Source organism: Sarcophilus harrisii, chromosome 2 (assembly GCF_902635505.1).
Source record: "Sarcophilus harrisii chromosome 2, mSarHar1.11, whole genome shotgun sequence".
NCBI classification, from domain to species: Eukaryota; Metazoa; Chordata; class Mammalia; order Dasyuromorphia; family Dasyuridae; genus Sarcophilus; species Sarcophilus harrisii.
In genome coordinates this window covers 329142768-329207496 of record NC_045427.1, presented here as the reverse complement: position 1 = coordinate 329207496, position 64729 = coordinate 329142768, and the positions used below count along the sequence as shown (strand labels likewise).

Here is a 64729-nt window from a genome sequence, read left to right as displayed (position 1 = left end):
TTCTCAGTGTCAGCCTCCATTTCCTTAATAGATTTTGCCACTGAAGAAGTCAGTTTTTCTAGCAAAGCTGACTTCTCATCCAACAATAAACTAACATTTTTGCCACCTAAAACTCTTCGAGTTCATGAATTCTTTCACAAAGAACTTGCGTCGACCAAAAAGAGATTCCCACAACTCTATGACTGCCACTAGAACCCCATCAGGCTCACAAGGGCTAATTCTAAATTTTCACTGTGAGCATTTACTACTTTGCAAAGAGACTTGATCAAAATCAGGCCTTGATTTATTGTTTTGTTGATTAACTAGACTTAAGAAAGTGAAAGAGAAAATATTAATAATGCAAATTAAACTTAAAAATATATTAGATGAACATTTTGGGGGAGATTTAGCCACACATTTACCAGCATTCTACTCAAGTATTGCTTAGTTAAGCTTCCATCTAAGTGATGGTGTTTAGAGTGATCTAGATTCCTGGTGGTCTAGAGGTTAGTGGCTATAAAAGAGTTATTAAGAATCCCCATTAAGCTATACCCAGCGAAAGAACTCTGGGAGATGACTAAGAACCATTACATAGAATTCCTAATCCCTATATTTTTGTCCACCTGCATTTTTGATTTCCTTCAAAGGCTAATTATACACTACTTCAGAGTCTGATTCTTTTTGTAAAGCAAAATAACTGTTTGGACATGTATACTTATTCTGTATTTAATTTATACTTTAACATATTTAAAATGTATTGGTCAACCTGACATCTGGGGGAGGGGGTGGGGGAAAGGAGGGGAAAAATTGGAACAAAAGACTTGGCATTTGTTAATGCTATAAAATTATCCATGCATATAACTTCTAAATAAAAAGCTATAATAATTAAAAAAAAAAAAAAAAAAAAAGAATCCCCATTAAATTGGCCGCAGGTTTTAGGAGTGAAAGAATTCACTCATTCCCGAATATTAGTTGTAAAATGAAAGTTTATTGTTAGATAGAAATCAGTTTAACCAGAGACTGACTTCTATAGTGGCAGATCTATGGAAAATGGAGTTTTGCACTGAGAATGCAGTTCTCAGTGGACAGAAAGTCCTGGCAGCTGAGTGAGCTACTGAGGTCCATCCTCAAAGACTTTAGTTGCTGGAAGTTTATTATATTGGGTTTCTCAGTGGGGGGTTGGGAAGCCGGAGCAGATCAGAACTAGTGGGGGATGGGCGGCCCAAGCAAGTCAGAATGGGGGCTGAGACAGCCTAGATCTCTTTTTGACCAGGATTTGTAATTGAATCAAAGACTCTGGCATCCTGGAAAGACAATTTGTCTGGGGAAGCATATGCCTCAGCCAGGAGGGGCTGGGAATCTGAAAGGAATCACACATCAATAGGAAATACAGTTTCTTAAAGGGACCTCAACCTGCTTCATAAGCAGCTACGTAGCACAATAGATAGAACACTGGACCTCAAGTCAGTGAGACCTAAGTAAATGCTTGTTCCCTCCCCTTCCCCATCATGTCTGATGAGGCAGATTTTAAAAGGGCCCCTAATTTCTTGCCCTCATATAGTCAAAAAAAAAAAAAAAAAAACTCTGGAATATTTCCTCCTATCCCATTTAGAGAACCAATACTACAATGAAACTAGAGGTTTAGAACCCCAGTAATGCACTAGTAAAGATCACTCTCTCCTAAGTAGCTCTTAGAACTGTCTCAATTGATCAAAACATTTATTAAGCCTGTATTGTATACAGACACTGTCCTAAATGCAGAGGATAGGAAAGCAGGCAAAAGATAGCTCCTGCCCTCAAGGTACTCACAGTCTCATAGAAAAGATCACATGCAAATATATACAAACAATTTATATACCAGACAAATAGGAAAAAATTGAATGAAAGCACTAGAATAAGAAAGAGCAAGAGAAAGGCTTCCTCTAAAAAATTAGTTTTAGTTGAGGCTTAAAGGAAGTCATGGAAATCATTAGACAGACAAAAGGGAGAGCATTCCAGGTACCAGGAAAGCCAGAGAAAATGCTTGGAGCCAAGAAATGGAGGGTTGGCAGGTCTTGTTCATGGAAAAACAAGGAGGCTACCATTTGACTGAAGAGTACATGGTGAAAAGTAAGATATGAAAAGACTGGAAAGATGGGATGGGGATAGGATATGAAGAGCTTTGAATGCTCAAAAGAGCATTTTGTATTTAATCCTGGAGTCTATAGGGAGCTACAGAGGTTTATTGAGAAGGGAAGTGACATAATCAGACCTCTATTTTAGGAAAATCACTTTGATGGCTGAATGGGGGGAGAAAGAAAGAAAGAAAGAAAGAAAGAAAGAAAGAAAGAAAGAAAGAAAGAAAAAAAAAGGAAGGAAGGAAAGAAGAAAGGAAGAAAGGAAGAAAGGAAGAAAGAAAGGAAGGAAGAAAGGAAGGAAGGAAGGAAGGAAGGAAGGAAGGAAGGAAGGAAGGAAGGAAGGAAGGAAGGAAGGAAGAGTGCCATCCACATCCAGAGAGAGCCATGGAGAATGAATGTGGATCAAAGCATAGTATTTTCACGTCTTTTGGGTGATGTTTGTTTGCTTTATTTTTCTCTTTTGATCTGATTTTTCTTGTGCAACATGACAAATATGGAAATATGTTTAGAAGAATTGCACAGTTTTAACTTATAGTGGATTGCTTGCAGTCTAGGGGAGGGGAGAGGGAGAAAAATTTGAAACATAAGGTTTATAAAGATAAATGTTGCAAACTATTTTTGCATGTGTTTGGAAAAATTAAAAAAAAAAAACTAATATATATATATTTTTTAATGGACAGGTAGAGGCAGCTAGGTGGTGCAGTGGATAGCCCTGAATTCAGGAGGACCTGAGTTCAAATCTAGCCACAGAGTGGAAATTCTCTACACTTTTGTGATCTCAACCACCCTAATATTTACTCAACCCAGTTTTATCCTTTCTCCTAGTTTTAGGATTTTTGTTGTTCACTAAGAAAGAGCTTTCTGTGGATTTCTTCAACAAAGAGATCTAACTCAGTTTCAATTGATGGACAGAAGCTGCTACACCCAAAGAAAGAACACTGGAAAATGAATGTACTGCTTGCATTTTTGTTTTTCTTCCCAGGTTATTTTTACCTTCTGAATCCAATTCTCCCTGTGCAACAAGAAAACTGTTCGGTTCTGCACACATATATTGTACCTAGGATATACTGTGACATATTTAACATGTATAGGACTGCTTGCCATCTGGCAAGCCCCCCATCTGGGGGAGGGAGTGGAGGGAGGGAGGGAGGGAAAAATCGGAACAGAAGTGAGTGCAAGGGATAATATTGTAAAAAATTACCCTGGCATGGGTTCTGTCAATAAAAAGTTATAATTATGAAAAAAAAGAAAGAAAGAAAGAGCTTTCTTAACAGCAAAACTCCCAATTAGGAATTTGGCAGAGATGGATTAACAAAATCTTGATTATATGGAATAAATCTTGGCCTGGGGCTGGGAGCTGTCTGAGGTACTCAATAGAGGTCCATCAGACAGAGATCTCCAATTAAATAAAATCACTTATCTAGGAGTTTGAACCTTTGAGGTTTGTGGCAATTCAATGGAGGGTCATTGATCAAAATCTACAATTGAATGAAGCCACTTAACTGGGAGTTTGCCAGCTTTTCCCAGTGTCTGGAAGCTCCCTGAAGAGGGTGCAGTTTCCAGGCCCCCTAAAAGATCTCAGTTTATGTCAGCTTATTATATGCTGAAAGCATAGTTCTGGGGTACACAAGAACCCATAGACATTGACCAATATTTTTACCAACTTTCTACAGATTTTTAGTTAGAAGGCAGTGAAGAGAGGACCCAGAAACTCTGAAAATCCTTGAAGGAGAAAATCTCCTTCAACTCTGCCTCAGTCAGGGACTCTGCCCCGAGGGATAACCAGTTTCACCCTTGTTATTTGGGTGGGGCTGGCTCAGTCCTGAAATTCATTGAATTCAATTCAGATTCTAGCTCAATCTGAAACCCAGGGAGGAGCCAACCTGTGACTTCATCCATGGGCCCCCTTCAGCTAAATCTCATATTATAAAAAGAGCCAGACTAAAACCCTCTCTTTGCAGAGGTTCCAAGCATGGAGCTTGGCATGTCAAGGGCCGCTGTGCACTGGAATACTCTTTCCATTGCCATTCTCTCTTTACCCTCACCTATTTCCCTAACCAAACTTAATGCCTCTCTGTCTGGATTTCTAACCTTACTTCCAATCTCTATAATAAACCTCTTTTATCAACCTAGGTTTTGGGGTCTATAAATTCCTTTACAGAGGACCTCGGTGCCATCAGAAGGGGGTTCCCCAAAACTCCCTACCCTTGTGCCAAATTCCAAGGAGTTGCAGGGGAGCCAAACCTCTCCATTTAGTTCCCTGAAACCCGAACCTGCCACTAGACCTTATCATTTAACTCTGACCACCAGAAACCCTAATTTCATTTTGGTTCCCTAAATCTAAACTTCATCAGCAGGATGAATATAATGCAATTTTGCAGAGGGCAGAGGGGGAAGGAAAAGATTTACTATCAAAGAACAGAGAGCAGAAAGGGCTCTTCATCAAATAAAATAAGAAAATCATCAGTAAATAGGGGATTTAACTAACTACAACTATTTACCCTAGAGGTATAAGTAGTGACAAAAAATGTTCATTGGAAGTAAATAGGATTAATAAAACTGAGTCAGAAATTTTTCTGTCACTGACCTAAGGCATAATTTTAGACTTGAGCTAAAGTTGCAAGCTGTAGATAATGCTTGCTATCTCAAGCAAATAGAAGCAGTACTAAAATTCTGTTATGATTGTTATGGGAGAAATATCTCTTCTCTGAGTTCATGTGGTAGGTATCAATTGCTGAAACATTTACCACAATGCAGAACTTATAAAAGTAAAAATCCAGGCTTTATTATTATGCTGAAGCATAGATTTTTAGACCTCAGAGAAAACAATAAACCTGAATAATCATTAGGATTCTAATAAGACTTTTTTATAGACTCAAAATGACAGAGAAATAATTCACTTCCATATTGCAATCGTGTATATTCCTCTTAGGCTGTAATATACACCTGTTCTCCTAGCAAATGCTTTCACATTAAAAGACAAAGAGCTATAGGAACTTCAATGCAATTATAGTCAAGGAACACTGCACTAAAAGGTAGAATTTGTATTTTACTTGAAATATAAAAGAACTGTAGCATGGTATTAATGAAGTGAAGTCTAGTTTTGGGGCTCCCAGTATAGGAACCAAAAATATGATGAGGTTTAGCTTTTGGGATTCCCTTTCATAGGGAACCAAATGATAAGGTCTAGATTTAGGGAACCAAAATGAGATTAGGGTTTCTGGTGGTCAGGGAGTTAAATGATAAGGTCTAGTGGCAGGTTCGGGGTTCAGGGAACCAAATGGAGGGGTTTGGCCCCCCAAACCCCTTTGGGATTTGGCACAAAGGTAGAGAGTTTTGGGCAAACCCCTTTGGCGGCACAGAGATTCTCTGTAAAAGAATTTACAGACCTGAAAATCTAGATTGATAAAAGAGGTTTATTATAGGGATTGGGAAGTAAGGTTAGAAATCCTGACAGAGAGGTATAATGTCTCATTAGGGAAATAGGGGAGAGTAAAGAATATTATTCCAGTGGGCAGAGGCCTCCTTTGCATAGCAAGGCAGATCCTACCATTGCATAGCATGGCATACCTGGCATGTTTAGAACCTCTGCAAAGAGAAGATTTAAGATTGGCTCTTTTATAATGGGAGCTTTGACTACAAGCTGAAGGGGGCTAGTGGGTTTCAGTTTGAGCTGGAATTTGAATAGAATTGAATGAGTCTCTTTAATTCAATAGAGTTGGAATTCTTTTGGCTTAGGACTGGACCAACCTCACCTAGATAATAGAATGAAACTGTTTGTCTTGTTTAGCCTCTGGAGGGGTCCTGCACTGAAGCAGAGTTGAAGGAGATTTTCTCCTTCAAGGATTTTTAGTGTTTCAGGGCCCCTTCATTATGAACAAAAATGTGGAGGCAGGAAATTTCAGTGTATTACTCAGGGCTAAATATATTCATTTAGCAATCAGATCTGGAGAAGCAGAGAGTGTAGGAAAGGAATATGAAATAAAACTGAAGAGGTAGATCAAGACCAATCTGTGGAAAGTCTTGGATGACAAGTAAAGGAGTTTAGGCTGCTTTCTATAGGAAATAGTCATAGAAAATTCATAAACAAGAAAATGAAATGATGAAAACAGTGCTTAAGAAAGTAATATCATGGTAGAGGATAAAAATGGGGCAATGTCTGATACACTCCTCTTTCCATCTGCTGCTCTGACTGGTTTCAACTCTATGAACCAAATGTCTCTTCCAAGATAAGTTCATTATTTCTAAATTCATCATCATTCTGCTAACTCAAGCCTTGATTGACACTACTTCCCTCAGCCTCCTCTCCCCTCTGACTAGAAGGTTGGAGGGTTGAATACCAAACACCTCCTAGTGTTTTCCTTTATAAAGATCAATCACTGAACTCCACTTTGCATCTGCTATTCTTCCTGGTTTCAACTCTGTGGAACAAGATATCCTTGATTCTCCCTTCTCCACTCCATTTTCTTCTTTTTGTGAGTTGTGTTTCCTTTTAGATTGTAATCTCCTTTTGGACAAGGACTGTCTTTCTTTTTATTAATTGTATTTCCAGCATTTAGCACATTGCCTGGCAGAGAAGCACTTAATAAATGTTTATTGGGTTGGATTGAATAATCATCAATCTACAAACATTTAAAAAATACTATGTTTCAGCAGCTGTACTAAGCACTGAGGATACAAAGCATAAAATAAAATCAAAAAACAAGGAAGAAGCTTACCTTCTAATGGGGGAAATGACATAAATCAGAACAGTATCAATACTTGAATTTGGATGTTTAGGGCAAGGCATTTAAGCATGAAAGAAGTCAGTGATCCAAAGTTGCCAAAACTAGGAATAAGAGTGTTCCAGGCATGAAGGATGGCTAGGACAGAGATACAGAGTCAAAAAATATACCATCATGTGTGAATAACAGTCAAATAGACTGGTATGGCTGATCTGTAGGGTATCTTGAGATGAGAAGATCAGGGGTGGAGAAAGATAACAGAAAGAGACCAGTTTGAAAAGAAATTTAAATTCCAAATAAATCCTAAGGTGAAAGACATGGTTAGATATGCAATTTAGGGAAGAAAAAAACCTTTTAGTAACAGTGTGCAAGAAGGATATCAGTGGAGAGAGGCTTGAGGCACAGAGTCTAGCCTAGTGAACTTCAGGTGAGAAATGAAGAGGGTATGAGCTTGGAGAGGTGAATAAAGTGAGGAGGTGAGGGTGATACTATATTTGAAAACCTTGGTAACTGAAAGGATGGTGGCATTCTTATTAATTAAAGGAAAATGCAAAAGAGGGAGTGGTTTTGGGAGAAAGAATTATTTCTGTTTTTGACATGTTGAGTTTGACGTGCTTACAAGATATTCAGTTTGAAGTCTTCATTAGGATTGAACCTGATGGTATATGTCTTTAATCTAGTGGATCACTTGATCTCAGGAGTTCTGAGCTGCAGTGACCTAAAAAATAGATTGGATATCCACACTATTTGCATTAATATATTAATTGAGAGTTAGGACCAGGCTGTTTAAAAAGGGAAGAATCAGTCTAGGTCATAAATGAAGTAGGTCATATGATGTTCCTGAACCTATCAGTTGTGGGAGTGGGCTGTGAGAGGTCACTACACTTTCATCCTGGGTGAGAAGGAAGGAAAGAAAGTAAGGAGGGAGGAAAGAAAGAAAGTAGCGAGGGAGGAAAGAAAAGAGGAAAGTAGGAAAAAAGAAGAGGGGAAAAAAGAAAGAAGAAACAAAGAAGGAAGGAAAGTAAAAGAGGGAGGGTGAGAGGAAAGGAAGGGAGTGAGGGAAGAAAGAAAAATCTCTAGTAGGTAGCTTATGGTTTGGGACTACAGCTCAACAGTAGGACTAGAGCTGGACATATAGATATGGGAGTTATTTGTATAGAGATCATAATTGAACCAATGGGGGCTGATGAGATAGATCATCAAGTGAAAAAGGACTAGGATAGAGCTTTGGTAGGAAATCCACAGATAAAGAATCAGCAAAGGAAACAGAAGACCTCTGTCTATAAATAGGAGGAAAATCTAAAAGATGTGAAAATCTAAAGAAGACAGAGTATCAAGAAAAAGAAAGTAGTCAACCCTGTCAAAAGTTGTAAAGAAACCAAGAAGGATGAGGATTGAGAAGAGCATTTGATTTAGCAATTAAGTTAAGTAATTAACTGATAACTCTGGGGAAAGCATCTTCAGTTGAATAATGAGCTCAGAAGTTAGATTGAAAAGGATTTAAAAGAACAAAAGTAAAGGCATGACTTGTAGATGTCTTTTTCAGAATTGATCTGAGAAAGGGACAAGAGAATAATAGATGGTGGAATTATCAGGATCTAATGCATTTTTTCAGAGTGAGGGAGATTAGGGTGTAGGAGACTGGGGTGGGGATGTACACATCAGGGAAGAAACTAGTAGGTGGGGAGAAACTGAATATTAGAAAGAAAGTGAGAATAACAGATTATCTTTTTATAAGTTTATTTTTTTATTCTGAACTTAAACATCAGAAAAAGGAGAATTCCATATTTTTTATGTATAAGAATATTCTTTTTTTAAAATTATAACTTTTTATTGACAGAATATATGTATGGGTAATTTTTTTTACAATATTATCCCTTGCAGTCACTTCTGTTCCGATTTTTCCCTTCCCTTCCTCCACCCCCTCCCCTAATAGGGCAGGCAATCTTATCCATGTTAAATATGTTATAGTATATCCTAGATACAATATGTGTGCAGAACCGTACAGTTCTCTTGTTGCACAAGAAAAATTGAATTCAGAAGGTAAAATAACCTGGGAAGAAAAACAAAAATGCAAGTAGTCCACATTCATTTCCCAGTGTTCCTTCTCTGGGTGTAGCTGATTCTATCCATCATTGATCAATTGGAACTGAATTAGATCTTCTCTTTGTTGAACATATCCACTTCCATCAGAATACATCCACATATAGTATTTTTGTTGGTGTATAATGATCTCTTGGTTCTGCTCATTTCACTCATCATTAGTTCATGTAAATCTTTCCAAGCCTCTCTGTATTCATTCTGCTGGTCATTTCTTACAGAACAATAATATTCCATAATATTCATATACCACAATTTACCCAACCATTCTCCAATTGATGGGCATCCATTCATTTTCCAGTTTCTAGCCACTACAAAAAGGGCTGCCACAAATATTTTGGCACATACAGGTCCCTTTCCCTTCTTCAGAATTTCTTTGGGATATAAGCCCAGTAACAGCACTGCTAGATCAAAAGTTTGATAACTTTTTGGCCATAATTTCAGATTGCTCTCCAGAATGGTTGGATTCATTCACAAATCCACCAACAATGCATCAGTGTCCCAGTTTTCCCGCATCCCTTCCAACATTCATCATTATTTTTTCCTGTCATCTTAGCCAATCTGACAGGTATGTAGTGGTATCTCAGAACTGTCTTAATTTGCATTTCTCTGATCAATAGTGATTTGGAGCACCCTCTCATATGAGTAGAGATAGTTTCAATTTCTTCATTTGAAAATCTCTCAAGTCTGAGAGATAAACTATCCTATGTTCCTCTAATTTATTTATAAGCTCATTCTTTATGCCTAAATCATGGACCCATTTTGATCTTATATTGGTGTACAGTGTTAAGTGTGGGTCAATGCCTAGTTTCTGCCATACTAATTTCCAGTTTTCCCAGCAGTTTTTGTCAAATAGTGAATTCCTTTCCCAAAAGGTGGGATCTTTGCGTTTGTCAAACACTAGATTGCTATAGTTATTGACTATTTTGTCATGTGAACCTAAGAACCTGACCTATTCCACTGATCAATTAGTCTATTTCTTAGCCAATACCAAATGGTTTTATGACCACTGCTTTATAATATAGTTTTAGATAAGGTACAACTAGGCTGCCTTCATTTGATTTTTTTTTTTCATTAGTTTCCTTGAAATTCTTGACCTTTTGTTCTTCCAATGAATTTTGTTGTTATTTTTTCTAGGTCATTAAAATAGTTTCTTGGGCGTCTGATTGGTATAGCATTAAATAAATAGATTAGTTTAGGGAATATTGTCATCTTTATTATATTCACTTGGCCTATCCAAGAGCACTTAATATTTTTCCAATTATTTAAATCTGACTTTATTTGTGTGGAAAGTGTTTTGTAATTTTGCTCATATAATTCCTGACTTTCCTTTGGTAGATAGATTCCCAAATATTTTATGCTATTGACGGTTATTTTGAATGGAATTTCTCTTTGTATCTCTTGCTGTTGAATTTTGTTGGTGATGTATAAAAATGCTGAGGATTTATGGGGATTTATTTTGTATCCTGCAACTTTGCTAAACTTGTGGATTATTTCTAATAGCTTTTTAGTAGAATCTCTGGGGTTCTCTAAGTATACCATCATATCATCTGCAAGGAGTGATAATTTGGTTTCCTCATTACCTACTCTAATTCCTTTAATCTCTTTCTCAACTCTTATTGCCAAGGCTAGTGTGAGAATTCCATATTCATAGCAGAACAGAGAGTATTGTATATGAAACTATAAACATAAATCTCATACTACTTGCTTCAAAAAAGTCTATAATAATTTTATATGCTATTTTCAAAGTTACCCTGTTTTTCTATATTCTTACAGAATTTCCTTTTGTTTCTTTCTGTACATTAAAAAATATACCATGGGGCAGCTAGGTGGTGCAGTGGATAGAGACCAGCCCTGAAATCAGGAGGACCTGAATTCAAATCTGATCTCAGACAATTAATACTTCCTAGCTGTGTGACCCTGGGCAAATCCTATTTAACCCTATTTGCCTCAGCCAAACACACACATACACACACACAAATGCCTTCCCCCTTTTTTTTGTGGCTTCCTCCCTTACCCCAGTTTAAAACTGAGGAGAAAAAAATGGTAATAAGACTCTAAATATTTAACATGTATTGGTCAACCTGCCATCTGGTGGAAGGGATAGGGGAAAGGAGGGGAAAAGTTGGAACAAAAGGTTTTGCAATTGTCAACGCTGAAAAATTACCCATGCATATATCTTGTAAATAAAAAGCTATAATAAAAAAAAAAAAGAAAAAAAAAAGGTAATAAGTAACCATAGGCAAACAAAACCAAATCTTCACAACAGTCATGTCCAAAACTTTTTTTTGTACTTTGAGTCAATTCTGTTGTGAGATGGGTAACATCTTCTATTATATGTCCTTTGGAAACATGTTTCGTCACTGAATTGATTAGAGCTCAGTCTTTCAAACTTGTTTGTCTTCACAAAATGTTGTTATTGTATAAATTATCCTTCTGGGTTCTAAGCACTTCACTCTGCATCAGTTCTTACAAGTCTTCCCAGCTTTTTCTAAAACTGTCTAGTTTTTTTTTTTAAGTGTCTGGCATATAGTATTCAAGCAATAAACATTTATTAAGCATCTATTATATGTCATGTACAATGTTAAAAGTTGGAGATACACAGAAACATAAAAGACAGTGCCTGCTCACAGTTTATTGAGGGAGACAGTATGTAAACAATTATTTAAAAATAAACTTATACATAGGATAAATTGGAAATAATCAACAGAGGGAAAGTAGTGTTGAAGTTCAGAAAGGAGAACTCAAAAGGTAGGGTCGCAGACCAGTGTTATGAGGTATTTCAAAAGAATTTTCAGCCTTGAGCCCATCTCCAAGTTAAGGGGCAAAGTTTATTGTAATTGTAATGCCAGTTGAAGTGGGCTAAGTTCCAAAAGGATTTAGCAAAGAACAAGGATAAAGAAGATAAATATATAGGACAAAGTTAGAGAGGCCAGAGTTTCATGTTACTCATTTGCTAATTTTATGTCTTACAAGTAAGTTTGAGGGGTGGTCTGTTCACTATTGTCTCAGGAACTTGGTTATCACTGACCAACAAATTATCTTTCTAGCAGACTATCTTAAGACCAGAAGATTTTAGAATCATCAACAGATTGTTAGAGAAATAGCACTCTAAAGTTTTAGGGGACCTTAGGATTACTGCTATATTCCCTTAGAAGTTGTATCCCCTTCAGTAGGATATTAAAAGTAAGATATTAGCTGGGATTTGAAGGGGAAACAATTAAAATTGTTTTTAAATTGTTTAAAAATTGTCCCTCCTGACATTGTGTTTGTCAGTAAAAGAATACAAAGTGTAACTTCAAAACACAAAATTAAATAGTCCTTCTGATGATTCAAACCAATTCCAATGATCTTGTATTAATGAGAGAGCCATCTACATCCATAAAGAGGACTGTGGGACCTGGTTGTGGATCACAACATAAGAGTTTTACTTCTTTTGTTATTATTTGTTTGAATTTTATTTTCTTTCTAATTTTTTTTCCTTTTTGATCTGATTTTTATTGTGCAGCAAGATAATTGTATAACATATAAGGGAGGAGGTGGGAGAAGGGGGGGAAATTGGAACACAAACTTTTGCAATATTTGTCAATATTGAAAAATTATCTGTGTACATGTTTTGAAAATAAAAAGCTTCAATAAAAAACAATTAAAAAAAGATTAAATAATCTTTTATTTAATTAAATAAAAAAATCCTTTTGTGCGATGGGTGCTATACCCTCTTACTCAATTTGACAATTCAGAGGCATCTTCATATACAAACAGGAAGCATTTATTCAGTCCTTGCAAGGAGAGGCCCAAACACACCAGATGAGTAGCCACAGAGCCTTTCAGCTCCAATCTCCCCACATTGTGTCTGGCCTAGGAAGCCAGAAATAGTGAATTTGGTTAAATAGTAAAAGACTTGGGCTCATTGGATAGACTGGAAAGGAAATAACCATTGACCAATGGTCAGTAATGCTGTCTACTTCTTGTGGGTCAAGTAACTTCCTGAATCTTAGACCTAGGGTCTGACCTTTTCTGTCCTACAGCCCTCTGAGAATAGGGATCACCTGATCTGCTGAAATTTAGGCCTAAGGTCTAATCCATTCCATCTCATAGACTTTTTGAGAAATCTTCATCTAGGGGCAGCTAGATGGTGCAGTGGATAGAGAGTCCTGACCCTGAAGTTAGGAGGACCTGAGTTAAAATATGACCTCAGATACTTAACATTTCCTAGCTTGTGACCCTGGGCAAGTCAATTCCTCAGCAAAAAAGTCAAACAAACAAACAATGGTCCTATTCAGCCTAAACGCAGAAGCCCCTCACCCCCCACCCCATTCCTTCTCTCACTTTGTTTGGGAGAATCCAGGTTTATAATCTAATCAAAGTCTAATCCAGAAACAAAAAGAATACAAGTCAATAATAATAAACTCTTAATTTGTTTCCCTAGAGAACTGATATACAAGCAGATATAACTCAAAGCCATCATCACCTTTAAAAGTAGGACTTAATGCTAATTAAGAGGTGGTGGGAAAAACAGGCAGAGATAACACCTGCAATTTTTTAGCTATGTCTCTATTTGTTATTATAAAGTCTCAAGTCACAATTAAAGTATAGTTTAAGACTATATTCCCTTGAGAGTACCTTTATTCTGTTAATTCCACACAGAGTATTATTGTTTTATAAGAAATAAGCAGCTACTTGGTCTATATGCTAAAGAGATCATAGACAGGGGAAAAGGACCCACTTGTGCAAAAAATGTTTTAAGTAGCCCTTTTTTGTAGTGGCAAGGAACTGGAAACTGAGTGGATGCCCATCAGTTGGAGAATGGCTGAATAAATTATGGTGTATGAATGTTATGGAATATTATTGTTCTATAAGAAACAATTGGCAGGATTATTTCAGAAAGGCCTAGAAGTGAAGTAGTAGAACCAAGAGAAAATTGTACAGAGCAACAATAAGACTGTGTGATGATCAATTCTGATGGACATAGTTCATTTCAACAATTCAGGCCAATTCCAATAGACTTGTGATAGAGACATCTGCAACTGGAGAGAGAATTGTGGGAACTGAGTGTGGATCACAACATAGTATTTTCTCCTTTTTTTATTGTTTGCTGCTTTTGTTTTCTTTCTCATTTTTCCCTTTTTGAGCTGATTTTTCTTGTTCATCATGATAACTGGAATTACACATAGAAGAATTACACAAGTTTAACATATATATGAATACTTGCTATCTAGGGAAGAGGGTGGGGGGAAGGAAGGAAGAAAAATTTAGAATACAAAGTTTTGCAAGGGTGAATGTTGAAAACTATATTTGCATATATTTTGAAAATAAAAGGCTATTTTTTTAAAATGACAACAACAACAACAAAAAGATGAGCAGGTTGATTTCAGAAAAGCCTGAAAAAACTTACATGGAGTGATGCTAAGTGAAGTGAGCAGAACTAAGAGAACACTGTTCATAGTACTAACACTATGTGATGATCAGCTGTGATGGACTTGGCTCTTTTCAATCTCAAGAACAAGGTAATTCCAGTAGACTTGTGATGGAAAGTGCCATCCGGAGAGAGAACAATGGAAATTGAATGTGGATCAAAGCAGAGTATTTTACCCATTCTTTTTGGTTGTTGTTTGTTTGCTTGCTTTTTCTTTCCTTTCTTTTTTTCTTTTGATGTGATTTTTCTTGTGCAGTATGATGAATATGAAAATATGTTTAGAAGAATTGCATGTGTTTGATTTATATTGGATTGTTTGCTGTCTTGGGGAGCATGAGGGCAGAGGGAGAGGGAGAAAAATTTGGAACACAGGATTTTGCAAAGGTGAATGTTGAAAACTATCTTTGCATGTATTTGGAAAAATAACACTTAAAAATAAAACAAATTTTAAAAAAAAGCATGTGTGTGCTATTAGGGTGATCATGATGGTAAGATGTGTGAAGACTAGAAAAATAGGAAGAAGCTTGATTATAAAGACTGTGGATGCCAAACAGAGGATTTTGTGTTAGATGATAGGGGCTCACTGGAGTTTACTAGAGGTTAAGCACTACTCAGTAAAATCAATCTACCAGCTGAGTTGGATGAGATTAGAGTGGGGAGACAATTGAAACAGGGAGAAACAACCAAAAGGCTATTACAATAGACTGAGAGTGAGGTATAATAAGGGCTTTATATGATAAAGGTAGTAGTGTATTAGAGAGATGGGAATGTATTTGAAAGATCTTACAAAGGTAGAAAAAAATCTACCTCAGAAAAAATCTAGAGGCCTTGGCAACAGATTCAATATGAGGAGTGAGAGAATAAGAAGTTGAGTATAACACCAAATTGTAAGCCTGGATGACTGGAGATATGGTGGTACTCTTGGCAGTAATAAGGAGTAGTAATAATAACTACATAATAGATGCTTATTAAATATGAACAATTGACTAACTATACTTTTCATCATTTTCATACCATTCATATATTGTAATTCCATTATTTTCCAATTGATGGGCACCCCTTTTCTAAGGCTTTTTTTTTGCCAGCATAAAAAAGGACTGCTAGAAGGCTCAGTGTTTTTTTGTTTTTCTTTAGGTCACCTAGCAATTAAGTATCTGAGGCTGGATTTGATCTCAGGCTTTTCCAACTCTAGGCACAGTGCTCTATCCACTTTATTACATAGCTGCTCTAAACAAATTTGTAGGGTAATTGGATAGGCTAGTGTTCACATTGGGGATAAAGAACCCTCCTATCCAGAAACCATGGCCCTGTCTTTTCTCAATTTAATTTTCTAGGAGAATATGGGGTTCAGCTACCATACTTCCCAAGAACAAAATCATTAGAGAAAGAAACAGGGCTAGCCATAAGCCTATGCTTATCAATTCTTTTTTTTTTTTTTTTTTTGCTGAGGCAATTGGGGTTAAGTGACTTGCTCAGAGTCACACAGCCAGTCATCAATTCTTAAAACTAGTACCAGTGTTATTTCTTGAAAATGAAGAAGACCCTGGAGTCAGAAGAACCTGAGTTCAAATCTGGCCTCAAACACTTAATACTTCCTAGCTGTGTGATCCTGGCAAGTCACTTAACCCCAACTGTCTTGCAAAAAAAAAGAAAAGAAAAGAAAAAGCAGAAAGGATTTTCAGGTTCAGGCAGGATAGAACATAGTTGCTCTGAAATTCTGGCAGACCCCTGAAGAAGCAGAAGAATGAACAAACCATAGCCTTTGCACCCGGTGGGGCCCCAAGAATCACTGACTATATTTTGGAAATGAGGTAAAATTTGATATTTCTTATTGATAGATTTTAGAAATAGAGAAATGGAGAAATGAAGGTATTGAACATGAATTGGATCACCCTTTGGTGCTCTTTTCCTGTGATATAATTAGTGAAGGCAGGGAAAGAGAAAGGCCAAACTATCTGGAGTTTATAGGAGATATTGAAAAGTAGGAAATTAGGTAGATGAGAAGAGAGAGAAATGGTACAATATGGCTTTGTGTACTCTCACCACAGAGCAGATGCCAAAGGAATCTGTAATTGCATCATTCTATTTACCCAAAGCTGTATTTTGTACTAAAGTTCTAGGAAGCACCATAGAGAACTGAGGGGAAAGAAGGTATGAAAGAGGACTATTAGCCACATCCTTATCATACACAGTCCCAGAGGAAACTGCAAGAAGATGGAGGCTAAGACTTGGGGCTTCAGAGCCAGCAATGCTTCTTCCCCCTTCAACTTCACTCTACCATTGAATTTTGGCAAGCGACCCACTGACCTGGCTCTCAGTATTTTCTTAGTAATCATGCTCTTCCTTATCATGATCTCCTTGGGGTGCACTTTGGAGTTCAGCAAGATGAAGGCTCACTTCTGGAAACCTAAGGGGATTGCCATTGCCTTGGTCTCTCAGTATGGGGTGATGCCACTCACAGCCTTCGCTCTGGGCAAGATCTTCCAGCTGAACAATATTGAGGCCCTAGCCATCTTGATATGTGGCTGCTCCCCAGGTGGGACCCTATCCAATATGTTCAGTTTGGCATTAAAAGGAGACATGAACCTCAGGTAAGTTAGAGGTAGGAGAGAATAAGAGCAGAACAGCCTGGTATTGAAAGGACTCCCAGAAATGACATCACAATTTAGTGAAAACAACAACAAAATTAAAGCTGGATTAAAGTATTTTGTGGAAATCGGGGGAGGTTCATCTGGTCAAGGTGTTTCATTGGATTGGGAAGGGTATCAGTTGCTCAGTATCAACTGCTAATCTTAAATAGGATTTAAGGGATATTCCTTGGCTTAAACACTAAGATGATGGGGAAAGGGTGAGTTTGGGAATACCCCTCTCTGACATCTGAATTAACCCTAGTTCTAAGACTTTTTTGGGAAGGTACAGATTTGGCTCACAGTAAGCTTGGGAAATTCATGACTAGAGTTCTCTGTACTCAATCCAGAGATTTGAGACATAGTCTGGTTCTAGCTTCCTTTTGACCCCATAAATTTCAAACCAGTTCAGGGAGATCATGGAAAATTCTTTTTAGTAGAATCCAAATCCAATTCGTGTTGAGTTGAATACTCAACTCTTTTCCACATACTCCGCCTGCCAACACACACATACACACAAGCTTGCAGAGCAATTAAGTCACTGGAGGTCTGTTTGAATTAACCTGTCCAAGAATTAGAATGCTGCAAGAATAACTATAAATACAGAGAAATTCAGCAGCAGAGCACTATTAAAATTCTTCAATTTTTCCTATAAGACTAGTGATTCCTAGTAGTTTAGTCTTGCTGTTGAGTTTCATTACTGAGGATATTCAGGGTTAAGTAATAAACAATCTTAAAGGCAAGTAATGCTTCTTACTTTATTTATATCCCTCACAGTTCCTAGCACAGTGCTCAATACTTTTTGGGTTCTTGGTTTTTTGGTCATATCAACACCAGATCATCTCCACTAGACTCAGCTCTTTCCTGTTTTCCTCCAATTAAAAATTACATTACATTGCATTACATTACCTACATCAATAGCCCATTCTGTTCCTGATCAATCTTGTCATCTATCTAACCCTAATTTTCTCTTGTTTGAAGAAACATTATTCAATGGTAGGCTTGGTAGTGAAATTCAGTTGGGAAGGTATACAAGCTACTCATCTCCTTCTCCTTTGTCCCAGAAAGGTTTTTTGTTGTTGTTGTTGTTGTTTTTTTTTTTTTTTTTGCTGGACTCCTTTTATATATGAGGAAACTGAGGCAAACAGGGTGAAGAACTTACCCAGGGTCACCCAGCTAGCTTGTCAGTATCTGAGGCTGGATTTGAATTCAGTTCTTCCTAACTGTAGGGCCAGCATTCTGTCCACTGCCACCCTGGATCTGGGGCTAGAAGATTTTAAAATGTGGCCTAAATATCTAATTCTTCTTCTTCTTTTTTTGAAGCCACTATTCAATTGAGAATATTTGTATATATATTAGAAACTGTTATTACCGCAGGACTAAGAGATTGTAAAATAAAGTATTTTTAAGTGGAAGAACTAGAAGAGATCATCCTATGTCCAACCCTAGTGATCTTTTTTGACCTGAGGCAACTTCTTTAACCTTCCTGGGCCTCAGATTCCTCATCTGTAATATAGAGAATTAGGTTAGTTAGTTTCTAAGTTTTCTTCCTGCCTCTATTTTCCTGGTTTTCAGGAAGTGGAAATTAAGGCCCAAAGGAGAGCAAATGCCCAGGATCACATAGTAAAACTAAAACCAAGCCAAAACTGGAACTCAAGTCTCCAGAATTCTTTTTTCCATGGCTGTGGTAAATGTCACACAGTGTGCATCCAGAATTAGACATAAACACACAAGAAAGAAAGGGAAGCAAATTTCCAAAGTAAACATGAACCTTTAATTCAAGGACACCAACAAACAAACATGCATTATTTTTTGTAAAGCTCAATAGTCCAAAAGTCTCAGGCTATCAATTCAGAATTTAACAAATCTACAAATAAATCTCTACCTCTATAATACGCCAGCCACTAGAGTCTTTAGACTTCACTTGTCATAGTGAGCAGCGTAACAAAGAGTGAAGCATAACAGAAAATCCAAATCAGAGATTTCATGGGATTGAAGCACTGAAAGTCATTTTGACTAACCTGACAGAAGGAGAAATCCTCTTCATTGGGGCTCCGACAGTTGATCATCCAGCTTCTTATAGAGCCCTTCTACTATTCATTCTCTCTGTTAATTATTATTAGAAAAATTTTTATATTGAACCCAAATTTGTCATCTTTTGCTTTCCATTCATTGGTACTAACCTAGCCTTTTGGAGCCATACTTTTTCTACTGGATGACAATCTTTCATTTAAACATACATTAATCTCTAATTCAATATGAGTACTTTAAGTACTTTCAACTTTTGCTCGTATATTATTTCCACAACACCTTAATACACTCATCTTAATAATAACATTTGTAGTTTACAAAGTATTTTACACTTTATTTAATCCTCACAACAAATCTATAAGGAAAATACTGCCATTCCTACTTTTTAGATGAAAAAATAGAGTCAGAAATGTTAAATGACTTGCTTATCACACTGCCAGTTGAGTGCCAGAAGCAGGATCTGAATCCAGATAGATCTCTTCTGACTTGGAATGTATGACATGGTATCTCATTTTGCTATACTACCAGTCATTAAGTTGGGGCAGAGCTCCCTATGAGATCCTATGACTTTATAATTTGAAGTCTTTACTGAGTATATATTCTGAATGAGCCCAACTTTATATTTGGTATGTGATGTATTTGGGAATAAGATAAAGACAATATATGACCTATGCTTTCAAGGAACATATAGGTGATGATCTATTTGGGGAGAATCCAAAAATAAAGGAAACAGCATAATTAAGTTCTAACTCCTGGGGTTACTTATAATAATACATATATAATAGAAATTCTTTTCCTCATTTGTATAGCTATTGAAAAAATATTAATTTGTTTTCTGTGTTTTGGGCACATATTTGTTAGAAATAATTTAATGTAAGCATTCATAGCCTAGAAAGAAGAATCTCCAAAATGATATGATCCCTCTATGTCCTTTGACATAATTCTACCACTAAATAATGAGGTTACTTTTATAGAAATCTAGAGGAAGAAAAAAAATCATAGTATATAAAAAATACAGTTTGGGGTTATTGTTGCTATTATTCATGTCCGATTCTGACAACATTTAGAATTTTTTGGCAAAGATACTGGAGTGGTTGCCATACTCTTGTAAAGATTTCCCAAATTAATTGTTTTCCTTTTTAATTCTTAGTGTATTGATTTTCTTTGTCCAAAATCTTTTCAATTTTATTTAAGCAAAATTGTCCTTTTTGTCCTCTTATTTAGTCAAAATGCATAGTTGTAATGGATATAAATTTTTTATGCTCCTCTAGTTTTTCTTATGATATACCCTTTTATATTTAGGTCCACTTTTTGAAGCTTTTTGTGGCATATAACATGAGTGATTTGTTTTTACTTGATTTCTGCCTGTTTACAATCCAAGTTTTCCCAACAGTTTTTATTGAATAGTGAATGAGTCTTTGGGTTTATCAAAGACCATGTTTTGCATTGTTCCTCGTAGTGTTGCATTGTTCCATTGATGAACTTTTCTATTTCTTGACCAGCGCCAGTTAGTTTTTATGATCACTACTTTGCAGTATAATTTGAGATCTAGTCTCAAGCCCTCTTTTCTACTATCCCACCCCTCTATTATTTCCTTTGAGATTCTTAATCTTGAGGGTAGAGTTCTCAATGTATGTAAGTCATTCCAAGCTTTTCTGAAACCAGCCTGCTCATGATAATAATATTATACTATAATATTTCTTTACATTCATATACTACAACTTATTATCTGAAAATTGTTCATATCCTTTGACCATTTATTACTTGGGGAATGACTTGTATTCTTATAAATTTGACTCAGTTCTCTATATATTTTAGAAAAAAGGTCTTTGTCAGAAATACTGGCTGTGACAATTGTTTCTCAACCTTCTGCTTCTAATTTACATTGGTTTTGTTTGTGTAAAACCTTTTAAATTTAATATAATCAAAATTATCCATTTTACATTTCATAAAGTTCTCTGGTTCTTTGGCCATAAATTCTTCCCTTCTCCACAGATCTGAGAGGTAGACTATCCCTTGCTTTTCTAATTTTTCTCATTTGCTTATAGTATCACCTTTTACATCTAAATCCTGAATTCATTTTGATCTTATCTTGGTATAAGTTATGTTGTTCTATGCTCAGTTCTGCCATACTGTTTTCCAGTTTTCTCAACAATTTTTGTCAAATAGTGAATTCTTATCCCAGAAGTTAGACTCTTTGAGTTTATCAAACAGTAGATTTCTATGGTCATTGATTATTGTTTCTCGTGTACATAAATTATTCCACTGATCCTCTGCTCTCTTAGCCAGTACCAAATGGTTTTGATGACTGCTGCTTTATAATATAGTTTGAAGTCTGGTATAGTATGGACTCTTGGTACAAAAAAAAAATCAAGGTCCTGGAAGACAGGAAGAAACAGAAGACTATGTGATAGCAGTTGTGGGTAAATTGGTTCTATAAGAGTTTGCTCCAAGATGCCTATTAAGGTATTTTTTGGTCCATCATTTCTCCCTTCTCTTCTATAATACATCCTATCGTCTTTTACTCCTATTGTTGGTTGTTTAAAGTTTCTTAATTTAGACTGGAATGATGCCACTCTTATGTTTTTTGAGGTTCAAAACTTCAGAATGAATGTTTAATATATTTCTATGTCTTAATATTTTAACATAAAGAGGCATTGTGTTTTATCAAAAGCATTTTTGCAGGTATTTTTTATTGTTTTGTTATTAGAATAGTTAATCATGGTTATAGTTTTCCAATATTTCATAATATTCCCTGCATTCCTGGTATGAATACAGCTTGATCACAATGTATAACCTTTTTTAATATGTTGTTTTATTTTCTTTGTTAATATTTTCACATGGATAATTATCACAGGCATTGGTCTTTATATTTCTTTCTCTGCATTAATTCTCTCTGATTTATGTGTTTGGATCATATTTTTCTTGGAAATGGAGTTTGGTAAGATCTCTTCTTTCCCATTTTCTAAACAGTGGAATATTCCATAAAATGGAATATTGGAACTAGTTTTTCTCTGAGTATTTGTTGAACTCACTTGGAAATTTATTTAGTCCTTTTTTGTGGAAGGGATAGTTCTTATATACCTTGTTCAGTTTCTTTTTCTGAAATTGGGTTAATTGAATTCTCTTTTTCTTGTTCTGTGACTTTAGGTATTTTACATTTGTGTATATATTCATCCATTTTATTCAAATTATCAATATTATTGGATCTAATTGAGAAAAATGGTTTCCCTTATGTCCTCTTTATTTGTTGTGATTTTCCTTTTTAAGTTTTGATATTGAAAATTCGGTTTTCCTCACTTATTTTTTCCCCAAGTTTAAATTTATTTATATATTTTAGTATCCATTGCATTATGAATCATGTTGGAAGAAAAAATCAGAACAAAAAGGAAAAATCCTAGGAGGAAAATAAAAACAGAAAAGAGAAGTGAACATAGCATGTATTGATTTACATTCAATCTCCATAGTTCTTTTTCTGGATGCAGATGGCATTTTCTGTCCAAAGTCTATTGAGACTGCTTTGAATCACTGAACCACTGAAAAGAATCAAGTCTTTCATAGTTGATCATCACATATTCTTGCTGTCATTGTGCATAATGTAGTGTTGGTTCTGCTAGTTTCTATCAGCATTAGTTCATATAAATCTTTACAAGTCTTTCTAAAATCAGTTTGTTCATCATTTTTTATAGAACAATAATATTCCATTACCTTCATATACCACAGCTTATCCAGCCATTCCCCAATTGATGGGCATCTACTCACTTTTCAATACTTTGTTACCACAAAAAGTGCTGCTACAAACATTTTAGCACATTTGAATCCTTTTCCTTCTTTTATGATTTTCTGGGGATATAGAGGCACTCCTAGGTCGAGGAATATACACCGTTTTATGTCCTTTGGGCATAATTCCAGATTGTTTTCCAGAATGATTGGATCATTTCACTACTGCATCAACAATGTATTACTGTTCCAGTTTTTCCACATCCTCTCCAACATTTATCATTATCTTTTCCTGTCATTTCAGCCAATCTGAGAGGTGTGAGGTGGCATCTCAGAGTTGTTTTAATTTGCATTTCTCTAATCAATAGTGATTTAGAGCATTTTTTCATATGCCTATAAATGGCTTTAATTTCATCACCTGAAAATGTTTATTCATAATCCCTTGACCATTTATTAGTTGGGGAATGACTTGTATTCTTTTAAATTTTACACAGTTCTTTATATATTTTAGAAATGATACCTTTTTCAGAAACACTGGCTGTAAAGATTTTTTCCCAGCTTTGTATTTCTTCTTTAATCTTGTTTCTGTAGGTTTTGTTTCTGTTCCTCATTTATTTTAATCAGATTAACAAACACTTCATTCATTTCCATTTTTTTTTTTCAAATCTGTCTAGCTGTACTCAGATATTTAAAATATGTATTTTTGTGTTTGGTTCAGGTATTTTTTTTTAGTCATTGCTTTCCCAATACATTGCACTGTTCTCTTTTGGATGAAAGTGTTTGGAGACAGTGAGAAGATGGTGATGTGCTACGATTTAAAGTATTCAAGATTTCCACAAACACTCCTATCAAACTTTAAAATGTACCAGGTTTACAGAGATACTAGTAAAATAATCTTTAGATGCCTTCACTCATCCCAGAAGTGTGTAAAGAAGAAAAGTACAAGTTTGCAAATACTAAGACAAGTCAGGATAGGTGGGAAATCACAGCACATAGCAACCCAAGGAAACAGGAGAGGTCCAACAAGACATGAATCCCAGCAACGTTCAATATAGGAGGGAAAATCTTTGAGTTTAAAGGCAGGAGCTTAGCTCAGAGCAACTACAAAGTCTCATGATAGGACTCCAGAACCTGGAATGGGGGAAGAACCTCAGTCAGCTATAACATTGGGTGAATGAACTTGTGTAAACAGAATTTAATGCCACAGCAACTCCAGTGGGAAACTTAACACAGAAATGGTCACCTTAAGAGCTCTGTATCTTAGACCCCCAATCGAGAGTAACTCCTGAAACTGGCAGATGCCACTATGAAGAAGAGGAGAATTTAGAATATAATATTCCAAAAGGGAAAAGATATATGCTTAAAACCAAAAATAGCCTACCTGGAAAAATTAAGTTTAATAGTACAAGGTGAAAATGGATCTTTAATGAAATAGAAGATATTTAAATAATTCTTGATGAAAAGGCCAGAATTTAGTAGACATTCTGAAATAGAAACACAGGAACTAAAAGAAAGAAAAAAGGATCTCATTTGTTTAATTGGGAGAGAACACATGGGAATGAATTGCTTAAAAGCTAGTGAATGATAAGTGTTTTCTGAGAACTCTAATATTTTAAAATTTATAGAGAAAGATAAAATTGATAGAGGATTATGGTGTTTTCCCTCTTCCCCTATCCCCTTTTGAAAGACAAAAATGGGAGGGACAAGAAACTATATTGGGGGGAAAAAGGAGCTGGCAGAAATTACTATTATATAATCACTATTACATAATAGAAATGAAAAGTACGTGAAAATAAATAAGTTCACAAATTGAAAAGAAATCATACCAACAGAGAATAGGTATTACATGAATTTCACTCTGGTCTGAACCAGATAAAAAAAGATTGAACAAAATTGCCCCCATCCACCCACACATAAGAAAGTTTCAGTATAGAAATATATTAAACCCAAAAAGAAATTAGGAGACATAGGTCAAGGGAAGGGAAGAGAGGGACTTAAGAAGGAGATTAGGACAAGTAAAGGAATAGTCATAAATAAAACAAATTTTAATGTTAGAGAAAGGAATGTGAAGAGATGGATTAAAAGCAAAAGAAGAAAAAATAAAAACCTTAAATCAAGGTCAGGCAAGGGGAAGAAAATCACAACAGGTCATGAATATTAAGCAAATTCTCTCTCTTTTGTTACCTTCTTTGTTTCTATAAAGAGGGACTGGGAAGAAAAGGGAATAAAAAAGTTTAAAAAGAGGGGAAGGATGGAAAGAAATACCCAATGAGCAATTATGACTGAATGTGAGAGACACTATTCCAGTGTGTTTTCAGTTTAAGGTTTTTTTAGGAAGTAATTGGTAGATCCTTTCTATTTTCTCTTTGTCTTCTGATTTTAATAGATCTGGGCAGTTTTCTTTTATGACTTATTGAAATATTGTATCCAAGTTTTTGTGTGTGGCATTGGTTTTCAGTGAATATTATAATTCTTAAATTATTTCTCCTTGACCTAGAAAACAGGTCAATTGTTTTTGATAATAGATAGATCTTATTTTCTCTCCTCCCTCCATTTTTTTGATTTTGTCCTAATAGTTTTTGTTCTCTCATGGAGTAATTGAGGTGTTTGTTTCATTCCATTTTTGAAAGAATCTATTATTTGAGTAAGATTTTTTTTTTTACTTTCTATTCTAAGCTATTTTTTCTTCTTTTTATCTCTTGCTTCGTTTTTCCAGCCATTTTGCAGTTTTTGTAATTGTCATTTTTGTTGTTGTTGTTATAGGTGTTGTGGTATTAATCTCTTATTTTGGGTTGCTTTCTTAATACTCTCTTTACCCATAGTATTTCTTTATGATGTTTAGTGTTTTCTTTTGTTAACAGACTTTCAGCCTCAGTTTCTGGATATGGGTATTGTACTTGGGCCAGGACTTTGGTATAGGATTGGGTTCCCATGGATGATTGAGTTCATTTTGGTTGGTCCTGTTCCCTATATAGTCTATATACTATTGCTAATAAAGATCAATGACTGGTATTAGGCCCCAACCTCAGCTTCAGTGCTTGCTTTCTATTGCCATTGTGAATTATGACTTTTGTTAGTCTTTATTTTCTTTTTGCACAATTCCTAATCTAGATTTATTTCTATCACTTGCTATGCTTCCCAGATCCCACTAGGATATTGGAGATCACCTTGTTCCCAGGCCTTTTATATTGTTCCTCTGTCCTGGAACCATAGTACTTAGTTGGCTGTATCTACTACTGAGGCTCCTGGTGCTTAGTGAAGTCCATAGTTGGGCCCTGTCTCCCTGCTCAGTGACCTGTAGTTATTGGTCTTGTCCTGAAGATCAACCTGGCTTTCCTGTACAACTCTTTTCCTATGTTTGCTAGTTTCTATATGTAGAATTATATGATTGAGCCATTTAATATAAGACATGCTTTGTCTATGTGTAGCACAAATATCTGGTTTTGGATCTAGTTTCCAAGAAAGACTGCACCTTTTTTTTTTTTAATCTTTTCAGAGAGTAGAAGCTTTGCCAGTACCTAAATTAGCAGCTTATTGGGAAGGGACAGGTAGGATCCTGGACCAGTGTGGTTTGATGATTTCTCCTTTACTCTCTTCTCCATGAGTGGTATCAGGCTAGAATCTTATCTACCATATATTTTGCATACACACACACACACACACACACACACACACTTGTGCAGTCTTTGGAGTGTTCTGGGAAGGCTACTACCTCTGGGGGGAGGGCTTGCCAATGTTTTTTCAGGACTGCTCATGCACCCTTTATATCCACCCGATACAAACCTCTCACTTGTGACTCTAAGAAGTTTTTGCATGTACATGGCCACACAGCAGACGGGGCTAAACCATATTGAAGGTAACCAAGAGGCCTCAAACCCATTAGGTGAATTAGGGGGATGTCCACCCAAAGAATGTGAAGATTTTCTCCCTCAGAATAGGTTGGTGAGAACAATTTATTCCAGTGGCCATAAAGGTAGTTGAAGTGGGTGAAGACACCAAGATTATCCCTTGTTTTCTGGGCCAGTCATTCTGACTTTTTGTCTTGCCATTGGACTGATGATTTTGGGCAACTCCGCTTCATTTAAATCCAACTCAGTATGCAAGGGATAATGTTGTAAAAAAATTACCCAGGCATGGGTTCTGTCAATAAAAAGTTATAATTATGGGGGAAAAAAAAGAAAAATTTTCCTAAAAGGGGGTTCTAAAACAAAAAACCAAAAACAAACAAACAAATAAATAAATAAATCCAACTCAGTAGCAAGTCAAGACATCAGCCAAGTCAAGACATATCACTGGTCCTCTGAAAATCAAAAGACAAACAATAACCTGTGTATGTGCGCACACCCCCCTCCCCCCCCCACACATGTATGCATATTCTAGGGATACAATGAAGAAAAAGCATTTTACCTGATCTTAAGCTTAAGCTTAAGCTAATACTTAGCTTGTTTTAAACAGTTTAATTTCCTCCTACCAGACACTGGTTATTTAAAAAAAGCCATCAGTAAATAGAAATCAGAGAAACTATGGATTAGAATAGACAAATGAATACATAAGTGTAAATGAACTCTTCAGCTTGGATCAAGAAAGGATCTTACCTTCCCCAAAGATAAATAAAAAATCTCACCAAGGGGGTTAGCATTCTTAAGAGCTAGAGGCAGGGAGAATCAAGGGTATTGTGGGAGTCATTTGCCTTATTTGTCTCTACTTCTGGGGAGATCTCCACTCTGACATTCAAAAGATTTACATTCAAAAGGTTCTCATTCATCTCTCCCAAGTTCCCAAGGTGAAGGGTATCTACCTTACAAACCACTCTAGCTCAGAGAGGTACCTCAACATATCAAGAGATGGATCTTCTTCCACGTGCAGTTTCACAGGACTCTTCCCAGAGAAATAATACAGACCAGGATAGACATGAGAATGCAACAAACTAAAAGTCTTTGGGATTTATTGTGATTATCACCCACTTCCCTCTTCATCTCCATTATAATAGTTCTTTCATGCCTCTTTTATGTAAGATAATTTACTCCTTTCAATCTCCCCCCTCCTAAGTCATCTTATATCTGTGTCCTCTGTCTAAACTGTCCTTATTATAGCAATAGAATTCTTCAGTTACAAATATTACCTTCCTGTATAAAAATATAAATATTGAATTTCTTATGTTTTGTTCTTTCTTTTTCTTACCTTTTTATATTTCTTTTGAGCCTTGCATTTGAAGATCAATTTTTAAAATTTAGAAATGCTTGAAAGTTCTTTATTTCATTAATTTGGGATTTGGGAATAAGTTAAAACCTCAGTTCAGTGAAGAAGATCTAAGAGATCTAACTCAGACCTGTAGAATGGTTCTCTCCATGTGAGAGGAGGATGATGAGGATGATGATGATGATGATGATGATGATGATGATGATGATGAGGATGAGGATGATGAGGATGAGGATGAGGATGATGATGATGATGAGGATGAGGATGAGGATGATGATGATACAAGGAGACTGGGAGGCAGTTGCATTCTCTGACCTTTCTCCTTTTCCCTCTTGCCTCCAATTTATTTTATTCCCAATCCACAAGGAACATCTGTGTAAGTAAAGTCTGCTTTGCAACTCTTTCAAATATTATGATTCACAGCTGTGGAGGCTCTCAGAGAAATGACTTGCCCCTTCACTTAGGCATGGTCCTTAACAATGCCCTTTGATCTAGCAGTGTCTCTATTGGTTCTATATCCCAGAGATCTTAAAAGAGGGAAAGGGACCCACATATGCAAAAAAAAAGGGTGTGTGGCAGTCCTTTTTGTAGTGGCAAGGAATTGGAAACTGAGTGGATGCCCATTAGTTGGAGAATGGCTAAATAAGTTATGGCATAAGAATGTTATGGAGTATTGTTGTTCTGTAAGAAACAACCAGCAGGATGATTTCAGAGATACCTGGAGAGACTTACATGAACTGATGCTGAGTGAAATTGATGCAGTTAGTGGCAGTGCAGAGAGTTGAGATGTGAGAATCCCCTTCTGGTTGGCGCAGGTTCAATATAAAAGAATTCATGAACCCGAAATATTAATGGCAAAAAAGGAAGTTTTATTGTTGGTACTTCAGAAGCCATCTTTGCTAGAAAGACTGACTTCCTCAGTGGTAAGGTCCTGGAAGAGAAATAAAAGCCTTAGCAGAGAAATCCTGGCAGAGAAATAAAAGGGATTATTGCTGAGAAGAGAGTGTTTTCACAGTGGGCAGAGGTCCTGGTAGGCAGCTGTGTCAAGGGGAGAGGTCCCTTGGCATGGCATAATTCCTACTTCAGACCTCTGCAAGTTATGAGTTTAAAATTGCATTTTTTTAATAGGAAATCTGAGACTGACGTTTCAATTGAATGAGATTCCTTCAATGTTGTCTATGTTCCCGGGCCTAGATTTCCAGTTGAATGAGATCACTTAAGTTCTAGCTGCTAGGAGTGGTTCTGAACTAATTTTTTAGTTCAATAGAAATATCAGATCCAGATTTCCAGCTAAATGAGACCACTTAAGTTTGAGCTAAGTAGGGAGTGGTCCTGGTCCAGTGGTCCTTAATGAAACCACTTAACTATCCCAAAGGGTGGGTCTCTATCAGGAGAGTTTCTCAGAGTTTACCCCATGGCTTTGGGGAGCAAAGTCCGAGAGGACAGTTTCAGGGTTCCCCCCATCAAAACGAGCAGAACTTGGAGATCATTATATGGCAATAGCAAAATTATATGATGATTAGTTCTGATGGACATGGCTCTCTTCAACAATGAGATGATTCAGGCCAATTTCAATGGACTTGTGCTGAAGAGAGCCATCTACACCCAGAGAAAGGACTGTGGGAACTGAGTATAGATCACAACATAGTATTTTCACTTTTTTTGTTTGCTTGCATTTTTTTGTTTGCTTGCATTTTATTTTCTTTGTCATTTTTTCCCTTTTTGGTCTGATTTTTCTTGTACAACATGATATTTGTGGAAATATGTATAGAAGAATTATGCATGTTTAACATATATTGTATTATTTGCTGTTTAGGGAAAGGGGAAAAAGGAAAGGAAAAAATTTGGAATACAAGATTTTGCAAGGGTGAATGCTGAAAATTATTCATACATATATTTTGAAAATAAAAAGTTTAATTTAAAAAAAGATTCTGTTTTTTAATCCATTTTTCTCTCTGCTTCTGTTTAATGAGTGAATTAATCCTTTTCACATTTATAGTTACAATAATTATGTAGTTCCCTCCTTGCTATTTTTCCTCTGTATATCCTCTGCCTCTTACCCTGACACTATCCTTCATCACAACTGTTTTACTTCTTATCACCACTGCCCCCAATCTGCCCTTTCTTCTATCAGATCCCACCCTGCCTTTCTCATGTTCATCCCTTTTTACTTCCTTATAGGTAAGATAGATTTCTGTATGGAACTGAGTGGTATGTAATTCCCTTTTTGAATCAATTCTGATTCAAAAGGTTTAAGCCTTGCCTACTATCACCCACTTCCCTCTTCATCTCCATTATAATAGTTCTTTCATGCCTCTTTTATGTAAGATAATTTACTCCTTTCAATCTCCCCCCTCCTAAGTCATCTTATATCTGTGTCCTCTGTCTAAACTGTCCTTATAGCAATAAAGTTCTTCAGTTACAAATATTACCTTCCTGTATAAAAATATAAATATTGAATTTCTTATGTTTTTTCTTTCTTTTTCTTACCTTTTTATATTTCTTTTGAGTCTTGCCTTTGAAGATCAATTTTTAAAATTTAGAAATGCTTGAAAGTTCTTTATTTCATTAAATATCCATTTTTTTCCCCTGACGTACTATATTCAGTTTTGTTGGAATGGTGGTTCTTGGTTGTAATACTAATTCCTTTACCTTCTGAAATATCATATTCTAAGCCCTCCAGTTCTTTAATGTGGAAGGAACCAAATCCTATGTAATCTTGAATGTGGTACCACAATATTTGAATTGTTTCTTTTGGCTGTTTTGAAGTACTCTCTCCTTGATCTGGGAGGTCTGGAAACTGGCTATGATGTTCCTGAGAATTTTCCAGAGGAGAGAATAGAATTATTCAAAGTATGATTTTGCTTTTGATCATATAAGATTCCCAAAAGTCCAAAAGAGGACAATAGAACTTGTTCTGCAAGAGACTTCAGGGAACATCTCATCTGTTTCATAGATTAGAAAACCAAATCCTAGAGTTATTAAGAAATTTATTCCATTCTTCTTGTACAGCAAAATAATGGTTTGGTCATGTATACTTATTGTGTATCTAATTTATATTTTAATATATTTAACATCTACTGGTGATTCTGCCATCTAGGGGAGGGGGTGGGGGGAAGGAGGGGAAAAATTGGAACAAGAGGTTTGGCAATTGTCAATGCTATAAAGTTACCCATACATATAACCTGTGAATAAAAGGCTATTAAAAAAAAGAGAGAGGAAAAAAAAAAAAAAAGAAACTTATTCCAGATCACACAGAAGCAGAGATGGGATGTAAATCTGGATCTTTTGACCATTAAGCTAGTTGGTTTTTTTGTACTATGGCCCTGGTCAATTCCTTCAATTAGAAACTGGAGTTCTTATACTCTTTATGTCACTAATAAACTGAACTTCCCTGGATCAAAAGATTCTTTAAATACCCTTTCCATAGCTACTTGATTTTTCAGAGTTAAGGTGCTATTGTAGTCAAACTTGTCCCAGAGTCTGATTTCAATTCTCTTTCTTCTTCACTATTCCAGCATTTTGATGACCACCTGCTCCACTTTCTTTGCCTTGGGCATGATGCCTTTCCTCCTGTTTATCTACTCCAAGGGAATCTATGACGGGGATCTCAAGGACAAGGTACCCTATGGGCAAATTGCCATCTCATTGACTTTGACACTTATCCCTTGCACTATAGGGATCATCATCAATTCCAAGAGACCACAGTACGGTCGCTACATTGTTAAGGTAAGGATTCAGGAAGATAGAAAATGTTGTTCAGTCCTTTTCAGTGACTCCATTTGGAGTTTTCTTGGCAAAGATACTGGAATGATTTGCCATTTCAGACTCCAGGTTATTTTACAAATGAGGAAGCTGAGACAAACAGGGTTAAATGACTTGCCCGGGAAGCTATTAAGTATCTGAAGTCAGATTTGAATTTAGGAAGATCTTTCTGATTTCAGGCTCAAAATTCTGTTCACTATATCACCTGGCTGTTCTTATAAAAGTAATGTTGATAAATTCAAAGATAAATTCAATTGGGAATCTTGATATTAGTTAGCTGTTTGACTTTAGACAAAGTCATTTAACCTTTCTGTGTGTCAGTCTCCTTATTTGTCAAATATTTAATATTTGTTTAGGTTAATAATATCTACACTATAGATTGTGTAATAAAATAGCAATGTTGGACTTGGAATCAAGAAAACCTATTTTCAAATCCCACCTCTGACATTTACTGGCTGTGTGAAATATGGACACTTTTTTCCTACATTTAATTGTAATTTTTTTTCCAATTACATATAAAGATAGTTTTGGTAAGATTTTTAGTTCTAAATTTTTCTCTCTTCTTCCTAAAACAGCTATTATTGTAATATTTGAATTTACCACATTGCCGAGAAGAGCCAAGTCCATCATAGTTAATTATCATATAATCTTGCTATTTCTTTGTACAATGTTCTCTTAGTTCTGCTCACATCACTCAGCATCAGTTCATATAAATCTTTCCAGGCTTTTCTGAAACCATCCTGCTCATCATTTTGATGTCGGTTGCGGTCCCTTTAAGAAATTAGATTGATTTATTCCTTTCTGATTCCCAAGCCCATAATATCAATTCAGGAAGCTAGGACCTTTGGTTCACAAATCCTGGTCAAAAGCATGCCTTTGAATTCCAACTTGGGCTGTCTCAGCCCCCATTCTAATGCCCTGCTCAGATTTCCCAACCCCCACCAAGCAAACTCTAGCCCTCACTGAAACCCATCTTGGGACTCCACCCCAGGCCCCTTTAGCCAAATCTGTCATCATAAAAGAGCCAAACAAAAATCCTCTCTTTGCAGAAGGTCGAAACATGTCAGCACCATGTCTGGCACTAAGGACTCTCTGTCCACTGGAACCCTGTTTCCAGTGCCCTCCTCTCTTTATCCTCATCTATTTCCTTAACTATACTTTAACCTTACTTCCAAACCCCATAATAAACCTCTTTTATCAATCTAGGTTTTCAGGTCTGTAAATTCCTTTACAGGGGACTCTCACGCCACTACTAGACCTCATTTAATGCTGTATCTTTGTGCTGAATCCAAAAGGGTTGCAAGGGAGCTCTGTTTGACTCCATCTACCCCAACCCTGCCATTAGACCTCAATTAAACCCTAATTTCATTTAGGTACCGCATATCTATACCTCATCAATTTCCTGTAGAACAATAATATTCCATTACATTATATGTCATAATGTATTTAGTCATTCCCAAATTGATGGACATCCCCTTAATTTACAATATATGCAAATTTCTGAACCTCTCTGAACTTCATTTTACTTATTTGTAAGGTACAGAAGTGATATCTATCTAATCTGTTTTATATAGTTATAGTGAGGTGTGTTCAATATGGGACCTCCATGTAGATGGGATCTGCACATTTGTCAAAGTTCAGTTACACAGATTTTTAAAACATCACATAAATTAATTTACTATCTATTCCATTGGGCAGTAAATGAATGCACAGTGAGAAGTTAGTTGAAGAAAAAAAAAATAATCCTAATAATGTACTTTGTGATTTAGGTTCAAGGATGCTAGAAACAATCTGCTATTTTAACATTAATCTGTGCCCAAGCCACTTCCAATGAGGAGAAAGAAATTTCTAAGTTTCCAAAGTCCCCCATGACATCTGACAGAATTCTCTGCCCCCAATATAATTTGAGGTAACATTCATAAGAATCTTGAACAAAGAAATGATGACAATATGCTAAAATACAATTTGGAAAGGATTCTGGGAAGATGACAGAGTAGGTCAGAAAATTCCAAGATCTCCAGATTTCTCCCACAAAGAAGACAAAATTGTACCTCAGGGAAAATGTAGAGTGCTAAAAACAAATAAGAGTTGGGGCAGAACAGATCCTTCTGGGACAATCAGAGAACTGAAAAAAGATATCAGGATGTAGGTTTGCAAAATATGAAGTGTAAACACCTCCAGAGTATTTCTAGCTGAAGGCAAACCCTGGGGCTAGCTTTGTGGGGAGGTATCCTCAGCCCCAGCTACAGGAATTTTCACCTCCTAGACACTATAAGGGGTCAGCCTCAGAGTCGGGGAAAATTTAGGGAACCTCTGCTGATAAGGAATGCCAGGCCCAGCTGTACCAATGAGACATATCCCTGGGTGAGAAGGAACCAGCGTACATCCATAGTGCAGAAAAAGTGGGGCAGAGACTGCTGGCTGCTGGCATTTCTAGAAGGATGGAGTTATTGGTTTCGGTTCTAGGCCAAAGAGAGAATTGAAGGACAACTTGAGATAAGAGGCATTGTCTCCTATACCCCAGGACTAAAAGTGATTACACCAACAATTTGCTATAAATACAAATACAAAAAATGATCAGGGAAAGAAGAACAAACCCAACATAGAAAGTTATCATGGGAGGAGGGGCAGCTAGTTGCCACAGTGTATAGAGCACCAGACCCTGAAGTCAGGAGGACCTGAGTTCCAATTTGACCTCAGACACTTAATACTTCCTAGCTGTGTGACCCTGGGCAAGTCACTTAACTTCAATTGCCTCAAGAAGAAAAAAAAAGGAAAGAAAGTTATTATGGGAATAGGGAAGACTAGGGTTCAATTTCAGAGAAAAAATACTGAAGTAAAAAAAAAAACCTTCTTCTACCCTCAAACAGTAGTATTTAATGGCCACCTGTCCCCCCAAAATTCATAGAACTCAAAAAAGACTTTAAAAATTAAATGAGAGAGATTAAGGAGAAATTAAAAAAAAAAAAAAAAAGAGAGAGAGAGAGAACAATCCAAGAAAAACAAGGAGATTATGAAAAGAAATTCAACTAACTAGAAAAGTAGAATTAGAATCTTTTTAAAGAGTTTTTTTATTTTTTCAAATTCATGCAAAGATAGTCTTCAACATTCACCTTTACAAAAGCTTGTGTTCCAAATTTTTCTTCCTCTCTCCTTCCTCCTCTCCAAGACAGCAAGTAATCCATTAATTTTAAACATGTGCAGTTTTTCTAGACATAATTCCTATTTATCATGTTGCACAAGAAAAATCAGATCAAAAGGTGAAAGAAAAAAAACACAAAAAAGGCAGACAAACAAACAAACAAAGTGAAAATTCTATGCTTTGATCCACATTCAGTAAGGTAAACATCAAAGACAAAACATTCAAGGGACACAGTAAGGACAGTTGGTTTTATATGTGGGAATGTAAACCATATATCTAAGATTGCCATTAGTAATCGGATAATTCAAATGAAAAATTGGGATACTACACCAAGATAAGGTTGAAATAGATTTAGATATCAGGGTGATAACTATAAGCAAATTAGTAGAACAAAGGTTGATTCTATCTGTCAGATCTGTGGAGAAGGGAGAAATTTGTGGCCAAAAAAGAACTAGAGACCATTATGAAATGAAAAATGAATAATTTGATTAGTTAATAGTTTGTTAATTAATTAATAATTAGTTAATAATTTGATTAGTTAAAGAGTTTTTTGTACAAACAAAACCAATGTAGTCAAGATTGGAAGGCTAACAGAAAGCTAGGAAAGAATTGTCATAGCCAGTGTTTCTGATAAATGTTTCTCTAAAATATATAGAAATTGAGTCAAATTTATAAAAATATAAGTCATTCCCCAATTGGTAAATGGTCAAAGTATATGAACAGATAATTTTCAGATGAAGAAATTAAAGCTATCTATAGTCATTAAAAAATGCTCTAAATCACTATTGGTTAGAGAGATGCAAATTAAAATAACTCTGAGGTACCATTTTACACCTATCAGATTGGTAAAGATGACAGGAAAATGTACACTAATATATTGTTGAGGGAATTGTGAACTGATCCATCCATTCTGGAAAGTAATTTGGAACTGTGTCCAAAGTGCTAAAAAACTGTGCATACCCTTTGTTCCATCAATGTTTCTACTGGGCTCCAAAGAGATCATAAAAGAAAAAAAGGATTCACATGTCCAGAAATCTTTGTAGCAGCTCTTTTTGTGATGGCAAGGAATTGTAAATTCAGTGGATGCCCATCACTTGGGGGATGATTGAGCAAAGTTGTGGTATTTGAATGTAATAGAATACTATTGTTCTATAATAAATAATAAGCAGGCTGATTTCAGAAAAACCAAGATTTACATGAACTGATGCTGAATGATATGAACAGAACCAGGAGAACATTGTACACAGTACTACCAAGATTTTATGATGATCAACTATGATAGATTTAGCTTTATTTTCAGTGATCCAATACAGTGATCCAAGACAATTGCGATAGATTTATGATGGAAAATACCATCCACAACCAGAGAAACAACCAATGTGCAGATCAAAGCACATTATTTTCACTTCTTTTTTCTTTCTCATGGTTTTTCCCTTTTGTTCTGATTTTTCTTTCACAACATGACTAATATGGAAATATGTTTAAAATAATTGTACATATATATAAAACTATATCAGATACCTTGCATTCTTGGGGAGAGGGGAGGGAAGGGAAGGAGAGAGAAAATAATTTGGTACTCAGAATGTTGAAAACTATCTTTCTATGTAATAGGAAAAAATACTTAATGTGGGAAAAAAGTCAATTAAAAAAAGTTAAAAAATTTAAAAAGTCAAAAAAAAAAGAGCAGAGATGAGATGCAAGTCTAAAAAATAAAACCTTGAAGGAAAAGGTATGGCCTTACATAGATCTATATGAATGCATATGTGTATGATTCTAGATATTGACGTACATGTATGTATGTGTTTATATACATATGTGTGTGTGTACATGGATTTGTGTATATAGAAATATATCTGTGCTAAATTATAGTGTTCTTGAAGGAGATAGGGAAGTGAAAAGGGGGGGAAAAAATAAAAAATGGCCATTAGAGAACAAAAGAAAACCTACAAGAAGTGAAGAAAAGGTAGACAGTCCTGAACACAATGCGTGTAATATTTATTACATATATTTCCTTGAAATGGAAATTTATTGTTTTATATTTTGAATTCTCTCCTTTTTTTCTATTTTGTGTTTAAGTTTTAAATAAATTAATTTTAAAAAACACAGTTTGAAGTTAGCATTCTAGAATACTTATTTAATTCCTTCCTAGAATTTTATTTCCTTCTCTGATCAGTATCTTAATAATGAATTTCAAAAGAGAAGTTACTATCCCCAGGTGAATGTATAGTTTCAAGTGATAGGATTCAAAGTCAAATATTCTCAATGAAAGCCCATAGTTCTTTCTGCTGTACAGTGCAAAGTCTGGTTTTACTAGCAGCTGGCTCTTTTATTATTAAGGAATCAATGAATCAACTAATAAGAGTATGTCATGTATCCCTACATAATGGCATAATAGAACTCAGAAAAAGCATTAAAAAATTATCTGTGACTCTATTCAAGAAACTTTTTTGAGCAAGGAACAAAACTAATGCAAGTTAAATGACTGTCACCCACTCAAGACAGCAAATGTTAAGCTATATAGTACAGATTATAAACAAGAGAGGACATTAGAGGAAAGAAAGAGCAGTGAGAACATTCCAGCAAAGACTCCCAGGACTTTAACTGAACCTGGAAAAGGAGAGATAGGAGTATATTCCAGGCAAAGGGACCTATTTATGGGACATGAAATTATGGGACAAAGCTGAGGCCAAACTCAAACAATTAATCACCAGCTTTTATTATTAAATGTCAATTATATGCCAGACACTTGGAATACCAATACAAAAATATAATGGTCCCTCCTTTTGAGGAGTTTACACTTTTATAGGGAGAGAAATATATATGTGTTAAAAATAATGCTAACAGACTTTGCTAATAAAACTAATAAACTGAAGATATGTGTTAGAAGCATATACAATTGATGAGCCAGAGATCTTTGAAAAATCCTGAAGGAAGAGAGGAATTTGCCAATGATAGACCAATGGGTCAAAACTGCCAGAGGCAAATAGATCCTTAGTAGTATCAGTAATATATACTTCTAGCAAATGTATGGGATATTTTTCTTTTGTGAGTTACTACTGTTTCCCAGAACCTTCTTTTGGATGTGGCCTGCTTTCTAGTAATTCTTTTACTTTTATCCCTACATGGATGTGTTTTTCTTTTTAAAGTTATGTGAGAAGGATGATAGGAAAAGGAGGTAACTGAAGTGAAGGCTTCATTCAGCTTGATTATAGTAGTTTCCCTCCCCTTGGAGGGAAACTGTTGATAGGACAGACTGGATTCACTTTTTTTTCCCTCTGTTTAGGAAAAGTTATATGTTTTGGTTTGCTTGGTTTTTATTGTTGTTGTTGTTTGTTTTGTTTTCCCAAGCTGGGAGAGTTGCATCAATTAGAGACTATCTTTTAAGATCACAAATATTTATCACAGTTTAAAATCTCTTTCTTCTCCCTTTATTCATTCATTTATATATTTGTTTGTTTTTACTATTTATGGCTCTGTCTTGGCCACATCTACTTAATGAGTCATTGGTCAATAGTGGAATATTAGACACATTTTTTTCTTAATTTAACTGCTCTTAGTCTTACAAAAAATGAATATTAAAAACTGTCTTTACATGTGTTTTAAAAAATAAAATGCTATTTAAAAAAACCATTGAAATGAAAGGGTAAAACAACTCATTCCAAATAGTTTTATACAAGTTTTAATCCTAATAACTTCTAACATGGATACAAATATTTATATTCTATTTTTTGGAATCCACTGTAATTGAATTCAGTAAAATAGAGTTGTCAAAAAAAAATTTGCTTTTCATCTTAGTGTATTTACATTCACTGTCCTGCTGATTCACTCACATGGTGTCCAGGTTAGCTTATGCCTGAGCCATCCCTATTTCCATCCCTGAACCTCTTCCTCCTCCTTTGTACTTACAGTGTGCAAGATCATGGAAATGGGGGGTAGAAGAAGGCCAGCTTGTCTTGTCTGAAAAGCACATGAAAGGGAATAATGTATAATTTCTGGAAAGGTAGGTTATGAAAAGCTTTAAAAGACAAATAGAGGAATTTTAATTTGAGCCTAGAGGTAATATGGAGCAACTAGAGTTAACTGAATAGAAGAGAAACATGATCAGATATGTTCTTTAGGTTCATTGATGTATGAAAAATGTATGAAGAGATTTGAGGCAAAGAAATCAATTAAAACATATTACATCAATCCAAGAAAAATGCTGTGATCCAAATTTATCCCTTACAATTTGACATACTTCAGAGTCTTGACACATTTTCTTTGGTATATTCATTCTTTTGGTCCAGTCTACCTTGTTCACTGCTTCAGTTTTTCAGTTATCCATCCTCTATCCCATACTACTACCAGGAAACAACTGAAATGAAGTTTTGTTATGACTGTGACAAAAAATCCCCTCCCCTCTGAATCAGTCCAGGATAAATGGGGGAGAAGAAAGTATATTCTTCATGGAATCATAGGATCTCTGAATTAGAAGTACAGTAAGACTGGGTACTACATGAGAAGAGGGCTCATATTGATGACGGCTGAGGGTACTGAAGAAGAGGTTAGGCGGGAATGGGTGAAGTTCACCTGTCCAAGGCCCGAGTTCCTGCAAAGGAATTTCGCTAAACCCAAAGGCTTTGGTAAAAAGCTTTATTGTTAGAGAGACACCAAGAGAGATTATCTTGGAGGACATATCATTCTTAAGAGAGAAGTGATCTGCAAAGGGTCATTTTCTGAAGACCCATTTTATGCATAAGTATAAGAGAAGTCTCCAGTGGATGTGAAATATTGCTGGGGGTTGTGACTTCCTGCAAGAAAACTTATTTTGATCCAGAGGATGCAAGACCATTTGAATTTGTAGATCCTTTGATCAGATATGTTTGTTGGTGATTTTACATAATTTTACAGGGCTGACTCAGATCAAGCCGGGTTTTATTCTCATCAATATATGTCTCAAAAGGAGGCAAAATACATTATTTTTAGTCTCTTTTCCCCAAGGAAGACTTTCATTTCTGTCCAGAGGAAAAACAGAAAGTTGGGGCTTGAAGCCAGTCTGCTCTCCTCAGAGAGAGAGGCTAGAAATGTATCCATGTATTTCCTTAAATATTATTCAACTAGGGGATATGATTGGGTTTGATCTAACTTCTAATTGCTTTGTCATTTGGAGGGGGAAAGGAGGACCTCAGTCATTGTATTTTAATATAAATTTTAATGTCAATTTTAATGTAAAGAGAGAACTCATAGAAGGGAGACAGTGGTCAGCAATAAAACTTTTCAGGAGGGACAGGGTAAAGAAAGAAAAAGAAGAATAAAAGGGGGAAAATAGCATGGAGAACATATTGAAGTATTTTTTCATCTTATTTTTCTTGCAACATGGCTGATATGTAAATATGTTTTTCATGATTTCACAAGTATAATTGATATTATAGGGAGGGAGAGAATTCAGAACTTGAAATTTTTTTAATGAATATCAAAATAAATCATAAAGTAAAACAATATTAAGAGAATTCACTTCTTGGAAAAACAAGCCAGAGAAGGTATACAAAGAAGAAAATATGCCTCTCTTTAGTGGGAAAGAAGGAACTCCCCTTTTGGGAGTGAGATAACTCAGTCTAACCCAGATAGACATTCCTGGATCTCACCCAACAAAAGAATTTCCTGTCTCTAGTGTAGCAAGTTGGGGATAGAGATATAACAGAGACTGGAACTCCCAGTGCTCTTTCTTCTCTCCCATGACTTTTGCTTTCTCCTTCCCTTTAGATGGGAGGTGATAAGTGGTCAAAGTCAGGCTACCCATAAGTCCATTGTCAGAGCAATAGCCATAGGGAACTTGGAGAAGAAAAATACTGTTTGGGATTTCTGGCTGAATAAGCAGATTTTCATGACCCTAATTTCGGCAATACTAAGATTATGCTACCCTGATATAGTATATGTATATATTGTCCCCTGTGATAGAATACAAGCTCCATGAAAGGAGAAATTGGTTCATTTACTTTGTCTTTTTATCCCCATCATCAGGTGCTGTCTCTGGCATATAAGGATAGGGATAGCGATTGAATTGATGATTTCACTGGAATAGGGAATTCCCAGATAAGGAAACTACTTTCACCAGTGCAGGTTGACATTTTCTCAGCAATTTATAGTCCAGAGCACTGAGAGGAGAAATGTCTTGACCAGGAGTGCAAGGAGGAAAAACTTAAGACTCAGATTTTCCTGGACTCAAGGCCAGCTTTCTGTTCACTACAGTACTATGAAAATAAATATTTGTTGAATGATTGATATTCATAAAATGCAAGCAAATTATCTTTACAGAATCATTTCACATTTTTCCTTTTAAATTCTCTCACCTTCTAATCAAGATGACCTACTAGCTATTCCCCAAATTCAGTCTTTTATCTTTTCTATGTGGTTTTGTATGAGCTATTCTGTCTGACGGAAAGCATTCATCTCTGTCACATAAAAGTCTAAGTTCAAGCATCCATTCCTCTGCAAAATCTTTCCTGATCTCAGTTATCAATGGATAACTCCTTGGATGTGTATATATGTTGTGTTCCAAAACACAATAAAAAATGGGTAAATTCAACATAACATAAGGAACATAAGCACCTTGAGAGCAATATTATTTTGTCTTTGTCTTTGTGATTGTAATTTAAATGCTTAAGAGTAGCCTGAGTTCTTTTCTCCCCTTATGGAGACTCCACCAAATTCACTTCTGGATTTGCCATAGCTAGTGGAGACTAGCTGATCCATTTCTCTTCAAGTCTGAATCTTCAGCAGAATCTCACAATCATAGGAAACGAATAGATTATGTTATTAACTCTAGTTGCAGGATCTTTGGTGACTTCACCTTTTGAAGCTCATAAAGTTCAGTCCAATCTCTGAATGTTCAATCACCTACAAGCAGGAAAGAATAAACACAACAGACAAAAGAAACAGAGATGCCGTGTGTTCATAGATACATGGCAGCTGAGTTGGGAAGTAATTCCCCAATGTGGTAGCTTGAAGCAATCCTCCTCACATGAAGGCTGCCAGGGAAGAAAAAATACAAAATATTTGAGGGGGGTTTATATTAATAATTTTGCATGCATTCAGTTCTGTCTCCTTCACCTAGTCCTTCTAGCTCTTAAGCCAATCAGAAAACTAATTGCCACATCATCACACAGCACCCTCCAACCCTCTCCCACTTCAGGCATAAAAGGATAGGGAAACAAAAGGAAGTTCACCAAGCCTCCATCTTCTGGGTAGAAACCAAGCAAAGTATATTGTACATAATCTATATTATCCGCTATGCAGGGCAAATCTTCTCATGCTGAGGCCAGGCCTCCATCACGCAAGTCAGAAACTGATGCAAGGCTCAGGTAGCTTCTAGACAATAAACAGACAGAAAGAAAACTTATGAAGATGGCAACAAACCTCACTTCCAGTTCACTCTCCATTCTGTTCTTCCTTCATGCTGCCTGCCTTGCTCTAGTTAAAGTACTCTTTTTTCCCCTCTTTCCCAACACCCAAATTCCCTCCTGCTTTCCTTTATGTCTTGTCTTCTCCCATTAGAAAATAAGTTCCTTTTGAGTAGGGACTGTAATGTTTTGTTGTTTTTATATTCCTTGCACTTGGCACAGTGCCTGGTACTTAATAAATGGTTTTATAAATGTAATCTTAGCAACAACATTTTTTTTTTCATTTCCAGTGTAGTTGTTTTTCTTTTTTAAATGTTTTGTTGTATAACCTCAGTCCCAAAGGCAGTAGGTATGGGGCTATCTCTTCATTGACAGAGATGACTATCTTGACTTGCATGAGGAGTGGGGTAGAATTGGAGAGAGAGAGAAAAGAGTAGGGAAATGGAGAGAGAAACAGAAGAAGAGAGAAAATGAGGCAGAAAAAGAGAGAAAAAGAGAAAAAATAGACAGGGAGAGAGGAAAAGAGAAAGAAGAAAGAAGACAGAGAGACAGACACAGAGAATTTCTTCAATTTTCTTTGGGACTCTAATCTTCAAGTCATTTCAGGTATCCTGACTTCCAACTTCAGAAGGAAAGCTGGAAGATTCCTATCCCACTTCAAGTTGCTGAAGAAAAAGACTCTGGGAAGACATGAGAAGAACTAGCAGTCTCTTTCATATTCCTTTTTTTTTTTTTTCAGTAAATTTGCCCTTTAGTGAGATGTAGGGTTCTTTCCCTAATGTTTGAACTAAGTTACCTCACTTTCAATGTGAGACCTTCACTCTATATTATCTGATATAGATTCTCCTATGTAAATCTCTGGTTTGGATAAATTTGGATAAAGGGTTTTTTGGCTAAGGGCTATGTGCTTTCATTGTGGAACTAACATTTGGAAGGAAAGATCAAGCTTTGGTTATAAAGGTTGGGGTCCTTATATCCAGTAATAATATATTATATTATAATTATAATATAATTATAGGAATTATAATTGAACCTGATCACATCTCCTAGACTAATACTATTTAAGGAAGCAGATAGATGTAATTCTAGCCTAGTACACCCTCTCTCTGAGGAGAGCAAGAGACCAATCTTTGGCTCCAATTCCTTATTTCCACTCCTGACAGGAGTTAAAGTTTTTCTTGGAGAAAGGTGGGACAAGAAGAGACAAAAGATGTAAGTTTTGTCTCCCCACAAACCACACAATGGCACCTCCATTCTACATTCAAGAGTACTGTCCTTGCTACAAGTGAATGCTCTTTTTCACAAATAACTGTCATTTCCAAGTACTCCTTTTTACCAGTAGAATTTTCCCTTATAATAAGGAAGAATAATTAAGAAAACAATTAGTCATATCAATGTATGTTTCCTTTCTTGGCTATCATCTGCACCAAATGTAGTTTTCTTCATCATCATTTTTCATTTCTTGCTTCAAGTCTCGACTAAAATTTTATCTTTTATAGGAATCCTTTCCTTATACATTTTAATTCTAGTGCCTCCCATATTTTGATTATTTCCAAATTATCCTGTATATTGTGTATTTATATGTTGTCTGTCTTGTTGCACTATGAGTTCCTTGAAAGCAGAGACTTTTATATTCATAACACCAGCAGTTAGCACAGTTCCTGGCACATAGTAGGCACTTAACTGTCATGAAACATTCTTTCCATCACAATGGTCTGTAAAGATGATTTGGAAGGGTATCAGTCAAAGAATAGGGACTGCATGATTTGCAAAAACTGATTCCATTTGACCCTTGGACTTTTGTGGATAACTCATCATAGGTGAATGACTCTGTTTGCCTTTACTAAGTATATAGACAGGCGCTGACTTCATTGCTCTTGGGTGTTCTTCATGTAAACATAACTGGAAAAGGATGCCAAGAGATACGTGGGTGGATATCAAAAGGTCAAGAATTGTTTAACTACTGCTTTGAGTGCTTAGAATTTTTAATATTCTCCCTTCTCCCTCAAATGCAGCTGTTTGCCTAGATAGGCAACAAGACAGTTAATTCTGTCCGCTTAGGAAAGTTGTGTCTGTCTGGGTTCTTTTAGAAAATACAATTTTAATTTAGAAATAGTGACAGTGCAATGTCCTTAATTTATCAAGGGGACCTGAGGTGGCCATGATCTGACAACATATAGGAGAATTTATAAATACACAGATTATCCATTCTATGCATCTTATACAACTCAGGGGTTTGGGAATCATGATAGGCAGAAAACATCTGAATTCACACTGGGACTAAATTTGATTTTTTTGATTTTTTTAAAATGTTCTTTTTTTAGATTAATAAATACACAAAAAGATCATTTTCACATATCAAGTAGAGCATAATACTTACCCAAAAGAACAAATGAACCTTTTTTTAAAGGAGAAAATACAAGCTCTTTAAAAATTGTTTAAATTCTCTAACATTCAGAGAAATCAAGCTATCATATTTAGCCATCAAAAAGACAACCCCCCCAAAAAAACAAAAGAAACCCCAAACTCAAAACCAAACTAATAATGATCAGATTTAATGTTGAAAGGGCCAATGAGGGAACAGGCATATTGTTAGTGAAATTTGCCCTGAGGCAAAAATAAATCAGAGCAATATGGCAGTATACAGGAGTTACAAAACTGATCATAACCTTTCACTTCATGATTCTGTTAATGGGACTAAAAGTTGTTATTATATGGGGAAAAGATGCTAATTTGAAAAAAAAAAAAAAGCATTCACACATGCTTTACTTTTAGTAGTGGAAAACAAGCAGAAAACCTATACACTCAATGATTGAGAAATGCTTGAATAAAATCTAGTATGAAAATGAATCAATGCTTTTTTTATGCCTCATGAGAAATACAAAGAACATAATGATATAGAGAAAGCCTTTTACAAAATGATGCAAAATCAGGACACTCATAAACACAAAGTTATAAAAACAATCAATGAGAAATGGATATGAGTATATATATATATATATATATATATATATATATATATCCCCAGAGTTTACTTAATAAGTGCATGTTAAACTTACACCTATCAGATTGGTTAATATGATAGAAAAGGAAAACGATAAATGTCGGAGAGTATGTGGAAAAATTGGTACACTATGGGGCAGCTAGTTGATGTAGTGGATAGAGCACCAGCCCTGAAGTCAGGAGGACCTGAGTTCAAATGTGACCTTAAACACTTAACACTTTTTAGCTTTGTGACCCTTAACTCTAACTGCCTCAGTGAAAGAAAGAGAGAGAGAGAGAGAAACACAGAAACATAGAAAGAAAAAGAAAAGAAAAGAAAATTGGTACACTAATGAATTGGTGGAGTTGTGTTACAGGAGCTACCTGCTAATGTAGCAGATGGGTATTATGTAGGTGGGTGTTATGGGAGCCCCTTGCTAGTGATTGCTGGGGATCTAATTCTGACTAGCAGAATAGATCCCTTTATGTGAGAGGATCATAATGATACAAGGAGACATTCATATACATATATTGGATCTAACATGCATTTCAACATATTTAACATGTATTGGACTACTTGCCAACTAGGGGAGGAGGTGGGGGGAACGAGGGGAAAATTTGGAACAAAAGATTTTGCAAGGGTCAGTGTTGGAAAAATTACCCATGCATATGCTTTGTAAATAAAAAAGCTTTAATTAAAGAAGAAGAAGAAGAAGCTTCCTATTAATGAGAAGCAATTGGAAAGAGTGCTGATATGGAATCAGGAATAACATCTCACTTCTAATACTTATTAGCTGTGTGATCCTGAGCAAACTTCTCTCAGTCTCCATAATTTTTTTGTTTATAAAATAGAGATGATAATACTGTATATCACAGAATTATGATGATTATCAAATGAGAGCATGCATATAAAGCAAGGTACTCAAAATAGTTATTGTTATTCCTGGGAATGAAAATGGAAGATGGAGAGGTAATTAAAACAGGGCCTTCAATTTCATTCAGGAATTGGGATTACTAAAGAATAAAAAAAAGGATTTTATGCAGGGTGAAGGATGAAGACTATGTATGTGTTTGGGAAATAAAAAAGCTTTAAAAATAAAAAATAAGCATTTAAAAAATTTTTTAAATTAAAAGTTTTTCTTTTCCTCTTGTTTTAAACTTATTTTTTTCTCATGATTCTCATTTTCAGGGAGGAATGATCATAATGCTCATTTCATCAGTGGTCATTGCTGTGCTTTCTGCCATCAATGTTGGCCAAAGCATCATGTATATCATGACATTTCACCTTGTGGCTACCTCTGCTTTGATGCCTTTCATTGGCTTCACCCTGGGTTATATCCTCTCAGCTATCTTACGTCTTAATGAACGGTAGGTGTGATTTTTGGCTTCTATCTTCCATTACAGTCCTACTTTTTTCTATTTCTAGTTTGTTTAAGGAGGAACTAGAAGATTCCTGCATTTCCCCAGATTTGTGGGCAGTGGATTCTTGGCATTGCTCTTGGGTAGGAGGATAGAGAGTAAACAAAGAGAAGCAGCTAGATGGTGTAGTGGATAGAGCATCAAGCCTGAATTTAGGAAGACTTGAGTTCAAAGTCAGCCTCAAATACTTAATATTTCTAGCTGTGTGACTCTGGGCAAGTCACTTACCCTCCAATTGTCCCAAAACAAAAAGAGTAAACAAAGAAAATGAAGTAGGAAAGTTTAGGAAAGGGTTATTTAATTTGGCTAAAGTATATTAAAGGAAATAATGGGAAATAAAACTAAAAGAATCTCAGAATTAGAAATCACCCCAGAGGCCATGATGTCCAGCTTGACCTGAACTATAACATATCCAGTAAGGGGTCACTGAACTTTTGCTTGAAGAGTTCAAATAAGCATAAGTCCACCATACCTCCAGTTCGACCATCTCTGCCCAAACATAACAGCTAATTTCTTTCCCATGACATCTCTTCAAATATATGCCCCTTAAATATTCTCATCTGCAGCCTGAATATATAAGGATCAATTGACCCTCATATAGCATGCCATTCTTTAATCTGTAGAGAGAATTACAAGCTGGGGAGGGTTCCAATCAGAGGCATTCTTCTTAACAAGTCCCCTAGAAACATTGACGTGGAATGGAGAACTTACTTTACATAGAAAAGCATATCCCTTTGGCGCACAGATGGTACCTGAGGTCAAGTTTTGTAGCAGTTTCCTGGTTACTTGTCCCCTCAAGGATGATTGTAGTTACATGACATTCTATCAATTGGAATGTTAGTTTTCAGGTTATGAAGAAACTTCAAGGAAGATGCTGTAGAAGCATTATGAGTAAGTTTGCCAGGATAATCTTGGAATGGATACCCTACAGTTATTTTTTGGGGTGGCCCATAATCATAGCTACATCTAGCCCATCTGTGCAGCTGGGACAGGCTGCCGAGGTGAAATTGCAGCAGTTTTGAGAGGAGTCATACTCACTTGTACCAACAGTATTGGTGGTACAAGTCAACATCCCTACATCAGGGATGTAAATATGGCCATTATGGGCCACGGTGACAACTACTGTCTCTGTGGCATGGGTGTGGTAATGTGTAAATATGAGATCTTTCCCAGCAAGAAGAACGGGGATAGTCAGGTCAGAGTAGTCCCTGTAGCTAGTACAAATGGGGTGGCATCCAAGGTGGAGATGGCAACATTTGGGAATGGGACCTTTGCAAAAAATGCATTAGGTTGCATCTGTGGGCCGCCTTGGGAAGGGTTGATGGCCCACCCAACAATCCTGAATGCCCCCATTACCTGCAGAGTTCTCTAGTCCGACTAGGAAGTTATCTCCCCACTGGCAAGGGCTCACAGAGTAACACCAAGAAAGCTGGAGAGAGAGGATTAGGAGTAAAGTTGTCATGGTGAAGAAGTAAAGAAGGAGATTATAGGGAGAGAAAGACAATTTCACCCATCTTTCTCCAGAGTTTTTAGGGTTCTTGTGGAAGAGAAACTTCAGGTCCTCTATGGGCTCATAGGAATATTCTGAGATATCTGAAGGAAAGGTAACAGAAGCAGCATTTTTAATCCTAGAAATATGAGTTCAGCTGGGGAACCCTTCCCATTTGACTGATATTGGAGTAGTCAGAATGACCTTATATGGTCCTTTCCTCTTTACATCTTGAGGTTTCCAAGATTTCAAGTATGCCATGTCCCCTGGATTTACAGGGGAAATTCAAAGGGGCTCAGTTTAATATTCTCCTAAGGTGCAATGTGGACTCTAAGAAGCCCTAGGGAGAGATTCTTCACCCAGTCCTCTCAAGTCTCTAAGCACAGTTTAGTAAGGACTCACTTGAGGGTGTGATTCTCCCAGAAGCCTGAAGACACCAGGCAGAGTGGAGATGGTAGGTGATTTTGAGGGCTTTGGCTACATTTTGGGTTACTTGGGAAGTGAAGGCCGGGCCATTGTTGCTCTGTAAGGAGTTAGGTGCAAAGTGAGGTATGATACTTCCTGAGCTTTCTTATTCCTGCAGGGAAAGGTTTCTATCCAGTTAGTAAAGGTATCAATGAAAACCAGAAGCAATTTGAAACCTCTACAGGGGTACATATGCGTAAAGTCTATTTGCCTATCTTCCCCTGGGTATGTGACCCTTCTCTGAATAGGCTTCAGGAGAGGGGGAGCTGTGAAACCACAGCTCCCTCAGGATTTATTTGGGCACAAACTGGGCAGGCCTGGCAGTTCTGTCTGACTGTTTCTCCCAGCTTGTGACCAGTGAAAATGCGCTTCATAAGGTGTTGGGTTCTTCAATATAGCCCGGTGGTGTTCTTTTTCCAAAACACAGCCAGGCGATAAAAATTCAGAGCTTTTATTGTGTCCTTCAATATAGCTTGGTTAGCTCAGGCCTATCTCTCTGCTTGGTTCCAAGAGCTCCCTCCGAATGTCTCCAAATCCAAAGGTTTGTCCTTCTGACTCCAGCCAGCACCAAGGTAGAAGATGCAATGAAATCTCTCTTGCCTCGAAGATAGGGCTTGTGCGCTTCCTCCCAGAGTGCTCCTCTACGACCCCTAGGAATGTTCCCAAGTAACTCCCTCAAGCTCTAAGAGGTTCCTGTATATATATGATCTCCCAAAAATTAACTCCTCCTTCTGGAGAGAGAGGGATTCTGGGTTATCTCCCAGAGTGCTCTCTGGCCCTACGGGAGGTGTGAATTCGGATATCTCATACTAAGCCATACTAAGCCCTGAAATCTCCCAAACGTGTGAACTCCATTGAGTACTTAGATACTTATGAGCTCTCTAAAGGTGTGAACACAAGCATTGTTCAATCAATTCCACTTAGTATCTTGTTTCAAGTTCTGGCCCAAAATATCTCTTTCTAAGATCAAATCAATCATATTGAACCATGCCAAATTACATAATTATTGTCTCTATCAACTCTAATGGCTTAACACTTTGTAAAGATTCCAACAATAAGGGATTGAAGAGCATTTCTTTTCAGGTGCATGGCTTGATGAAGACCAAAGATAAGTTTCCACTGACTTGCCTCTGGGATTAAAAGTTGGTTTGAGGGTGTTTCAAACCAGCCAGAGAAGAAAGGTAATAACCCCTTTCTTCTGCAAGGGTTTTTTCCTGTGAACTATGGAAGAAATATAAGAAGTCCCAGGGAGCAGTGGCTTAGCTTCTAGGGTGTTGTTGAGAGTCACCATAGAACATCCTGCACTTCTTTCCCTATTTTCAAAAAAGCTTGACCCATCTGTAAACCATTCACCATCTGAGTTGTCAAGAGGAATGTCTCTTAAATCAGTTGGGCTGGAGTAGACAGAATTTAAAGCTTCCTCACAATTATGAATGTTTCCTGATTGAGTGCTGTCAGGGAGCAGTGGCAGGGTTAAGAGTGTGACACACCCAGAGACTCAGGTTCGGGGTGTCTAGCAAGTGAGCCCGATATCTAGTAAGCCTCCATTAGCAAGTCATTGATGCCCTTTGGCTTCTAAAATGCTCTGAACTCGGTGGTGGGTTAAAACCTCTACTAGCTGTCCCAAAGTTAGTTTTGAGGCCTCTTCAATTAAAAGGACCATGGCAGCCACTGCTGTAAAGGCTTGGCAATAAAAAGAATCCAAATTCTGCAGAAACCAGCTATGAGGCAGGGTCTGGAGGCCTAAAATAGTCCTTTCCTAAGTTAGAGAGCAGGAAGTAGGGGGTAAGATTGTGGCTCAAATATTTGATGGACTGGGTAAGGGGACCCTGTAGCCCCTTGAGGCTAGAAAATTTAGGGTTTTCATGGCTGCATTTAGGGACTCTTATCTGGTGGGACTGTAGATTAAAATATTCACATACTTGGATAAGACTGCTGTCAAGCAGCTCCAATTCCCTGTCCAAATATGTGTGGGCTATCTCGGAAGCCTTGAGACAGAACTGTCCAAGTTAGTTGGTGGGGATGTTCCCCTGGCTCCGCCCATTCAAAAGAAAAGAGAAATTGTGAGTCTTTATGCAAAAGTATACAAAAGAAGGCATCTTTAAGGTCTATGGTAGAGAACCATTTTGTGTTTCCTGGAATCTGATAGTATAAGGATTAGGCACAATGGGGTGAATTGGAATGATGACTCATTAATTGCCCCAAGGTCCTGTAACCATGCGAAACTCCCCACTGGATTTTCTAACAGAAAGAATTGGAGACTTCAAGGGAACTAGAAGCTTATACTTAAGAAATTTCTTTGAGCAGCTAAGGCGCTCAGTGTTTAGAGCACCAGCCCTGAAGTCAGGAGGACCTGAATTCAAATCTGACCTCAGACATGTAACACTTCCTGGCTGTATGACCCTGGGCAAGTCACTTAACCCCAGTTGCCTCAGCAAAAGAAAGAAAGAAAGAAAGAAAAAGATAAAGAAATTTTTGAATCAGAAATTGCAAACCCTTCCTAGCCTCTGACTTTATTAGGTATTGACATATATGGAGATATATACCAGGGTCCCACAGCTTAACTAAGGCTGGGGTGATGTGTTTGGCCCTCCCAGGAATCCCCTGATCCCAGACAGAAGAATCTATTTTCTCTCAGATTTCAGGGGGAATATGGGAGGGTTTTGAAAGAACCATGAAAAGGTCACTTGGAGGTCTGAGAAGAGAAAATTGGGTCCCCAATTTCACCATTAAATCCAGCCCCAATAAGGGAGCAGGACAGGAGGGAATAATAAGAAAGGAGTGTTTAAACAACCAGTCACCAAACTGACAAAGCAGAGGAAAAGTCTTAAAACAGTTTTACGTTTCCCTTCAATTCCCATTATCCTGTGGTTGAGTGGGACCAGAATGTCAGAGCAGAACCTAAAGAGAGGCCCCTGTATCAAAAACGAAATTCAATGGTTTTACCTGCTATATCCAAAGTAATCCTGGGTTCAGGGATTATGATGGAGTAAGGGGGGGGGGCGCCTTCCCAAACCCCGGCCTGTCACTGCTGGGCCTGAAGAGACCAGAGGGCGAGGCTTGAGGCAGTTACTCTAACCCTCTGGGCAGTCCCTCTTCCAGTGCCCTTCCTTGTTGCATTCAGGGCAAGGGCCAGGGTTGTTTTTGTTTTTTTTCCCCTGAGGGCAGTTGCATGCCCAGTGGCCTTACCCATTATACACAAAACACGAACCTCTGTGTTTTCCAGAAATAGCGGCAGTCAAGATGTGGACCTGCTCTTTATTTCTTGCTCTGGTCCTGTGGTCTTCCTCCTCAGCTGCAGCTCAGTCCTTATTGTTAAAGACTCCAAAAGCTGTTTCTAACAGCTGAGCCTGGGAAGTTTGGGGACCTAAGGCTAACTTCTGTAGCTTCCTCCACATATTTGGGGCAGATTGGTTAATAAAATGCATGGTGAGGACAGTGGTCCCCTCTGGAGAAGTGGGGTCCAGATTAATGTATTTTCTTAGAGCCTCTACAAGGTGGCTCTGAAAGAGAGCAGGATTTTCCTCAGTTTGGGTGATCTCCTTAAATTTGTCATAATTAATCTGCTTTTTAATTCCCCTCTTCATGCCTTCAGTGAGGCAGGTTAAGAGGTAATCCCTTTTCTCTCTATCACTATTCCCCTCCTGGTAGTTTCACCCGAGGTCTGAGACAGGCACAGCAACAGCCCCTGGGGGTATCTACCAGAAGAGGAGGATGCAGCCATGTCATCCCCAAACTTTTGGGCCAGATCCCAGATTCTCTTTTTCTAATCTACAGTACAACAGGAGGAGATATTCTACCTTCAATTCCCTTGCAGTAAATCTTACTAGCAGCATTCTGCAATGCTGTCTTAATTCGGGATCTTGACATAACGCCATAAAGATTTAGGGAACTTCAGTCCACTTAACCTTGCCAAAGGCAAAACAAATCAAGCGGCTGGATAGTGCTGTAGTTAATGGATTCACAATTGGCCATTTTTCCTGGGTCTCTAAGATATATATTGAGGCCCGGCAGCATTGCAAAAGTAAATAAGTTTTTTTATCTTGAGATCTTTCAAACCGAATTTGTCTCTGTTTTTTTTTAAGAGACAGCCTAAAGGAGAATCTTTAGGAATAGAAGTGGACTGCCCCATTTTGCCACAAGCCCCAGATTTCCCAACTCTATAGCACCTTGTTCTCTGAGGCGTCCCTAGAGAGAGAGAGAGAGTTGACAAAAACACTCCCTGATTAAGGGGACTTTTTGTCAGAGCGCAGAATTCCAGTCTGCACATCCCTAGATAGAGAACTCTGCTGAGCATGGAGCTCCAAACAACTCTAATTTTCCCAGGAATTTGGGTCGTTCTAGCTATAGAATAGAGTACCAGCAAAAAGGGGCTTACCTCAGCCAGGTTCTCGGCGATCCCTATACCGGGCCACCAAATGATAAGGTATGAGAATTGAGGTATAAGATCCCCTCTGGTTGGTGCCGCAGATCCCTTGCAAAAGAATTCGCAGACTCGAAGTCTATGTGTGGCAAAAAAATGGATTGATTTGATTTATTTCCACTAAGAAGACAGCTTTCTTAGTGGACAAAGAATCCTGGTAGGATAGTTTTGCAGAATGTCTGGACAAATAGGGGCTAGATATATTGGGGCTGCTTTGATCTTTGGCCCCAAGCCAGGGGCCTATCACTAGAAGAATCTGGGACACTGATTTTCAATTCGAAATTGAATAAGATTACTTATCTTGGGAGTTTCTTTTATGGACATGAGGGTGTGCTCCTCCTAGGGGAGAATTTGGGACCCCGAATCAACTTTCCCCCGCAGATTAAAGGCAACACAGTTCACATCCAGTCCTCTCAACTCTTCCCCCCAAAAGATCTCAGTTTATATCATTATTAGTCATAGTCTATTGTCCTAGCCTTTCAAGATTTGGGTTTGTCTGTCATCCAATGTGATGAATCCATCTCTTCTGGCTTTGGTGTCATTGTAGATTGAATAAACAGTCATCTAGGTTTTTATCCAAGTCATTAAACATTAAACATAAGGCTAAGCACAGGTAAAAATAAATCATAAATGACCACTCAGGTACAAACAAGATATTTATTTTCATCCATCAGTTTGTCTATTACCATTCAATGCATTTTGGTCTCATGAACAAAGGAAGGAAAAGATCACAGTGGTAATTAATCCTCTTGAAGTGGCTTGTCTGATGGCCTGTGGATTGATATGTCTACACAGATGCAGACGCACAGTGAGTATGGAAACTGGATGCCAGAATGTTCAGCTGTGTTCTACCATCCTCAATGTGACCTTTCCTCCAGAAGTGATTGGACCACTCTTCTTTTTTCCTCTCCTCTACATGATTTTCCAGCTTGGGGAAGGGCTTCTCCTTATTGCCATCTTTAAGTGCTACAATAAAATGAGGACTCCCAAGGGTAAGTATTGAAACACTATTTCCTAACTTCTGTGACCAGAGTCTGACCTGTCACAGAAAAAATAATAAATAGGTCTCTTTACAAGAGGCATTGTTCTTTCAAGCTACAGTAGCTATGGGCCTGAGTGGACAAAACAGTAACTTCTTAGATTAAAATGCATAACATTTTTCTTTTTTTTTTTTTTTTTAGCAAGTTCTTGTTATTAATGCTAGAGTAGTGACTTCTAAACACAGATCACCTCTACTGAAATGAGTTCAAAGCACTTTATTGTCATAAGGATTTTAAGATCTGAAAACTCAGATCATATAATCCAAAGGTTCTTAATCTGGGATTTGTGAATTTGTTTTTAAAAAATATATAAACTGATAACTGTATTTTAGTATAATTTATATTCTATGCATTTTATCTTATGCCTTCAAAATCCTTATCTTAATAAGTCTGATAGTCATCAGATTGCTAAAGGGGTCTATGACACAAAAATCTCTAATCTGATTCATCATTCCATCTGTGGATAAAAGTACATAGAATTATCTGACTAGAGGGCAATAAGTAATAAGGAGAAATTGCCATCTTATAACTGCTTTCTCTCTCAAGAATAGTTCCTCTTTTTCTTCCTCATCCTTTCCCTTTCCCCACTGTGCACCACTTGAACAGTCTGTCAGGCTTAGACACTTTGGGAAATTATTTAACTCTGTTTACCTCAGTTCTTCATCTGTGAAATGAGATGGAGAAGAAAATGCCAAACCATTCCAGTATCTTTGCCAAGAAAACCTCAAATGAGATCAGATCACATCTGAAACAACTAAATAACAATACATAAATATAAAAAAATACTTAAAAAAAAAAGAGGTTCTACTTTGAGTCTTGGTGAGATAGGTGGATAGTCTCAAAAAATAACAATACTACAGTTTATAGCCATGTAAATGAAGGAGTTCAGAAACAAGTGCATGTCTCCTCAGCCAAGACAGGGCAAGGGAAAAAGAATAAAGATAATCAGTTCTTTCATATTCCCAGCCACATCTGCTTTGCCATCATTTTAACCAACAAATTAAACTTCTGATACAGAGTCTTTCACACTTTGCTAGCAGCCCCCATTGTTTGTTTGTTTTTTTCCTCTTCTTGGCATAGAAAAGGAAATTACTTTGCAACTATTTTCCTTGTCAACCTGCCATTGTTAAAACTGGCCCCAGTATGACTCTAGCCCTGCATAACCATTTCCCAGTTGAACAGTAGGATCAGCATCAAACTTTTCTCAATCTTTTCCCTTTTTTTTAAAAAGCTTTTAATTTTCAGAACATATGCAGATAATTTTCAACATTCACCCTTGCAAAGCCTTGTGTTCAAAATTTTTTTCTCCCACCCTTCCTTACCCTAGATGTTAAGTAATCCAATGTATGTTAAACATGTGCAATTCTTCTATACACATTTCTATAATTATCATGCACAAAAAAATCAGATCAAAAAAGAAAAAAATGAGAAAAATAAAATGCAAGCAAACCACAACAAAAAAGTGAAAATACTATGTTGTGATCCATACTAAGTCCCACAGTCCTACCCTCTGGGTGCAGATAGCTCTATCACAAGACTATCAGAACTGGCCTGAATCACTTCGCTGTTGAAAAGAGCCATGTCCATCAGAATTGATCATCATATAATCTTCTTGTTGCTGTGCATAATGTTCACTTGGTTCTACATGCTTCACTTAGCATCAGTTCAAGTCTCTCCAGGCCTCTCTGAAATCATCCTATTGATCGTTTCTTATTGAACAATGATATTCCATAACATTCATATATCATAATTTATTCAGCCATTCTCCAAATGAGGTCATATCTCAACCTTTTCCAAGGCCAGTTTATTTCTACCCACTCTAAACTTCGGTCTATGTGATTTCCTGCCTCTCTGCCCATCTGAACTTCATTAATGTCTCCAGAAATGCATCTGCCTACAAGATCAAAGCAAACCTGAAATTCAAAGCTTCTCAGTAAGCCCTCTTGGGTACCTCCATCCTCTTATTGGAGATGGTAGAGGGTGGACATCAGAGTTCCTCCCAGATTCTGTGTAAAAAGGAAGTCTACAGCAAACATCTTCTCATGCCTTCATATAGGTCCCCTCTACCTTTCCCCTCCCCACTTTTTTCAGTTTCCCCCATTAGAGTGTGAACTCCCTGAGGGCAGGTACTGTCTTTTGCCATCCTTTACTCCCTGGAGACTGGTCTTGCTCATAGGGAGTCTACCATGTGCTATATTTCCTACTAATAGCTCTTACTGAGAAATATTTCATAATTATATTGAATCCTTTAAACTCGCAGGGGTCCTCTAACTTTTTAAATAGGGGGCCAGTTCACTGTCCCTCAGACTGTTGGAGGGCCGGACTATAGTAAAAACAAAAACTTTGTTTTGTGGGCCTTTAAATAAAGAAACTTCATAACCCTGGGTGAGGGGAATAATCATCCTCACCTGCCGCATCTGGCCTGCGGGCCTTAGTTTGAGGACCCCTGCAAAAGTTTAAAGGAACAGTAACAACATCAAATCATTCAAAACTAAAGTACTATGGATAGTATGCTTGCTTCTAAGTTGAGGGGCAAGTCTTTCCTAAAGCTGAAGCTTTTGACAATGTATTATCCATATTATAAGGAAAAGCCAGTACCTACAGCTAGTAATTATTCTCCATATAAATTTTTTAGTCACAAAGCAAGAAGATTTGGTGGAATGACAAAAAAATGAGTATGATGGGATATTTTGGATGTCATTGCTTTCAAAATTATGCTGACTCTATAGTGTGAAAAATATCTCCACAAAGAATAATAGACATATGGGGCGTCTATCTAGTTGGCATAGTGGATAATGTTGGGCTTGGTGTCAAAAAGATCTAAATTCAAATAAACACAACTTCTTGGTGCCTCATTTTCTTCATCTTCATGTAAAATACCACCAGTCTCCCAAGTTTTTTGAGGATAAAGATTTTTTTTGAGGATGAAGAGATTTTTATTTTTGTAAGATTTTGTGTTCCAAATTTTTCTCTCTCCCTTCCTCACTTTCTTCTTCCCAAAAAACAGCAATTTTTAAAACATATTTCCATATTCATCATGCTACACAAGAAAAATCAAATCAAAAGGGAAAAAGTCACAAGAAAGAAAAGGTGAAAATACTATGCTTCAATCCACATTCAGTTTTCTCTGGATGGGGACCACATTTTCCATCCCAAGTATATTGGAATTGTTTTGAATCAACAAATTGCTAAGAAGAGCCAAGCCCATCACAAGTGATCATCACATAATCTTGCTATTACTGTGTACAATGTTCTCCTGGTTCTACTCACTTCACTCAGCATCAGTTCATATAGGTCTTTCTAGGTTTTTCTGAAATCAGCCTGCTCATCATTTTTAATAGAACAATAATATTCTACTACATTCATATATCATAATTTTTTTCAGCCATTCCCCAACTGAAGGGCATCCACTCAGTTTATAATTCCTTACAAAAAGAGCTGCTTTTAAGTGAGATAATTATAAAATATTATATTGCTTTAATAAAATATATATTATTTTAAAATGAGATAATTTATAAAAGACTTTGTAAACCTTAAATAATTTTATAAATATTACCATAACTTCTTCTAACTTCTTTTTATTATTATGACCTTTGGATGCCACCAATTATAAATTACAGATAGGAATTTGAGGGGATGCTCATATACTAATGTGTGTAATGATGATTCGCATTTCTCCAATTAGTATTTAAAATCCAGATTCTTAAACTATGGGTTGAGATACCATATGGGATCTCATAACTGAATGTGGTTTGGTGTTAAGGAATTACTGTATGTCTTTTATATAACTGGGGTAATGTAAAAATTTCTTGAGCAAAAAGAGGTTATGAGTGGAAAAAGTTTTAAGCCCTGATTTTTCTTCATATGATTTTCTTTTTGAATTTCTTCATATGATTATAGATATCTTTGATTTCTTTTCTGGAAAACTATCTCTTCATTTCCTTTGACTATCAATTGGGGAAAGATTCTTATTTTTACAAATTTCACCGTTTTCTATATATTTGAGAATTGAAGCCTTCATCAGAGAAATTTGATGTAAAATTTTTTTGTTACTTCATTGTGTATGGTGCCTTTTATGTAGCTTTCCTCATCTCTTTTAATTTGGTTATTTTTGCTTTTCCTTTTGAGATAATGATTGTCACCCTTTTTTTTAGTTCAGGTTCAGCATAATAGATTCTACTTCAGTTCCTCATTTTCACTATATCTGTTTTGAGTATATTTCTTGTTATTGTTGGATTTTGATTTTAATTCATTCAGCTATCTACTTCCATTTTATACAGGAGTTCATCCCATTCCCATTCAGTTATTATTGAGTATTTGCTTCCATTACATTTTCTTCTAATTATCTTTTTCTTTTTACCCTGTCCTGCCTCAAATTTATTTTTCATCATTGCCTTCTTTAATCTTCTCTCCCTTTTATCACACAATCCCTTTTTCTTTACCATCTTTCCATCTTCCCTCTTGGATTTCTATATCCAGCTGAATGTGCATGTAATATATATATATATATATATATATATATATACACAAATATATTCTTCCCTTTTGGAATCAATTCCAATGAAAGTGAGGTTCAAATGTTGCCTGCCATATCCCTCAATCCACCCATTTTTTCTTCTACTGTAAAAACTTTTCCTTGAATGCCTCTTTTATGTGAGATTTTCCTTCATTCTTTTTCTCCCATCTCATAGTACATCCTTCTTTCTCTCCTGTTTTCTTTTGTAGATTTCCTAACAAAATTGACTCATACCTGGGCCCTCTATGTAGACTCCTTTTAACTGTATAAGCAGTTTAACCTTATTGAGTCCCTTATTTCTTTCATGTTTACCTCTTGTGCTTTGAATGTCAAATTTCCTATTCAGCTCTGGTCCTTTCATTAGGAATACTTGAAAATCCTCCATTAAATATTCATTTTTCCCTGAAGGATTATATTCTTTTTTTCTAGATAAGTAATTCTTGATTGTAATCCTAGCTCCTTCGCCTTCTGGAATATCAATATTCTGAGCTCTCTGCTTCTCTAACATGGAGGCTGCAAAATCTTTTGTGATTCTCACTGTGGCTCCATATTTGAATTGGTTTTTCTGATGCTTTGCAACATTTTTTCCTTCACCTGGGAGCTCTGAAATTTGACTAATATTTCAGTGAGTTTTCACTTTGGAATCTATTTTAGGAGTCTTTCCATTTCTACTTTACCTTCTGGGTCTAGGGTATTGAGGTAGTTTTGAACTATTTTTTCAGTAAGCTTTTGTTACACTTTTTCCACCTGGCCAGTTCTATTTTCTAAAGAATTTTCAGTGAATTTTTGTGCCTCTATCATTAGACCAATTCTGTTTTTCAGTTTGTCTTTGTGTCCTTTTGCCATTTCTTTGGGAAATAGGGCTTTTTTGTTTCTACCACTCATCTCTCTCTGATTTTTCTGGAATTCTTGGATTTGTTGTCCAATTTGAATTTTACTTTGAGACTTTGCCTTTAGTGATTTTCCCATTGTTGTCTTCGGATTTTGTTTATGTGTTTTTCCCGCTACTGCAGTTGCTCTTTTATGGTCATTTTTGTTTGTTAGTTTTTTTCAGGCTATTTCTTGACTTTGAATTTTGTTAAAGTTGGGCTCTATTTACCTGATGGTGAGGAAGCACTGGTCCAAGCTTCAGGCTCTTGGGGGCAATTTTAGAGCCAATTCTTGGGGACTACAAGTTTTTCACTCCTCTCCTAGTCTGTGCTCAGATCTTTACCTGAAAGTTCCCCTGCAGGCACAATATACTCTTTTACTTGAGAGAAGGCACAAAGACTAAGCACAGAGGCTGGTACACTGGGCAGATATTGGAATATACTGATGGAAAAATTAAGGTCTCTATTTTCTCTCATGTATTCCCTTTGAATGTAACTATGGAGGAAATGGGGTCCACATGACTGCCTTTTGCTCAACAACTCATCAAACATTTTCTCTTATTTATGTGATAAGCAGACCAGAGACATCTGCTCTAAAATTCACATGAAGATTTCATTAACAGAGCATGCTACATTAAGGATTGACCTCACTGACCAGTCCAGTCATTACAACTATAATATTAATGGGTTTGTCCCATTGTAATGAGGTTTTATCTCTGAGCATTGAGAACTTCAGTGTGTTGTCATGCAATTATTTTATTGGTTTAATGTAAATATTGTCACATTTCAGTGCCAAAACACTTTTAAGGATCAAATTATTTTTGAAGAAGACATTTGAAGTGATTCTAAAATTCCTTAAGAATTGAGGTTTAACTATGTGATGTTCAATTATGATGGACGTGGCTCTCTTCAACAATGAGATGGAACAAATAAGTTCCAATTGAACAGTGATGAATTGAACCGGTTACACCCAGCAAAAGAACTCAGGGAAATGAGTGTGAACTACTACATAGAATCCCCAATCCCTCTATTTTTGTCCGCTTCCATTTTTGATTTCCTTCGCAAGTTCATTGTACACTATTTCAAAGTCCAATTCTTTTTGTATAGCAAAATAACTATATGGACATGAATACATATATTGTATTTAACATATTTAACATGTATTGATCTACCTACCATCTGGGGGAGAGGGTGAGGGAAAGGAGGGGAAAAATTGGAACAAAAGGACTTGCAACTGTCAATGCTGAAAAATTACCCATGCAGATATCTTGTAAATAAAAAGCTATTAAAAAAAATTGAGGTTTAGAGAGATACCTTAAGTTTTCTATGCGAGGCAGGAAAAAAGTTAATGAGTAAATTAATGACCCAAAGACAAATGAATGAAAAAATCCTAAATTATGTGTCAACTAAGTTCTGAGGATACAAATACAAAAGCAAAAATTGTCCCTATCCTTAAGAGATTACATTCTAATGGGGGGAAAACACAGAGACTGGAGAACAGGAAGGAGGCACTTTGGTCCAGAATATTGAGTTAGTGTATAGGACCTTTTAACATGCCCTCATCAGAGACAATTGGAAGATATGATTACAATTCTAGAGCTGGAACTGAGGAGGTAGGAGAGAAGTTTATGTATATGCAGCATATATTGCTATTGATGAGATGGCTAGATTTGAACTGCAAGTGTTGGATTAAGGAAGTCACTAATGAGGACGGTGGGACCCTAGGGTTCCATTCTTGGAATAAGAATTAAAACTTCCAGGGCATGATTTCTGGTCCCAGCAGAAAGGCTTCTTGGCTGGCAAGGCTATCCAAAAAATAGCTGGGAAGTGGATGACAAGCAAAAGAATAAAAACCTATTTTTATGGTCAGCTTAAAGATTAAAATAATGTTTTAAGAGGTGATGATCTAAAAGTGTTTAATAACTAGATTTATTAGAAATCAGAGCAATCTGACACTAGCATCTGTACCCTTTCTCATCCAAATAGGTAGGTGTGATTCATTCATTGATTCATCAATTTAGTGCTGGAATGAATGTTAGAAGCCATTAAGTTGGACCTTCTCTTTTACAAATGAGGAAATTTAATTGCCTTGACTTGTCACACAGCTACTTGTATCTGTGGAGGGATCTGAATTAAGGTCTTCTTTAGTCTAAATCCAACACACTAAATGGCAACAAAAACTCCAATTAAAAAAAAATTAGCAAATTTTCTGGTTACCTAGAAACCAATTAATTACATAGTCTTGTTGAGGACTCAAACTTAAGGCAATAGGTGCCCCTGAACTCATAAACAACTTAATAGAATGTCCGAGTGGGTCTGAAAAATGTGTTCCAGACTGCTATTTCCAGGGATGTTTCTGTTTCATAAAATCATTCAACAAACTTTTATGTGTCAGGCATTAAGAGAGAAACAAAATCCCTGCTTTTGAGGATTTGAGATTCAATTTTTGGGAAATGACATGTACATCGTAACAAAATTTGGGGGGGGAAGGAGTGAAGGGGAAAGAAAGGTTTGGCTAACAACTGATAGAATAGGATGTATTTAGTCACTTGAACCCCTGAAGGAAGCTATATTCTAAGAAAAAATTCCAAAATGGAGTATATTTTATCCAGGTATGAGACAGGGCAGAGACAGGGAGTAGAATGTCCTGGATAGGGAACAGCAAGTAAACTTGTCTCCTTAGATCACTTAGGACATTAAAAAGAATAACGTGCAGTAAAAACTTGGAAAGATAAACTAGAGACGTGTTGGTAAGGCCCTTAAATGCCAATAGAGGAATTTGTATTTTATCTTAGAAACAGAAGAAAGTCACTAGAGCACTGATCAGGGAGAAAACAGATACAGATACATCTATAGAGGCATATGCTTTGGGAATATCAACTTTGAGATTATATAAGAGGACGGATTACAATGAATTCAAGTCTAGATGTAGTTAAACAAATGAGAAGGCTATTGCTGTAGTCCAAGTGGGCCTGAGGTAAGGTAATGGTCATGTAAATAGAGAAAAGGGGACACACAAAATTAAATCTCCTCTGACACTGAATTGCCAAGATTTGGCAATTAATTGCCATGTAAATGGGAGTAGAGAGAGTGCTGTGAAAGAGAACTACTAAGTATGACTCCAAGATTCTAAACAAAGATGGGATAGATGTCTCCCATTACTGAAAAAGAATAGTTAGAAAGGAAGGTTTGAGAAAGAAATCAAGTCCTGTTTCTGACTTGTTGAACTGGAGATCTCTATTGGACTTCAAGAGACTAGGATATAGCTCTCGAGTTATTTGCATAACTAAACCCACAGGAGATAAGATCACCAAGAGAGAGTGGAGAGAGAAAAAGAAATCCAGGACAGAGCCTTAGGAGACCCCCATACATGAGGGTAGGGTGGGACATAGATAAGATAGAAGACTGAGATGCTGCCATATAGACAGAAGGAAAACAGAGCAGTATCACAAAAACCTAAGAAAGAGAACTACAAGATGATATCAGTGTCCTTTGTTGTAGAAAAGCACAATGAAAAACGAGAAAAAACATTTCAAAATTAAGATATCATTCATAATCTTAGAACAGATTAAATGAGATCCAGCTTCATACTTTTCTGAATACACATACACACCTGGAATTGGAATTAACCTCCATCCTTTGTTCTGCTCAAAAGACCTTCAAAAAGAGGAAGTGGTACAGAATAGATTCTAACATAGACTGGCATATTCTTGGGTATGATTTCTTGCTCCTGGCATGTTACCTCTGCTTTTGGATAAACTTGTCTAATTTGGTGAATTTTTTTCTTTTTATTCCCCTTAATAGATAAAACAAAAATGATCTACACAGCTGTAAATGACACTGCCAATGAAGCAGGAGCAAGAACTATGGTCAATGGTACAAGTGTGGCCTCGACTTAAGTCTACCTCACAAGCAACTAAATCTTATCTAGAGTGCCATTCCAAATGCTAGCAGCAAGGCCTGAAGTATACAACAGAAAGAACGGCATTATCTGAAATAAGGGGCAAACTCTCCTGTGCCCTTTGTAAGCAATTCCAGTTGTAACCACTCAAGTGATCATGGTACTAGATGTTATGGATATCCATCTGAGCAATTTAATAGCCAACAATAACCTGAAACTTTTTCTGGCTATTTAATTGTAAATAATAAAGTGAGATGAATGGAATTTGGCAATTTTTTGTTCAGTAAAATAGGAAGTTTTAAGTGTTTATTAGGAAAAACTACACCTAGACTCATTTCAGTAGTTTTGTCTTTCTTTTGCCTCAAAACTTCTACAACAGTTACCAGTTCTTAGAACTGGTGAAAAAAATTTTTTGTTTTGACAAAATACTTTGGTAGGGAAGATATGTTTGGAATGTAACACCAAAAAAACAAATTCTAATAGTCATTTTGTTTTAGCAGTTCACCATCCAAATTGTTTTTTATATTTGATCTGTTTGGTTGCCTTTGTTATTCAAATTTATTTTCATAACTTTTAAAAAATCAATTCCAAAGCACATTTGTGTATTCTTAGGACAAGAGAGAAAAGTCATAAGAGCCAAGGGAGATGTGAGATGCTCTCTGAAGTTGTTCACTTTTAACACCTGTTTACAGATATTCATAACAGAGGCAATTGTTCTGATAAACATCTTTTTTTAGTCACTCCAATTAAATACAAACTTTTGCCATTTAAAGCCTTTCAGTCACAATAATTACACTAACTGCTGGGATAAAAAGCCCTTTACATTTGGGCAAAGACTGCATGCACATCAATACAGCATTTTCTCTAGTTGACTCAAATTCAGACTTGCAGTGGGTCCCTTAAGGGAGTCCTAGGTTCTAAAATGTGGTGTGTAAAGCTCACAAGCTTCCAAAGTCAACCTCAAGTGCATGCTAATTTCATTGCTGAAAGAACTTTTATCCTAGACAATTATGCAGAATGGACTTTTAGATTGATGTAATACATTGTTACTCTTCATGCACTCCCATCTCAGAATTCCTTGCTCGTCTTCACTCTTTCACACAGGCCCTAATTCCCTTCCAAGCAAGCACCAGCCCCTTTCTATAATTAAAACTTTGTGAGCTTGAAGAGCAGCTAAGCTGGATAAAACAAATCCTTTTTGGGTGGGACCAACCAAAGTACACAAACCTAAAGTTAATGGAAATATAACATGCTTTACCAGTTTTTTTCCCCAGCCCTCTCACATATTTTATACATGTTTACAAAGTATAACAATTCAAGAAATTCCATTAATACTTTATTAAATAAAGGCCTGTACTCGGGGCTGGTTGGTACAAAGATGCAACAGTACCTTCCTGTGCTACTTTGACTAAACATATAACAAGAA

The 64729-nt window shown here is 36.5% G+C and overlaps 1 protein-coding gene across 2 annotated transcripts; it reads left to right on the top strand.

The window, feature by feature from the left end:
- The first annotated feature begins 16462 nt into the window (after window positions 1-16462).
- Window positions 16463-63623, top strand: SLC10A1 (solute carrier family 10 member 1). Of its 2 annotated transcripts, none has more exons than XM_023503124.2 (5): window positions 16463-16927; window positions 31432-31534; window positions 46371-46549; window positions 53773-53969; window positions 63207-63623. In XM_023503124.2, exons 1-5 carry the CDS (start codon window positions 16551-16553, stop codon window positions 63299-63301), a joined length of 951 nt encoding a protein of 316 aa, XP_023358892.1. In that variant the 5' UTR covers window positions 16463-16550; the 3' UTR covers window positions 63302-63623. The 2 variants fall into 2 exon arrangements, with proteins under 2 accessions (XP_023358892.1, XP_003756441.2); XM_003756393.4 differs by having other exon boundaries at window positions 31432-31642.
- Window positions 63624-64729: the final 1106 nt, after the last annotated feature.

Coding starts and splice junctions, on each gene's coding strand:
- SLC10A1 (XM_003756393.4), top strand. CDS start 16,551: ATGGAGGCTAAGACTTGGGGCTTCAGAGCCAGCAATGCTTCTTCCCCC. Junction 16,928..31,431: donor AAAGGAGACATGAACCTCAG/GTAAGTTAGAGG, acceptor TCACTATTCCAG/CATTTTGATGACCACCTGCT. Junction 53,970..63,206: donor TAAAATGAGGACTCCCAAGG/GTAAGTATTGAA, acceptor TCCCCTTAATAG/ATAAAACAAAAATGATCTAC.